Source organism: Trichechus manatus, unplaced genomic scaffold (assembly GCF_000243295.1).
Source record: "Trichechus manatus latirostris isolate Lorelei unplaced genomic scaffold, TriManLat1.0 scaffold00080, whole genome shotgun sequence".
NCBI classification, from domain to species: Eukaryota; Metazoa; Chordata; class Mammalia; order Sirenia; family Trichechidae; genus Trichechus; species Trichechus manatus.
Genome location: NW_004444016.1, coordinates 6,664,062 through 6,734,647, shown reverse-complemented (window position 1 = coordinate 6,734,647; position 70,586 = coordinate 6,664,062). Strand labels below are relative to the sequence as shown.

At 55.0% G+C, this 70,586-nt stretch overlaps 2 protein-coding genes across 3 annotated transcripts in view; both read right to left on the bottom strand.

Annotated features, from left to right (window-relative positions):
- Positions 1-16,141: 16,141 nt before the first annotated feature.
- Positions 16,142-51,661, bottom strand: CXXC5 (CXXC finger protein 5). The gene is made up of 3 exons (XM_004381064.2): positions 51,084-51,661; positions 18,703-19,777; positions 16,142-17,197 (listed from the first exon to the last, which is right to left on the bottom strand). The coding sequence occupies exons 2-3, from the start codon at positions 19,615-19,617 to the stop codon at positions 17,153-17,155; spliced, it is 960 nt and encodes a 319-aa protein (XP_004381121.1). The 5' UTR covers positions 19,618-19,777; positions 51,084-51,661; the 3' UTR covers positions 16,142-17,152.
- Positions 51,662-70,055: 18,394 nt separating this feature from the next.
- The window catches only part of UBE2D2 (ubiquitin conjugating enzyme E2 D2), a 59,562-nt gene continuing 59,031 nt past the window's right edge, over positions 70,056-70,586 (bottom strand). For both annotated transcript variants that reach the window (XM_023735599.1, XM_004381063.1), the window contains exon 7: positions 70,056-70,586. This exon is cut by the window's right edge and continues 1,162 nt beyond it. The gene's annotated coding sequence lies outside the window, so the exon portion shown is untranslated.

Below are 70,586 nucleotides of genomic sequence, written 5' to 3'. Positions count from 1 at the left end.
ACATACACCCTTCCCAGTAATTCCAACCAAAGCCCTGGGATTCTGTCTGATTGGCCAGGACCAGGTCACATGCCTATCCCTAAACCAATCACTGTGATCAGGGAGGAAGAGTCTGCTGATTGGCCATGTCTCCCATCACCAGGGGTAGGGTGAGTCCTTCTAGAGCCCTAAGTCTGGTGGGGGAGAAGGTAGTTCCTCCAGACTGGAGGTGGGCACTGGGGGCCTGTCAGCGCTAGGGCTCCTCAGTCCCCGGGCTGGATTCTGGGCCCTGGATGACTATATCATGGGCAGTCTGAGAACCCTCCACTCTCTCCCCAATTCCAAGAGTTGCCACCTATGTTGTCACCTATACATCTACCAGCCCAGCTCTGCCCAGGTGAGAGGGAGCTCTAGGAAGCCCTGATCCTTGAGGGCCTCCTCTGCCCAAGCCTGATCTTCTGTTAGCCCAGCTAGGAGTTTCCCCTAGAGTTTGCTTCATTATCAGAGTCTACTTGCCTTTTACAAAGTTACTAGCTCTGACTGGAGCTCAAGAAACAGGAAAGGTGCCAGGAAGGACTTTCATACTCCACCCTATATCCAGGGTTGGTCATGACTACTTTAGGAAGTGAGAGGATGAGAAACAGCAGGGCCATCCCCCAGGCTAGGATGGGAAGAGAGTTTGTCCATCCTAGAGCTAATGACCTTGAGGGCAATGAGCTCCCTTCACCAGGAGGGGGTAGGCAAAATCACAGCTGTAGCCTGGGAAGAGGCTCTGGACTTGGGGCAGTCAAGTTCAGTGGTTTGAAATTTGGACTTGAAAGTGATTTGAATCCTGGGTCAGCTGAGCCACCTTGGGCTTTCTACTCGCCCCCTGGAGCCTTGAGCTCCTCATCTGTAAAATGGGGATAATGCAAGGCTTGACCTCAAGGGGCCGTGAAACTCAAATGACATACTGCACACCAGGTGCTGGCACTACTCCTAGCACACAGCGACTGTTCCATAAACAGGCAGCTGTTATTAATATTCTTCTAGCTCTCCAAGGCAGCACTCTCTAGACCTCCGTTTCCGTTTCTCCATTTGTACTTCCAGCCCTCTTGCTCCTAGGATGGGTGAGTGACTTGGATGATCTCACTGAAGTGAAGACCTCTCCCATATTGGTCCATTCTAGGGAGGGCGGGTATGGAGGGTGGCAGTGCCCAACCAACATTTTCACCAGGCTGGGCGGGCAGCGCCGGGCAGGCGGGAGCTGGTCAGGTTTTTAATTGAACGCAATGCAAATGAAATGTAAATACCATGCAAATAAGCTCTTGCCAGGAAGCACTGGGGCCGGGAGAAGAGGGGGCAGGGAGGGGACTGCTGAGTGGGGGTCCTCCCCTGCCTCCTTTTTCTCTCTGTCCCCTGTCTGCCCATGCTCACCCCCTGGTGCTGTCCACCCAGCCAGTCATTCCATTCCAGGAACAGCGGGCATCTCATCCCACCCCCAGCTCCCTTCCAGACCCACTTCCCTACCCTGTGGCTCCTGGTGGTGGTGGTGGAGGTGCTCAAGGAGGAGCCAGGGACCTAGCTGAGGCAGAGCTGACACAAACACTCACAGTCACACAGAAAGACCCACACAGAGACATAGAAGGACATGCAGAGGCACACATTCCCTCTCAAGCCCCCTGCAACACTGAGACCCACACAGAGAGTCACAGCCACACATAAATATACACAGGCGCACATTCAGTCACTAATACACACAGCAGCACAAATAGACCCAGTCAGGGACACACACACACACACACACATGCATGCATGCACACGCATGCACACACACACTGCCTGCCCTGCCATAAGAACTGCAAACTGAAGTCCCTGTGCTGGCTGGAGGTCAGACAGCAGGGGTGGAGGGAGACAGGCACCCTGTGTGGTCAGAGCCTGGTGGCCTAAGTGAGGCCAGACAGCCGTAGAGGGTGGGGGTGGGGGTGGGGGGAGCTTCAGGGTGGCCTGGGCCCTTTGCCCACCCCCCATCTCAGGACACATCGCCCGTACCCCAGGACTCACAGCCACTAGACAATTCCAGGTGTTCGTCCATACCCCAAGTCCTCGGGGTACTGTGGACCCCATACTGGAATCTGGGGTCTCCCTTGGCCCCACAGCCCCCACTCCTGAGGCAGCCATCTATTTGGGGGAGGTTGGTCCAGGGTGATAGGTCCTGGCTGGCTAGGTATGAATCCATGCTCCACCCTGCCAAGGGGTGGGGGGTGAAGTACAGGGGAGAGGGGGAAAGGCTGAGCAGTCAGGTCAAACCTCTATTCTACCCCAGGATTCTTATCTGGGGGTGGTCCCAGCCTCCCTCCCAGCCTCTTCTCCTAGCTGACTCATGGGAGAGACAACCGCCAACTTCCCCCAGCAGACCAGGAGCTCTGGGTGGGCCGCCCTTGCGGCCTCAGTTTCCCCCCAGGGGCCTGGCCCAGTGACAGGGGCTGCGTGGGAGAACAGCCCATAGTCCCGTCTGCCAGAGTTAGGGTGTCCTCCACCCCTGGGAATGAGAGGCTGGATGTAGCCTCTTCCAGGAACCCCCCCACTGGGTCACCCACTGGATGCGCCATAGCCTCAAATAGCCTCCGCCCCCCCCCCACCCCGACACACCAAGGGCCCTATGGTCGGGAAGGAGGGGAGGCAGGCAGATGGCGCTGGACCTGGGGCACCGAAGTTGCCGGTGATCCCGCTGCCAGTTGGGCCTTGGCGCCCTCCCACAATACTCCCTCGCCGTTAGGGCCTTACCCAGGGCAGGGGTGGATGAACGTGGGGGCAGAGAAGCAGAGACGTGGCCCTTGGGGGCTTTCTTCCGTCCCCATTTCACAGGCCCAGCTCTGCTCTTAATTGACTGTAACTGCCCTGTTAATTCGGTCACTGGTGGTGCGCGGGGCATCTTGGGAGCAGGCTCCAGGGCGGCTGTGCGGGATACCTCACCCTGCCCCAGGAGGGGCCAGTTCTGCCTGCCGCCACCACACTCCCTTCCCCCTTTCCCCTCTCTGTGGGAAGGAGGCAGCTGGGGCGGGGGTGGCCGCGGGAGCGTCTTGCCCGTGTGATCGTGCCGAGCAGGGAATTCGGGGCCATGTGGGAAAGACATTAGTGCCGGCAGCCCTGCCAGCCAGGAATGCGCCCCCCGCTCCGCAGCCGCCGCCTGCATGGCCCAGAAACGGTGACTCACCCGCTCCGTGTTCCCACCCCCTCATCGTGCACCCTCCACAGTCCACCACAGGCCTGGCCGCTGCCTTTCCAACCTCCCTGCCTTTGCTCCTGTTAGTCCTGCTACCTGCCTTGCCCGTCCCCCATCTCTCTCAGTCTCATAATAGGAACCAGGTCTGGAACCTCCTGGGGAGCTCTCAGACTTCTCCCCCCACCCCCAACGAGGCATGTCTATTCTCTGGACTCTTGCCCTAGTTAGAACACTCCTTTGGGACTTAGCACCTGGGGCTGTCTCCCTCGCTCCAGTGCGATTCACCTCTGGGCCCCCTTACCCACTGTAGACCTTGCACACAGGGCAGGTGTAGAATAAAGGAAGGAGTTGATGTAGCTAGCCTCTTCAGTTTGAGAGGCAGAGCACTGTGTGAAGGGTGCTATTTCCATGGGTTCCTCCTCTGTGAACTTGGAATAAAATAATGCTACCTACCTCATAGGGTGTGTGACCTTGGACCCTTGTTTCCCCAAGTCTGAGCCTTGCTTTTTTCGTCTTATAGAATGAGAACAAGAGTATCCACCCCATGTGCTAACAGGGGGAGCCTACACAGAAACTTAGTCTGTAAAGCCCTCAGCTCAGGGTCTGCCACTGAGAGGGATTCAAATGATGATGCTGATATTACTAGTAATCATGGCTTTTTAATGAACATCTACTATGTGCTAGGCCCCGGGGCTGGGTACTTACTACACATTATCTCATCTAATCCCTGCCTCAGTTCTATGAGGTAGTTTCTATTATTATCTCCCTTCTATGGATGAGGAAACATTGAGGCTGATGAGGGAAATGTGCTATCCAGTACCCTACTCTGAGTGGCAGAGCCTTGGCCTACACCTAGGGTTCTGGTCTCAGTCTCCTTCAGAGCTCTCCAGAGCCCATACAAGAGCATTCCCTAGGTTTACCTCTTCCAAAGACCAAACTGGACACCAGTAGGCAACCCCTCGCAGCGCCCTCCCCCATTGGAACCCCGCAACTAACCTCCCACCCAGGCCCACCTTTCATAACTTTTAATAAGAGACAATAGCACCAAGCAGCGGGCATCAGCTTAATTATCTAATTTACATTTAATTTTCCCCACCAACGTGATGCAGTTTATTAATGTTTTACCTAAGATTATCCATTTATGGGCTGAAAGCATGTTCACAAAACTAATGGGCATTGCTTCCCTATTAGGGGTCTCCACCCCAGTTCAGAGTGGAGGACCCCAGCTGGGGTCTGAGGGTCCAAGACCCAACAACTAACCAACAGTAACAACTAACACAGTTCACAGGTCAGTGTTCAAAACACATCTCTGGAAAACTTAATGAATAAATGTCCCTTTGGAACATGCGCCTTCTCTGCCAGCCTCTAGAAATAATGATGTAGTGTTTACACTGCCAGACATTTTGTAGGAATATCTCATTTAATCCTTGTACCAGCCCTCACAAATAGGTACTATTAAACACCTGTTTTATAGACGGAAAAACTGAGACCTAGGAAGATGAAAGGTCTTGCCCAGGGTCGCAGCAACCGAAAGCAAGAGCTGGTGCTGCATACTTAAGGTGTAGGACTCAAAGCCTTCTCTCTGCACTGCAACACTGGGTGGCCCTCTCAGAAAATCCACAACCTGGTCCTGCAGACACCACACCCGAACTTTGAGACTTTGGATCCATAGGGAATTGTGCCCTGGGGTTCTCAGAATGTCAGCAGAATCAGGTGACAGAGCAAGTGGGGAGGAGTGTGGGAATCTGGTGACTCAGGACCCTCCAGAGCCAGAGGCCAGAATTACCTCTCACCTCACTGAGATCCCTGGAGCCAGGGGTCTGTTCCTTCCCCTCTGCCTGGGTATTGAGGCCTGTGCCTAGGATCAAAAGGAGGAAGATGAGACCCCTCCCTCCCTCCTGCTTTGAATCCCCTGTGGTCCCACAGCAGTGGGCCCCAGGGGTCCCTGCCTGAGGTCTGGGTCTGGTTTTCCAGGCCTCCTGGTGCCCTGTGGCTTCTGTGGTGGATGTTCCCTGATACCCCCAAGTCCTGGAAATAGCAGGGTCCACCCATCTTTCTTTCTCCCACTAGGCCCAGTGGAAACTGAGCCTCTAATGTAGAGCAAATGAGCAAAGATTCTGGTTTCCAGAGGGAAAGAGAGAATATGAAATCCAAAATAAAGTCCTGAGCCCAGGGCCTGGGGCAAATAGATGGCCTTGGCCTTAGCTCCAGGTGGGCAGTGTGGACCCTCACCTCAGCCACAGCTAGGACTGGGTAGACAGACAGTGTGGACACTCACCCTGGCCTTGGTCAGGCCCAGATGGATGAGCAGCCTAGACACTTGATCCATGCCTCAGCCAGGCCTTGGGCAAATATACAGTATGGACATTCACCTGATCCTCAGCCATACCCTAGGTGGGCAGTATGGACTCTCAGCTTGGCCTTGGCCGGAGCCCAGGCAGGCAGGCAGGATGGACACTCACCTCGAGCCTCAGCCAGACCCTGGGTAGAGGGCAGTGTGGATTCTCCCCACTCCAGTCCTGCACACAGAACTGGGAACTCCTCTGAGATTCCATGCAACCAGCCCCTATCCCACTGTGGATGCACAAATCAATTCTTCAACAGTGCCTGGGGATCCCAGAAGCTACTACAGGGCAAGAGAGGGCCACCCTGGAACCCAAAGGCCTAGATGAGCATCCCTTAAGCCACCCTTACCTCTCCAGCCTCAGTGTGTGCTCATACAGAAAAGGGATACGACCAGTGCATACTCAGGAAGCTGTCAGGGCTGCTATGATAATTAGGTAGGAAGGGGCAGCCAGAGCCTAACCATCTACTCCATTCCTAAGCCTCCTCCTCCATGTAGCTTCCTCATTACACAAAAAGGGAAACCAAGGCCCAGAGAGGCCAAAGGACTATCCCAAGATCACACAGCAATTTGGCATCATAAGTGGAAGAGGAATTCAGATCTGGGTCTCACACAAGGTGAGATGTCGGGAACCTCCATGGACCACAGCTCTGTGTGGGTTAAGCAGCACCTTAGCGCCTGGTCCGGCTGGGGGTGTGTGTGTTGGGGCGGGTGGGGGGCAATCAGGGTTTGTGGGGGGGCAAACAGGGTGTTGGGGGAGCTGCTGCTGCCGCCTCCCTGGTATTTTTAGCCTCGAGAATGAGCTGAGCTCAGGGCTCTGAGCTCCCATAGGCAGTGAGGGAAGTGGGAAGGTCCCTGCTGCCCTTCCCTACCACTGCCATCCTGGAGCCAGGTAGGGGCGTGGGGTGGGTGGGCAGCGGGCCTGGGTCTGGAAACTGGCAGGGACCCCAGGATCTGGGGGCAATTGGACCCTGAGTCCCTGCACCCCTGCACCCTAGCCTGCCCCAATCCAGGTCATCCTTCCAATGCCCCTTCTCCCCAGGGGTATGTCAGTGCCCTGCCAAGCTGGAAGGAACAGGAGCCCCCATCTTGCCCTTGCTACCCTCAGCTTCTCCTGCTAGGAGCTCCCAGCCAGCTCTAGCCTGCGCCAGGTCAGAGCTGCAAGGTTCCCATGACAACGGATGACAGCAGCAGAGGCTGCTGGCCACAGGGTCAGGGGTAAGGGGGGTGTGGGTGGAGGAGCAGGAGAGGGGAGGGGGACCCAGCATGGGGATGGGGGAGGAGACTGGAGTGAGGGTCCCGAAACTGCAGCTCCTTCCTGAGCCTTGAGCCTCCAGGAGACTCCTGGGACCCCATTATGCTGGTTGGGAGAGCTAGGCACAGGAGAGTCTTGGCTATGCATTTGGTCGTGTGATCTGGAAGCCAGCTAGGGGTAGAGCTTGATGGAAATCCTAGCCCCCTGCATTCCAGCCCAGGACTCTGCTGCCTCTTGGCTAGGTTCTTGGGGAGTAAGGAGTAGGGACCCAGGGCTCTCTTAACCCCACCTCTAGGAAGTGAAGCCCTCCACTATCCTGGCCATTCTGTAACTTGGATTTCCCATCCTGTAATGCATAGTCAAGGCCTACAAACTCACAGGTCATTTCTCATCAAGCCTGGCCCCCTACTTTCTAACACAGGATATGTTTTGGTGTCCCTGGAGGAGGACATGGTAGGGATCACTGTCTCCTGCTAACTGCCTGCCCCCTGCCCCCACCATCCCCGGGGGCCCAGAGTGAAGTTGGGAAGTTGCTCCCACATGCCCAAGTTGACTAAAGGTTTCATCTGAGACGTTAACCCCTCCTCTGGACAAAGGCTGCCTATGTCCAGAACCATCATTAGCTCCCACTTTTCCCAGGACAAAATATGTCCACTTATCATGGAGCTTGAGGTTGACCCCATAGTCCCCTAGGCTCCCTCTGGAGTGGTCTCATCATCATCCCAGAAGTACCAGTCTCCAAGCCTCTGAAGTAAGTAGTGTGGTGCGTCCAGGCTCAGCTCCACTCACAGATCTTCCAAGAAGTCTTGGTGGCTGTTACTGTCCACTCTGATCTCTTGCTCACCAAGGGGTACAGTACAAGGCTTAAGAGTTCATAAGGATCTTTCACACAGGGCTCCTCATGCCACCGTTACAGTATCTCTGAGAAGTTATGTTACTTGCTGATGGGTCAACTGAGGCCCAGAGAGGGAAGTCACTTGTAGAAGGTCATGCAGTTTGTGAGTGTCAATTTATGCCTGGTTCCAGGCCCCCTTTTCTCTTGGCCCCTCTTGGGGCTCCTTCTTGGCTCCTTTTCGGCAGTTGCCAGCCTGTAGCATGGCACATGGGCACTTAAACTCAGGCCCAACCATTCTTTGCCTAGCCCCTGACACACAGCCTCTACCATGTCTTCTATCTCTAATTCATCTATTTATTCATCAAGCCCCTACCCCATGGAGCTTTCCTTTTAGTAGGGAGGCCAGCAAGTGGACGGGCCAGTTCACTCATGTGATCCCAGCAGGGCTGTGATGAGGGTGCTGGGGGCAATGCATACACAGAAGAAGGTGGTCCAGCCCAGACTTCTGGAGCTCAGCTTAGCCTCCCTTATGTCTCTCATGCCTGGGGAAATTTACTCCCATATCTAACCCTAATCCCACTCACTGCAACCACTAAAAGACTTTTTAAGAGGGGGACTGGTTGAGAAAGGGCCAGTACCTAGGTCCCTGATCCCCATGCTTTATAAACCAGCAACCTCACTCTAAATCTGCCTGGGACCCCCTTTCTCCACTATCTCCACAGGCCCCCCAAGATGGTTAGAGGGGGCTGGCTGGACAGTAGGCCTATCAGATCCAGAGCCAACGGATTCCCCCATGTTCTTCTTTGAGCCCCCCATACAAACACTACAGTCCAGGGACTTTCTGAGCCACCCCAACCCCCAGCTCTGCTTTGGGGAACTGGCAGGCCAGTGGGGCTATTAGAGCCAGTGGGAGGTAGGAAGACAGGCAAGGGTCAGAGCCTCCCCTCCCAGGGCTGCTGGGCCAAGCCAGGAATGGGGGGCGGGGGCGGGAGAGGCTCCGGGGTTGCTGCTTGGTTGTCAGGATCCCCAAGGGCCACCAGGAAGGGAAGAGAAAATAGAAAGTCAGTTTCAGCTCCCAAAATCTTCCCACCAGTTGGACTGGGGGCCATGGGGGCTGTGGGAGGCAGGGCAGGCTCCTGACGAGGGACCCAGAGCCCCTCATGAGAGTAAGGGATCGGAGCGCTGGGCACCCTCGTGATGAGGCCGGCTGCAGGGCAATTAATCTTGTGAGGCCTGTGTGTCAGCCCCCCCACTCCCCAGCCTCCCATGGCCAAGCCCCCACCCCTCTGCGCTGCCCTGGGAGTTAATCTCTGCTGGCTCACTCTGGGGACTTCTCAGCTGCTGTCATGGCTGCATTAATTCTGAAGCAGAGGGAGGCAGGAAGGAGAGAATGCAGTTGTGGGGGTGACAGATAGTCTCCTTGGGAAGGATTTTGTGGCCAGCAGTTGGTGAGAAGGGGTCCCAAAGGAGGCGGCCTGGGTCCTTTTCAAGTCCCAGCCCTGGATGAGGGGTGGAGGGCATCTCTGCTATGTTCCTCAGACCATCAGAGCCCTTGCACCCCTGGCCGCTAGCCCTCGTCCACCAGCTGAGCCCCAAATGCAGTTTGCAGTTTTGACAGCAGATGTCTCTGCTATTATGATTTATCAGAATACTTCAGGTAAATAATGCACACATATTTAAAGGAAGGAAAGGGGGTGGGAGAAGGTGGGAGGGACTGAATTGGGTCGGGGGCTTCGGGACCCCAGGACTCAGAGCACTCCCACCTCTGTCCTCAGTCTTCCCACTCAGACCCAGGGTTTGACCCTAGCCTGGCCCCAGGGAAAGTGGGCTGGAGTCACACCAAGCCTGTCCAGCTGCCTGCCTGGGCCCGGCCCCCAGGAGGGCAGGGAGTGGGGCGGCCAGTGACTGGACCTGTCTTGCTGGGCCCCCACCAAGCCTGGGAGGCAGCCACCTGGGGGAAGTGGCTGAGCCAGCCTCACACCTCAGCCGCGTTTCCATGGCTTCACTGCGTCCCTCCTGGCTCCCAAGGGCTCCGTCACCTTATCGACGGCGGCACTGCTCTTGCCCTCACCCTTGCCGCTGCTCCCCCCGGACCCCCAGCAGCGGCCTGTCGATCCCACTGCAGCAGAGCCAAAACTCAGCCACAGGTGGTGCCCCTCCTGGGCAGGCCTCAAAGTTGGGTGAGGGGCTGGGAGCACAGTGGGGAGACGACAGGGAGCGGAGGGGCAGGGGCATCTGTAGATTCAACCTGCACCCACTTTAGGCCCCCAAAATACCCAAACACTGTCATTCCAGGGGAGGGGGCAGTGATCCTGGGCTGCACCCTCACCCCCCACGTTCACTCCACACAGTACTCTTTGTTTCCAAACCTTTTTGAGCTTGAGAACATTTTGTTAAAGAACTTTATTGGGTTTTCTGGTTTGATAGACAATGTATGTTCACTGCAAAAAAGAAAAAGTCAGTGTCTTAGTCATCTAGCGCTGCCATAACAGAAATACCACAAGTGGATGGTTTTAACAAAGAGAAGTTTATTTCCTTACAGTAAAGTAGGCTAAAAGTCCAAATTCAGGGCATCAGCTCCAGGGGAAGGCTTTTTCTCTCTGTCCGCCTTCTTCTCTTCAGTGTTCCCCTGGACTAGGAGCTTCTCGGCACCGGGACCCCAGTCCAAAGGACGCGCTCTGCTCCCGGCACTGCTTTCTTGATGGTATGAGGTCCCCCTGTCTCACTGGTCACTTCTGTCTTTTATATCTCAAGAGATTGCCTCAGGACACAATCCAGTCTTATAGATCAGGTCCTGCCTTACTAACACAACTGCCACCCATCCTCCCTCATTAACATCATAGAGGCAGGTTTACAACATGCAGGAAAATCACACAGTACCAGGAGTCATGCCCTAGCCAAATTGATACACACATTTTTTGGGGGACATAATTCAAACCATGGCAGTCAGAAAATGTAAAAATGTTTAAAGAAGTCAGAAACACTTGCCCCTAATACCACATCTGGGCACGACCACAGGCAGCATGTGTGTGTGTATGTGTGTGTGTGTGGAGGGGGTGGTTCTTTCAGCCAAAGCCTGAAGCATAGCCGGGTATTTAAAGGGCAACTTCTGAAACCAGAGGAGCCCACCTGTGTGACCTTGTGCATGTCTCTCTACCTCTCTGAGCCTCAACTTTCTCATCTATAAAATGGGGCATATGGATCCATGCCGTCCCTATAGTGTTGTTGGGAGCATTAAGTGAGCTAGTCAGTGCCTGGTACACGGACTACAAACTTGATGTCTCGTGAGGCAGGGTGGTATCATTAGCACCTCTGACCAACGGGTAGAAATGCAGGGTATGGGGGCTCCAGGAGAACGGGGGAACAGGACAGCACCCCAGTTGGGGTTAGAAATAAACTCACGAGAAGAAAAAATGCCCAGAAAGAGAAGATGTGTTTATTCAGCCCACAAATGTTTTTTACCCCTTTCCGCCCTCATTGATGGGCAGCCCCATAGCCAGGCAATGTCATCCTGGGTGATTAGAGCTGTGACAGGACAGGCACAGGGACACTTGGCCTGGCCTGCAGGGATCAGGAAGGCTCCTGAGGAGGTACCACCTGAGCAGGGCCCTGAAGGGGGAGGAAGGCATCTGTGAAGAGAAGGATGGAAGCAGGGAATGAACTTGCATTTGATGGAGCATTGGGAGGCTGGCGTAGCCAGCTACCTGAGCCCCCAGACCAAGACCCCCCCAGCCCAACTGATTTGCACCCAGGCCGGGAGCACCAGAGGACCCAGGCACCTCCCCTCGGCCTGCCCTATCTTCATGCCCTGCTGCCTGGAATCTGAGGCAGCCCTTGTTCTCTGGCAGGAGGGGAATTTAATGCCGCTGAGAGATGGCAGGTCGACAGGCGGAGAGAGATGAAAGTGTCTGCTCTGGCAGCCTGGCCTGTGGCCTTGGGGGACCCTCCCACACCCCCACCATCCTCCCCAGCCCTTTCCCACTTAGTGTGTGAAGAAGAGGCCTCAAGGGGCCCTCAGGGGAGATGTAGACCTCTGGAGATTGGACTCCCTACAGGGCTGTGTGACCTTGGAGGGCAGCTGGGCCTCTCTGTGCCTGCAGGGTGTCTGGGCCAAGGTCTGTATTATTAACATGCTGGTGGCTGCCCTTCCCTGCCCCCACCCTTGCTGTCACCAGCAGTGCCTGTTGGCCCAGGGCCTCGGGTGGGTAATGGGGGGCCGGGTCGAGCCATGCAGTGACCTCATCCATCCATCTCTCATTCGTGGGAGGGGCAGGAGTCAGTGCTGTAATCAGGTCAGGCCCAAGCGGCCTTGACTGCAGCCGAGCCATGAGGTCATCACCACCTCCTTTATGGCAGCCTGGAGCTGGGCTGAGCCGAAACCCCATGTCCCTGCTGAGATACTGTGGGTCTTGGCACTAACTGGGAGGTGACTTTGTTCTACAAAGCACACTGCCAGATGCCCTCATCCCACAGCCTCTGGCTATGTTGACCTTCTTTCCTAGGAATAGAGAGGCAAGGATGCTTGGCCAAGGTCATGCAGCAAGGGCATGGGTATGCACACACACACACTCATATGTGCATACACATAGACACCAACACACACACACACACACACACACACACACACACACCCCATGGCTTTGACACATGGTGACCAAGTAATGAGGAGAGACCCACGTGTTCAAACGCCCCTTTTCCATTCTTTTGAAGGCAGCTTATCCTTCTCCCAAGGCAGCCTAGTATGGGGGACTCACAGACAGAAGTCCTGGGTTCTAACTGCGGTCCTGCCACCATCTTGCTATGACTTGGACATGTTAGGTACTATCTCTAGGCCTCAGTTTTTCATCTGTAAATGGGTAATGATCCCTCTCCTGATAATTTCTTGGAGCCAAAGGAGTAAACTTACTTAATAAACTGAGACCATCCCAGACTGAAGACTGAGCCTCCAACTAGCTTTCAGTCAAGAGGAAAACTCCTCTTGACTGAGAGTCCATACAGAGAGTCCAACTCCTGGCCCACTATCACCCAGTACAGCCACTGGAGCTGTCCTGCTTCCTCCTTCCTGCACAACATGACCACAGCAATCTCATAGCAGAGGGTCAAAGGCCCAGTTTGGAGTCTTGAGTCAAGCCCAGGGCGTGGGACAGAGGCCCCAGTCTGGGTAGGGGATAACAACGGCAAGGGGGACTAGGTCAGGCCAAGCCTGCTGTGTGTGTGCGCGGGGAGGTGGGGGCGGTGCGTCTGGCAGGCTCTGGGCAGGCTGGGGTGGGGGAGGCCTTTGGCGGCCACAGAGAACAAAGACACTGGGGTTGCCAGGATATTCTGTGGAGCTGAAGCCGGCAGCAGTGGGGCTGGGAGAGGGGTTGTGGTGGCCGTGGGAACTATGCCTGCTGCCCCCATGCCAGCTCCTCGGTCCAGACCGAGCCTCAGGGCCAGGTGAGGGGGCAGGCTGGGGGTAAGAGGGGCTGCCAGGCCCCCCCAGAGTTGCATTGCTGTCAGGGCAGAGACCCAGAAAGTGCTGCAGGCAAAGACACACATGGCACACAGTGTCAGCATCACTGAGGGTTGCAGGTGCACATTGCCACACAATGTCATGACCACATACCCAGGTAACACAGGCAGCGTCACAGGGTCACACCATGGTCAACAACCAGCGTCACACAGATACATCACACACTCCCACAGAATCACCTGATGTCATCCCAGGGTCACAGCCACAATGGTAACACAATGTCCGACACTCACATAGAATCACCCAGTGTCTGTCACAGGATCATGCAATGCCATACAATGTCAGGGTTGCATATCCAATGTCACACACTTCCACAGAATCACCCAATGTCACACACTGGGTCTGTTACAAGACTGTACAATGTTACAGGATCACACAGGCAATGTCACGGAACGTCCCTAAGTATGGCCACTGATGTCACACACTAACCTATGGCCACACAAGGTCTCACATCAGTGTCCCACACACTGTTACAGATCCATTTTCATGTCACACCCTTTGTCACACATAGCCACACTGCTGCACGGGGCCTCAGGTGCTCATCAGCACCCCCCACACCACGTGTGTGTCCTCTCTCACATGGGCGTGTGCTTGTCCAACTGTGTGCAGGGGTTGCCTGGAGGCTGGCCTCATCCTCAGCCCAGTGTGTCTCTAGCCTCTTGAACCCCCTCACCCTGTCTGCCTCCGACAACCAGCCTCCAATGCCAGATCACCCAAGTTGGGGGGGTGGTCAGGCCGTCTGGGGTGAAGGCTCCTGGGTCACCAGGAGGTCAGGCTCCCAACTGCAGCAGAGGGAAGCTGTGGGTTCCCCAGGGAGGAGGGGAACTGCACAAACAACTCCACCTGGGAGGCTGCATCTAAGTACTTTTCTGTCAGACTGGAGAGCAGCAGGGGTGAACCAGTGACAGAAAGGGAGAAAGACACAGAGGTGCAAGATACAGACAGAGATATAGAGACACGAGAGACAGAGACCCAGAGACTCAGATACAGAACGATGAAGAAACACAAACACAGAAGAGACAGACCAACAGAGACCATCAAATCAGAGATGCAGAGACAGCTCTAGACACCAAACCAGAGACAGACATCAGACAAGCTGGGACCAGGGCTGGTGCCTGGGTTGGGTAGGAAGAGGAGGGGCAGCGAGTGGGCAGCTCTGTGGAGATGGGAGGTGGAGGCAATTGGGGCAGCTAGGGCTTGGGGAAGCTGCACGACCCAGGTAGAAGGTGGGGGACATCTTGGTGAGATTTAGGTGAATAATAGTTTAAAATAGCGACACCAGCTGCCATTGACTAAGTGCTTACTACGAGCCAGGCCCTTTCCTAGTGTGATCTCATTTCATCCTCAGGCAACTTTACGGGGAAGACTATTATTGTCTCTGTTTCCCAGATGGGGCAACTGAGGCCTTGTCATGTGTTCAGGTTCACAGCTATCCCCACTCCTGCCTGGGCTTCCCCCAGACCAGAGGGGCTGAGCTACCACCGTGCTCTGGAGGCAGGGAGGAGGACAGGCTGCAGCTGCCGCAGCTGGACTTAAACAGCTATGAACTTCGGGCATCTCTGTGTTGTGGGGGGGCAAACCCAGGGGCTCCGGCTGGGCTTCGAGTTGGCACATTAACGGGTACAGGCCGGCTGAGTCACAGCAACCCCCCCTCAGGCTGGCACCAGAGTCGTCCACCCCACACCTGTAGGCGTGCCAATGAGGGCCAGCTGAGGCCATCTGCGGCCCAAGCTCTGCCAGCAGTTGGGTGGGCAGGCAGGGGCTTTCTGCCTGGGCGCCCCCTACTTGCCAGTCTCCCCTTTCTGCCACCCCCCCCACCTCCACGAGGTTCTGTAGTTTGCCCCTGTACAGCCCCTGGCTGTAACACCCACCCTCGGCAGAGCCGCCTGGAGAGATCACAGGCAGCCACATGAAAGGGAATTTTTCCCAGGCAGAGATGGAGTTGAAAGCTACCTCCCACAGCCTCGCCTGCCCCCGCTGCACCAGGCATGGCTGCTGAGCCCCTGGTGCTTGAAGGGGGCGTGTGACACCTGGGAAGGGGTTGGGGGTCGGAGCCCTCACCCATGTGGCTACTTTCTCCTCCTAGGAACAACAGCACAGACATTCCATCTCTCCCACCTCACACCCAAGTCCATTTCAGAAGTTGCCCCTTCCCCTGTCCTGGAAGCCCTCACCTACCTGAAAAGACAGGCCCCAACAATCAGAAGTCCTTCTTCAAGTCTAGCCTCCATCTCACCAGGCTCAAAGCAGCTGGGTGTGAAGAAGGATCCCCCAGTACACTGGATGGAGAGGCCTCACCCTTTAGGCTGGCCTTTGTGTATGTGTAGGGATGGGGGTACAATGGCAACCCTTTCCTGTTCAAGCTGCCCTGGCCTAGACCATGTGACTGCGTGGTGATTTCCCCTGACATATGGTCTCTGAGGTCCTGGACAACCTTGTGCCAACAAACTTTCTGGGGGTAGGGACAGTCACAGGACAGCCAAAGTCAGGAACAACTCCAGGTCCCAGCCTAGCAGCCCTCAAGCCTGAAGGGAGTATGTCGGGGGAAGGGCAGTCTATGTGTGCTGGGCATAGTTAGGTCCCCACAAACCTGGGCTGAAATTGCTCCGTGGGGAATCATATCAGTGGTTGGGGTGGAGGTGGGGCACTAGATCCCTTCCTTGTAAGGAGAGAAATAAGAACCTAACGGGCTCAGGCCTCACCCCCAATACTGGCTGCTCTGCACTGACTGGGCCATGGTGAATTTACGTGAATAAAGATGGGGGTTCCAGGTGAGTAAAGATCCCCAGAGCCAGGTTTTAAGGTATGGGATGCTATCAGGCAAGTAAGGTCCCCAGCACTGGCCACTTCCAGATTAAGAGCATTTCCATCCTGTCTGTCAGGGTGGCTTCTCTTTCCAAGAGATTCCCACTCCAACTGTCCCTGGGCCATGCTTCTTCCTCCCCAAGGTGGTCCCAAACAACCCTTGCCCAGCAACAGCCCCCCCAAAACCGGAGAGCAAGAAGCCAATGTGCTTCGTGACACAAACATGCATTCGTTTTATTCACAAAACAGCCTGGTTTCCTAAAACAATACAAATAGCATGTTCATCAGCAGGAAGCTGGCCATGGGCAGGGGGCCCAGGCCGCAGGAGGCCCCCTGGGTACCCACCCCCACCGGTGGGGGTGCCACGGAAAGAAGCCCTTTCTTCTGTCGCCATCAGCAAGGCCAGAAAAAAGGACTTATTTTTTCTAAGGGAAGTAGCAGGATCGGAAATAGAGAGACATGGGCTCCCCATATCTCAATGGATAAACAAACAGAAATTTCATTTTTCCAAAATCTGCACTGTTGGGGTGGAAGATCCTATTCTGGGGACTGTGGGTTCTGCAGGGCAGGCCCAGACCCAGGGGTCGGGTACTCCCTCCCCATCTTCGAGCTCCCACTGGCAGCTCTGCCGGTGTGGATGGGTACAGAGGGACTTCTACACGGCGCCATCAACATTCTCTTTATAAACATGAGTGGATTCTCCAGGCAAACTATGCACTATTTCATGGTTGGAAAGAATCAAAGGAAGTTTAAATGAGGGTGGAGTTAAACTGTGCTAAATTACAGTAGTGCTTATTAGTAACTAGATTTCAAAAGGTTACAGAAAATTTACATTCTCTACACAAAAACTGCATCTCTTGCACAGACAACATCGACATCGACACAGGAAGGAAACTGATTGTCCATTCTTTGCCCAGGAATTCTCAGTACTTTATAGATTCGTCTTTACCTCTTTTTTTTTTTGTTGTTGTTGCTGCTGTTCTTCTGAAAAAGCAGTTAAATTTCTTTCCTTTTCTTTTTCTTTTTTTATACTAGGGACGTGGAGATGTTAAAACGACAACAAAAAATATATATATAAAAACAGGAATGAAATCTGTGAGAGAATATTTTTGGTTCTAAAGACGGGTGCATCCATTTGTCTTCGCCCGAATCCCTTGCCGGAGACCACGTGAGCAGTGACATTGCACGGAGAGGGCAGCTTTGGGGTCCCGCCGCTGTCACTGAAACCACCGGAAGGCAGCTCCCGTCGGAAGCATCACCTTCTGGCGAGGGCAGGAGACAAAAACAAGGAGAGAGTTCAGTCAGTGTCTAGGTGGGCCTGGTGCAAAGACGTTCCCCCGTGGATGGCCTCATGGCGGAGGGACAGGCACAGAGAGCAGCTGACCCACAGAGTTCCTGCCCATCCCAGCCAGGCCAGAGAAGGAGTCTTGACCCGATGGGCCGCTGGAGGGCCAGGAGCACCCTGAGGCCTCCCGAGTCACTGTGCCCAGGAACCCTCCATCCAGACAGGACACACCAGGTGGCTGTGTGGACATTTCTGTCCAACAAGAGTGTATACACGTGTACTGGGTGTGTATATGGGTGTGTGCCTAGCACTATGCTGCAGGGTGTATTGTGTGTGTACTAAGCTGTGTGTGTGCACGTGTGTGTGTAGGGTGATACCTGGCATGTATCTATTTACCAAAAGGCTGTATCTACAATTAAGAGTTATGTGTATTGGGCAGGGGTATGTGCGTGTCTCTCTCTACACTGGATGAGAGTGGGTGCCTCTGTGTGCATATAGGTGTGTTCTCTGGGTGGGAAAGCAGACATATGATGGGGGTCGGGGAAGGGTAGCCAAGAAGCCATGGTTGGGATACCACTGTTTTCCATTCTAGACATTTGCATCAAGCCCACTTGTAGAGGGGTGGAGTCAGGGGCTGGGACAGCAGGCTGAAAAGATGCTTTTGTACTCAGGCCTGGCACCCCAGCTAGGCTGCCATGGCTAGGGGCACAAGGACAGGCCCTGCCACAAGGGTGGAGAGAAAGCAGCATAGTAACCCCTCTGCCTTCTCTAAACGAATCCCACAGTGGACAGGCTGTGCCCACACCCCAGGCTCATGGCCACCCCTCAGCTCCAGGACCACAGGATCCCTGGCTATTAGCCATCAGTCAGACTGGACCCTGGGCACCCCATGCCCAAGGTACCCCAAATCTGTTAACTCAGTGCCCAGATCCAGGGTTCTTCCAGGTCACAGAGCATGGCAACAAGCACTGGAGCTGCTCTATCCCGGGGGGCCTTAGGGGTAAGGATTGGCTCTGGATGGTCAAGTGAAGGTTACCCTCCAAGCCACAGGGTCCACAGGGAAGAACCCCTCAAATGGGGCAGGGCAAAGTCCCAAAAACTTGGGTCATGAACTGGAGGCTTTAGGACATGTCTGTCTGAGAACCAGAAACTTAGGATCTGTATGGGAATCTCAATACCTGACCCAGAATCCCATGACGGGGATCAGAATCCTGGGGCCTAGCTGGGAATGCTAGCTCCCTTGCCTGGAAGTTTATGCTTCTACTGCGAAGTAAAGCCTGACAGGATCTCAGGATGTGGCTCTGACTTTTAGGGAAGTGAACTAGTGTCTTGGAGCCTGGCCCAGACCCCTAGACTCCAGGGACTGGCTGGGCATTCCCCTGACACTTGCCCAGGTAGGAAAGGTGGGAGTGGGGGTAGGGGTGGGTTCGGATGACCACACAGATGCAAGAGCCCACACACCTCCCTCTAAGGTGCTGTTACCTCCAGAGCAGCGGAAGGCTTCTTTTTGAGTTCCTCACATTTTCTGAATTTACAAATCTGATGGCCAGTCTTTCGGTTCCTACAACTGCTGCACTGCTCACAGTTGATGCGCCGCCGGCAGGGCGCGCACATGCCACAGCGTTTCCGCTTCTTCTTGCCCGAGCTAATGGCGGAGGCCAGCTCTCCCTGCATGGGGTACTCAGCTAGGCCAGCCATGTGCAGTGCACTCTCTGCCAGGAACACACCCGCTGGGGTCATGATGAAGAGGCCTGGGTTGATGGGAAAGGCGCCCAGGTAGGGGAAGTCGGACTGGCCGTTGAGAGCTTCGGCACCTGCCACGGCCTCCATGTCGGGCAGGCCAGCGCCAGCCTCACTCATGAGCGGTAGGTGCTCCTGCACCACACGCTTCAGCATCTCCGTGGACTGCGCAAACTGCTGCAGCGTCAGCTGTCCCTCGGCTGCCAGCTCCGTGGCCCGCTCTGCCTTGCTCAGCAGGCTGGCCACAGCACCACTTTTGTGCTTTGAGGTAGGGTTGCTTTTGTCCACAGCCATGGCCGCCGCCAGGTCATGCCCATTGGCCAACAGAGAGGCAGCGGCTGCGGCTGCAGCAGCCTTGTCAGCGGACTCTCCGCCCATCATACTGGCACCGCCACTGCCACCACTGCCACCAAAGGAAGAGTAGTGGGAGAGCGGACGGGAACGGCGCAGGCTCTTGTTAAGGGGTTCGCTGATGATGCCGCTCTTGTTCCGACGCTCAGGGGGTGGGGTGTCATCTGCCACTGAGGCTGGTGTAGCAGCAGCCACGGCCACACTCTTGTCTGCCACTCCCACCTTTGAGCCACTGCCGCTGCTGCCATTAGCAGTGGTGGTGCTGTTGCCGCCGGCGTCCTGGGGGCCAATGCCGAGGCTTGACATGGTGGGGCCAAGGCCCAGACCCCGCCGCCAGGGGAGCTTGCCAACTGCTGGGGGTCCACAGAGGAGTGCCTGGCCCTGCTGCCCTCAACAGAGATGCCTGGTGGGCCTTGCTGCTCAGGGCAGGCACATGGTGAGATGCCTATGTGGTAGTGTCTTCACTCTGTTGGGGTAAGAGAGTACAGAGTCAGGGCAGCAGTAAACATCACCTCTTCCATCATCACTGCAACCACCACCATCATCATCCTCAACGGTATTGCCATTGTAACAACCACAAGCGTGACTAGGCATTTACTAAGTGACGGACTTGCCCTGGTTAGTAGTTTTATATTTGTACTATCTCATTTAGGACTCACAAGAACCTGGTGGTGCAATGGTTAAGTACTCGGCTGCTAACTGAAAGGAGAAAAGACCTGGCAATCTCCTCCCATCAAGATTACAGCCTAGGAAATCCCATGGGGCAGTTCTACTCTGTCATTTAGTGTCACTAAGAGTTGGAATCAACTCAACAGCAAACAAGAGTAATGCCCTATTTTACAGATGAGGAAAAGTTGGTTTAGGAGAACTGTCAAGTCCACGGATACACGGCCACCAAATAGCATGATGGAAGTCTGGCCCAGGCACACCCCAGACCAAATCTGCCCTGCTAGGGTGTGAGAACGGAGCCCTGCTGGCACAATGGTTAAGTGCTTGGCTGCTAACTGAAAGGTCAGCAGTTCAAACCCACCAGCCACTCCATGGGAGAAAAGATGTGGTAGTCTGCTTCCATAAGGATTATATCCTTGGAAACCCTATGGGGCAGTTCTACTCTGTTTTATAGGGTGGCTATGAGTTGGGATCGACTTGACGGTACCGGGTTGCTTTTTTTAGGGTGTGGGAAGACCTGATGGAGGCAGGCAGTACTTACTGTGCTGGGAATAGGAGAGAGGTGGAGATGGTTGTTATCTTCCCCCTGACCCAAAAGAGAAGGGGTTGGAACAGCCTCCTGAAGGGCTTTAGGGTGTACATTAAAAAGTCTGGGAAGCTGTTCCTGGATCCTCATTTGAAGGGTCCTAGTATATATTTGTTATTTCAAGGCTCTGGCAAGTCCTGCAGGTAAAGGAATCTGTTTGACTTCATTTAATACAGTTTGCCAAATAGAGCACAGAACCCTTATTTCGAGGAGCATCTATCCTCCCACCACAGGGCAGGCAGCACTGGGCCAGAGGATGCACCTTCCCCTGCAAGAGTGGGAGGACAAGCTTGTGCACACACCAGCACACACTTCTTCCTCAGCTCCCAAATCGTGGTCAGTATCATCTCAGACCCCACTCTTGTTTACTCAGGCTTCACTGCTGTGCTCTGGCCTGCCTCTCAGATTCAGGAGGGGCAGGGGCCTCACAGGACCTACAAAGTAGGATCTGGGTGGAAGTCCCAGTGAAAACCCAGAGAGTTGAATAGGCTATGGACAGGAAGGGCCTCTGGCTAGGGCAGGCTGGGACTGAGAGTGGGTGTGACCCTCCAAAAAATGAAGCCAGGCGGGATCTTGCCCTTGGCCACCCCCATGTTTCTGAGGTATCCCTTCCTAGGACAGGGCCTGCTAGTCCAGGCCTCCAGTCTAAGGCACTTGAACAGCCAGCCTCTTTGGCCAGGAGCTCTGGAAGGAATTGGTCCAGATGGAGTGGGGTGGCAGTTTGCTCATCAGTCCTGGCTCTCTAGCATCCCTTCCCTGTCTGCCTGCTGCAGTCCAGCATCAGAGAGGGGCGGGAGGAAAGAGCCCAGCCCCTGAGCAGCTGGGGCCCAAGGGAGAGGCGCACATCTGGCTGGGCCTGCCCCACCCTAGACTCGAAGGCTGCACACACTGCAGCTTTGTCCCCAGGCAACCCCACCATCCCTCAGTCACAGGACAGGACACAGCCTGCCCCAGGAGATCATCTAATGTGACCCTCGATTTACAGAGGGCGCATCTGAGGCACTGAGCGGGCAGGACCCCCTACCCCAATGCTGCTAAGGAGTGGCCACAAAGAGGGAGTGTGGGAACGGGAAAAGCTCCTGTCTCCAGGGTATGGAGAATGGCAGGCGTCAGCAGATAGCCAGACATTGACCCTTACTAGTGCCCCACCTATGCTCCTTCTCAGCGACGGTACGCGGTGGTGAGGAAGAGCTGGTGGTGGCACAAAGGTCAGAGTTGTGCGAAAAGAAAGGGGGTCACGTGTGCCCGGGACAGCTGTGTCTGTCCCACCTCCCATGGGCCAGGCCCAGGCTGGCTTGGGCCTCTTCCCTCAAAGGCTGATGACCCCTCCAGACATCAGTGACTAGGTGTTGGGATCAGGACCAGTGAAATCAGGGTCAGAGACCACCCCACCTCCAAATCAACTCATCCAACCCCTGCCCATCAGAGCTCAACTACCCTTTCCTGGACCACAACCCCCACAGCCTCAGATACAGGGTGAGGGGAGAAGACAGGAGAAGGCAAAGGTGGGGAGGGGAGCAGCCTGTGCCCCAGCCCCTGTGTGTGTCCCCCGCCTCTGCGGCCTGCTGGCTGGTGGCAGAAATCGATAGCTGCATTAACGCTGCTCTGGCTCTGCTCACTCCCTCCCTTCTCCCAGCTCCAGGATCTGGCTCTGCAAGCAGGGCGGGCAGGTCAATTAGAAGTCAGCTCCCTCCAACGCGGCCTGGGCCTGCGTTCAGGACTGGCGCTCCGGCTGTCTCTCTGCTTTTGTCTCCATCCTGAGTCTCTCTTGGTGGAGACTGAACCTCATGTTCTGTTCATCTCTGGCCCTCTCTTTTAAGCTCTCTGATCCTCTGCTTTTCTATCCTTCCTCAGGGACCACCCTCCCCTAGCTCCCTGGGTCCTGGGACACGTTGAGCTTGGGACCAGAGGACGTGATATGTCACTGAACAGGTGCTACAGGGAGAACACTGTCAGCCACAGAAACTAAAGGTGGGAAAGTGTGAAAGGGGGACTGGCGCTCAAGGGAAACTGTCCTCAAACCCTGAAGTGGGCAGACACCAACATCTAGTCCCCAAGGCCGTCCCAAATCTGTACCTGGCTCATCTTCTTCTTCAGACTCTGGGAAAAACTGATGCCCTGGTCCCAGTGGACCAGACCATAGGGCCTGTTTGCCCTACTAATGGAACGGGAGGGAACAGAGAGGACGTCCTCCCAGGCCCCAGCCTCCTATTTCAAGGCACATAGCAACCCCCTCCCAGGCCAGGCAGGGCCTGGCAGTGCCCAGGCAGCAGGGGAGGAGCTGGGGCTGCGTTGAAGCGGAGCGGGAATGAGCGGGAGGGAAAGCTGGCGGGCAGGCGGGCGGCAACGGGTGCATCCATCATCGGCCCTGCCAGGAACGCATCCAGCCCCCAAAAAGAAATACTGCGCCTGAGGAGGGACAACAAAGGGCTCCGTTTCATCAGCAATGCGGAGCCAGCGCCCCGCCGCCCTACCAGCCGCGGTCAGCCCACAAAGGACCCCTTTGTCCATGCAGGAGCCGGGCCGGCCAGGAGCTGGGACCAGGGGCTGACGGGCGGGGACAGAGCCCAGGGGGTGGAGGGGGGAAGAGGAGGACCCAGTTGTGAAGAGCTGGGGGGCAGAGAGGGATATGGAGGCAGAAGAATAGTGACAGGTGATGGGGATAGAGAAACATGAGACAGAGAACTCGAAGGGTCGGTCAGAGAAAAGGGGACCTGGAAAGGAAGGGACAAAGGGTCAAGGCTAGAGGACAGTGTCATAAGGGGTAGAGACTGGGGCAATGGGGCTCAGAGAGACCCAGGGACCCAAGGCACCTAGCCCAAACTCAGACTTGATATGGAAACAGCCTGAGGAGAGGGTCCCAGATCCTGGGACATGGGGACCAAGAGAAGGCAGTTGGACATACCCAGAGGAGAGGGAGGCAGAAGGAGAGGTATGGGGGGGGGAGGGGGGTGAAGTGGAAGACGGCCAGATGAGACCCACCTTGTCTAGGGCCTCCACCCATGGCTGCCCAAGTCCTGGAGAGAGGGGATGGGAGGAGGGCTGGGGCAATGGGTTCTCGGCCTCAGGGCTTGAGCTCATTGGCTGAGCAGGGCAGAGAGCCGGTCAAAGCTGGGGCCACTCTCCTCACAGAGGGGGCCATTCCCTGCCTCTACTCCCAGGCTATGGCTAGCCCCAGAAGGCTGGCCACCCCCTTTAGCCAGCTCCCATCACCAAAGGTGATACTCAAGCTCCCTTAACTAGAATTTATTGAGCACCTACTGTGTGTGGGTCCTGTGCACTTGTCTCACTGTCTTATCTCAATGACTCTTTCTCAGAGCCCAGTAAGATAGGAGCTATTGGCCAATTTTAGGGATGAGGAAACTGAGGCTCAGAGAGGTTCAAGCTGTGAGCTCAAGGTCAAACAACTGGTGCCTAGTAGGGACAATACATGAACTCAGAGCGCAAGTGTTAGTCACCTTGCTCTATAACTTTCTTCGTTCCAGCTGGGCAAATGGCAGAGTGATCCAGAGCAAGGTGACCCAGCTACTCTGGAGTCTGCCCTCACACCCCGGGATTATTACTGTGCCTGTCACCTCTCCATGGTGAGGGGGCAAGCTGTCACAGACCCCGGGGAGTGACCCCAATTGGAGGACTTGGAGATGCCCAGGCAGGAGGCCCAGAACGCTGGGCCAGTGATGTCACAATGCCAGCTGGCAATGAGGTCACCACAGGTGGCAGCAGTGCCCTTACTCCACCTTTACCTCCAGGAGAGCCTCCTAGAATCACCTCAGCAGGGCTCTGTCCTGAACCCCTCAGGCAGACAGCACTGCAGAGCATCAGGGGAGGGCGTGGCGCTGTTGCACAAAGACATGGACACAGGTGGCCCCCAGCTAGCTGTTCAACTGCACACATTTCCCACCGCCTGCCCCAACAGCAGTCCTGGGCAGTGAAGGATATAGATCCCGGCACTGCCCCAGAGTGCACGTGTGCTGCTTTGATGGTCAGAAGAACCAATGAGAAATGAGAGCTGGAAGGGTACCTAGTGAGGCATCAGGAGCCTTCCTGGAGGAAGGGACTGCTGAGCTGAGAGTTGAGATAAGGAGCAGTTACCAGAGTGGGTAAGAAGCACAAGCTTGAAAGAGTTTATAAAGAAAAGCAAGTGTGAGGTGTGGCTATGAGATTGGCAGGGTCCCAAGTAGGCAGGGCTTTGAGGCCAAGGCTGGATTTTTTAAACAGCTTTATTGAGGTAATTTACATACTATAAAAGTCATCCATTTTTAAGTGTACAATTAAATAATTTTTAGTAAACTTACAGAGTTGTGCAACCATCACCACAACCAATGGCAGGATTTGACCATGGCACCATTCCTCCTCTACTCCTTTGCTGGCTAGAACAGCCTCCCAGCCATCCCCGCCTGCTGAGGGAAGACCTCTTGGAGCTGACTGTGCTTAAGCAGGGCCTCAGGACCCCAAGACACTGGCCCCCCAGAGCCAACCACATGTCAAGACATGCCCACTTTGTAGACTTATACATTCTGACTCAATGCCCCCTTCCTAACACTTACATGGACACTCTTGGTGACCCTGCTACACTCCCCTAGCCCTTCCCCCACCTTAGTGGGCTGATCTCCTTGGGTAGTCAGACTGATGGTGGGCAGGCCAGTGGCGGCGGGGAGAACAGACCACAGGTTGTGGTGGCTGAACTGGGCTGAGCAATAGGGTGGGGGGTTTCCATCTCTAATTTTCATGATTCAGCCTGGGGAGTTTCCAGAGGGGAAAAAAAGCCCCGCACAGGCCCGGGGAGACTTACAGAGGGACACTAGTCTTGGAGGCACCAAGAAAATGCTGCCCCGGCCAGAGAGCACAGGGCACACACCCAGCTCCGGAAGTACACACATATATGGGCACACCTGACCACTGCCAGCACCCAGCAAGTGGGTCTAGGGCAGGACATATCTTTAACACTCTTGGGGTCTCCCCAAGACTGACGGCCAAGGACAGAATGGGGGAACTACAATCATATTTCCCTGACTCCATGACCTGATCTCCTTATGTCCCTCCTCCCAAGGGTAGGCACAACCCCCTTGACTGAGGATTGAAACGCACTACTGATACCTGAGGGTGTGAGCAAACCCCACGGATAAGGATAAGCTAGGATCTGTTCTTCCTTACAGAGCAACCAAAAACAGCTGGAGGAGGGGGTCAGCCCATTTCATGGATAGGAGTACTGAGGCCCCAGGCAGTATATCCTGACCTGGGGCTGTAGGAGTGAGATGAGGAGACCTCTGATAAGGACAGGGCCTTTCTTAACAAGGAGGATCAGAAGGTCCTCCTAGCTGTGTAACCTTAGCATATCACCTCTGAGCCAGTTTGTAACATGGGACCATGATAACAGCCAATATGTATGGAGTCCTTCCTAAGTGCCAGACACAGGACCTGCTTTATGTCATTGAATCTCACACCTGCCCTCTGAAGGAAGTACCAGGATCACCCCACTGAGAGTAGGCAACTTAATAAACAGCTGTGATATACCGAGAAATTGATGCCCTCCCCACTCAGGACTCCCTGGATCTTGAAATAAACGTGTCCCTGTGATCAGAGCCCACATACTTACTGCGGACCTTCTTCCTGGTGGGCCTTGTTCAGAGAAGGAAGGCTAGCTCAGAGATACAGGAGCCAAAGAACTGGGGCGCAGGGTGGGGGGGTGACTATCCTTCTAGGGGAAAAATCTCTGGGGCTCCAGTGTGTGTGTGTGTGGCAGTGGGTGGGGTTGTCAACAGGACTGGCTAGGGGGCTGGAGTCCAAAGGTCTAGGTTTGTGACTCTATCTTATCCCTCACTATTAACTTTGACCAAGAGTTTTCCCCTCAGAGCCTCAGTTTCCCATCTGTAAAAGAGAGAAGAATGGTTCCTGCTCCTTACCCTAAACTGAAGGAATCACGACCCCAGAGGGCTCCATGGGGAAGGAGGTGGAGAGATACAGAAGAAAGATTCCAGATAGTGACCCCCTCCTGCCTCATTTGCAGGTAAAGAAACTGAGGTCTGGAGAGAAGGGTTTTGAGCCAGTCACAGGGTTGGACCAAGCCCCAGGTGACCCCTCCCCACTCCTATCTCCCCAGAGGAAAGGATAAAAGCAGGTCCTAACAATGAGTGCTCACTCTCTGCCAGGAACTGTACTGAGCACTTCACATGCATTTTCTCATTGGATCCTCACCACAACTCTTCAACTATTATTATTATCCCCACTTTACAGATGAGGCAACTGAGGCTCAGGGAGGTGAAGTCATCTGCCTAAGATTCCAAAGCCAATAAGTGGCAGATGTAGGATTTGAACCTAGCTAGGCCTGTGTGACTCCTGACTTTGGCTCCATGGGCTCCTTGGTACATGGAGGGAGGAACTTAGGCTGGAGGATGAGGTCCAGTTCACCTCTCAGCCTACAGGAACCCTCTACATTTCCCATGAGTCCTGAGGGATGGCTCTCAGGCCCTGGGCAAGATATTAGGGCACTGTTGCAGAGAAGTCTGCAGCTATACTCCAAGGCCCAGGAAAAGACAAGGGAAGGGGCTGCGGGTGGGCCGGACAGGACAGGCTAGGCCAGAGCTCCGGGCATTCCGGCGGCCTCCGCAGGAAGCAGAACGGGATGGAAACCGGCTCCTGCCTCCTCCCCCAGAATCCTGTGGGCGGCCCAGCCGGGCTGCACAGAGGCCCTCTTTGTGCCTGCCCCAAACCGCCACCCGCGGCTGGCCCAGGGTTTTGAGTTTCCTGGGGGGCGGGGGTCCAGCCTCCGCTGAGCGTCCAGCTACCTCCCCCTCTTGGGGGAGGTCACAGCAGTCCACAGCTGGAGGAGGAAGTAAGTGGATGGCCAGGGTTACCCTAGAGACCCTGGGGGGCCTGAAGGCTGCCTACATCCCATCCTCCAGCACTTATACACCCTAATCAAGGGTTGGAGGTGGGATGAGGGACCCACAGACAGAGCCTGAAAGGCCACTCCCTGAGGCTGTCTCTCTGCCAGCCACCACATCCACTGTGACCCACCTAGAATCCCATCCCCCACCCCACCCCCACGCTCGTGGGCCTAGGGTGGCACACGTTATGAGGCTGGCCAGGTGGGCCCTTCTGTCAAACCACTATTTCCCACTCTCCAGGGGCTCCCTGGATGCACAGGGCTTACCTCATTCAGGCGAGGCCTCAAGCCCACTTACCAGCATTTCAGGGGACAAAAGCCCCACCTAGGTGGTGTAACTGTGCTGGAGGAACACTGGGCACCAGAGAGTCAGCTTGGGGGTCAAAGTACATTTTGTGTGAGGAGCAGCACTATGTACAAGTGTATCTGTGTGTGTCTACCTGCTATGTGCATGTGTGCATGCCTGGTGGGCTGTGGGTGTGCCCAGGCAAGTGTGTACATTCTCAGAAGTCACTCTGTGGATCTGAGCACTGATGTAAAACAGGGCTTATATACAAGCTTAGACAGAGGTCTGTGACTGTGAGATTTCTCGTGTGTACAACTGGACGTGTGTGTTATCTATATCTGTGAATGTATGTGCATGCCCAAGTGTGTGTGTGTGTGTACAGGTACAGTGGTTTACATAGTGGCTGCATATAAGCGGGTTCATCTTGCCTGTGAGTTGACATATCTTTGTCATGTGTGCACCAGTTGTGTGTGTGTGTGTGTGTGTGTACTGAGAGTTATGTCAGGGCCTCTGAGGGGTTCTGGGATATGAGTCTGGGGCCTGAGTGGGATGAGGACGGCACAGACAGGAACTGGTGCCAGGTGCTGAGGCCCCTATGGAAACAGGAAGCTGCCCACAGGTGCACTTGCATTGTGGTGGGGGCCGGGCTCCGCCCAGGTTCAGTTTGTCCCCCTGAGAAACCAACCCACAGCTCCACTAGCCAAGAACCGATCCCAGGCCCGGCCGTGGGGAAGACACCTGCCTCATCTGCCGCTCAAGGCCCAACAGCTCTGGCCAGCGTCTGCCCGCCTGCCTGGCCTGAGCGTGGAAAAACTGGAAAACAAAAGCCCCCAGACCGCAGGCCCTCTCCACAAAAGCGTGGGGGAGGCAGGCAAGAGGCAGGAGACTGAGGAGGAGGGAGGGAGGTGTCGCCGCAGCCCCAGAACACAAAAATAATGAGGCGAGAGGGGCCATGGGGCCAAGCCGGCTGGTTCCGGAGTCGCTATCTGACCTTGACAGATGCCACAGCTGGGCGCCTGGAGAGGAGCTGCCGCCGTGCTGCAGAGGGCCCCCCACCTCCCCCAGGTCAGGGTCGATGGAAGCTTAGACGAGTCCCCCCACCAGGCCAGAGCAGGGAGACCTCAGAGTACCTTCCAGTCAGAGGCATGGGTGGGGGGACCTGGAGGTGCAGGAGTGGGGGCAGGGCCACTGCACGGCATGGGTGGCAGCAATGGGGTCTCCTGAGTGTGCCCCAGCACTCAGGTGTGGGGGTGCGTGTAACAAACACAGCGTGTCATTGTGCTTATATAGCTGTGAGGCTATGTGTGGGGAAGGGAAACAAAGTGTGAGTGTGGGTGTGACAGAGACAAAGATTATACTTGTGTACACATGTCCTTGGGGGTCACATAAGGCTGGAGAGACGGGCTGATGTCCCTGGAATGGGTGTGGCCACATCACTCAGGGGTGGGCACTGATCGCTCCCCCACCTCCAAGGGCTCAGATAAAGCCTCCTTCCCCTCCCCCTTTAAGAGCCACAGCTGTCCTGGAGGGTGCCTGCCATGCTGGGAGGGGCGGGGACACAAAGAGAGCCACAGGGCCCCCCACCAAGTCTTGCCACTTGCAGATGAGAAGAGCCCATTCCTGCAGCCCCTCTCAGCCCACCCTCTCTCTCACTGTGGCAGTTGTCCCAGGCACTCAGTGATGGGCGCGGGGCTGGGCACCACCACTCTGGGGACATGAGTGAGGGACTGGGGTGTGAGCTGCTGGAGAGGATGCTGGGCTGGAGGCGGATTAGCAATTCCGAGCACTGGCTGCATAATTAAAAAATCATTACGGCAGGGGCAGGCGGGGTGGGTAGAGCAGAGTGTGAGCTCACGCTCACAGAGGGCGGGGACACTGCCATGGCTCTCCCCCTCCCATCGCTTCCCCGAGGAAAAATCCCACCTGCTAATATAATTATGGAAAAACACAAGCACGGAAATTCGGTTTCAGCAAACAACGTGCCTGAGCGCCCAGGGCCTGCCTGGCCCTCAGCACAGTGAGCAGGCTGGTCACTGGCGCCCATGGCTCCTGGCAGTGAGGCAGGCCCTGCTGGTTCCATATTCTAGACCCTGACCCCCAAACCCTCAGCAGCCCCCAACAGAGGGGAGTGGGCATATAAGGCCCAGCTTCCCGAATCCAGAAAAAACAGAGCTAGTCCTCACGTTTTACAAATGGGGAAACTGAGGCTAAGGAACCTGCATAAGGTCCCTGTGTTTGTGGTAAAGCTGAGACAAAGAGCTGGATCCCACTGAACCAATGCAAAACCTGAGGAGCTGGACAAACCTCCCTCCTCAGCCCCCTACCCCTTTCCCTCTCTCATCTGTCACCCCCCAGCCCCTTCCACTTTCCCTTGGTTAAGGATCTCTCTCCCTGACACTGAATGAGGCTGTCCAAGCCATGTACCACAGAGCCCATCCAAACCTGAACCCCACTGTGGTGGGTGGGGTGAAGCCCCCGCCTCAGTTCAGGGACAGGGTGTCCCGGGCACGGCTGGGTTAAGCCAGGCGAACAGCGCTGGCTCCTGCCCCAACAAATGCAGCCAGCTCTGGGGCACAGGCCCCAGAACGGCAGCAACAGCCGCCATCACCTAGGGCCTGGAGCGGGCAGTGGGCGGCGCAGGGAGGGGAGCCGCGCCTAATTAGTCGGCCTGGGACCCGGGCGGGCGCCCGCCGAAGCGGCAGACGCAGCCGCTGGAGCCGCGCGGGCACGTCCGCGGCCGGACTGGGAGGCGGCGGGGAGCCGGGAGGCCCAGGCGCCCTGAGCCGCCGTGGGACAGGCGGCCTGGGAAGGCCCGGACCAAGGAGATTCAGCAGTGAGCAGGCCTGCCTCCCTTCATTCCTCGGTGCCACCAGGCGCAGCAATTAGAGGCTTTCAAAGTTTGTCCTTAATTGGTTTCATTTTTGCCTCATAAATGATTCACGGCCCCGGAGGTCTGGGAGGCTGAGGGAGTGGCAGGAGAAATTTGGGGACGCTTTCGCCTGGAGCCAGGCCCCATACCTGAGGCCTGGGAGGGGGTCCCAGTGCCAGCCCAGTGGATGTGAGGGGCTAGGGTAGCCTTGGGCAGGTAGGACCCTCCAGCAAAAATAAAATCCCAGGCCTCTCCTTGGAGCACTGACTAATTAGGAACTGCAACTCCTCGGCAGACTGGAGCTTGGTGTCCACCACAGCTGCTGAGGCCCTGGGAATGTGAATAATAATGTAATGATAACAAAATAATAGTGTCAGTAGTAATAATAACACAGTGAACACTTAACGGAACTCTCAGTAACTTACAGGCAAGGAACTAAGAACATATGTATTACTTCATTTCAGCCTCCAGCCACTACAGGGGTAGGTGCTAGGATCCCCTTTACAAAGAAACTCAGGTTCACAGAAATAAAGGCCTGCCCTCTGACCCTCTAATGCCAGATCCCCTCCTCTCCAAGCTCTCAGGAGCACAGGGCTCAAGGCTGGACACCAGGAATACCGTCAGCCAGGTGGGTCAGGAGCTGCATGCCTCTGTTAGGTCCTAAGGCCTGAATGAAGACCCCAGAGGCCACCAAGTAGCCACACCCACCCAGTAGGTGGGGCCAGTTAGAAGGGGCCCAATCCACTCACCTGAACTCCCTTTGCCCTGCCTCTTTCCTATCTCTGGGGCCTGAGGCACAGAAGGCTCCCAGGCCCCAGTCCAAAATGATGGGGCCAAGCCGGCTCTACCCCTCAACAGGCTGTGACCTTGGCTGAACAATATCCTCACAAGGCCTTAACTGGCCCATCTGTAAAAGAGGACAAAAGAAGCCCTACGAATACCCCCTCTAGTGCTAATCCTATTCTGGACACTGGGGTACAGAGAAGAGATGCCATGCACTCCACACTCAGGGAGCTCCCAGGAAGATGGACAGGCACACACACAAGAAGGGCTGAACAGAGTTTATGCAGAGAACCCTGAGCACTCAGACAATGGACTGAGGTGCTGGGGGGCTTCTTGGAAGAGGTGAGGTAGTCAGAAGATGCTCTTCTCCTCTGATACAGCCTCCCACTCCTCTGACCCCAAACCCAGCCCAAACAGAGGATGCTCAGGGAGTGGGTGTGGTACACTTAAACCCAAGATCGGACTTTCCCAATCCCAAGGAAACCCAGAACTACAGCCCCAATCAAGAGTGATGTGGCAATGGAATACTACGCAACGATAAAGAACAACAGTGAATCTGTGAAACATCTTATAACACAGAGGAATCTGGAAGACATTATGTTGAGTGAATCTAGTCAGTCACAAAAGAACAAATATTGTATAAGACCACTATTATAAGAACTCACGAAAAGGTTTAAACACAGAAGAAAATATTCTTTGATGGTTACAAGGGTGGGGAGGGAGGGAGAGGGGTATTCATTAGCTAGATAGTAGACAAGAAGAATCTTAGGTGAAGGGAAGGATAATACACAATACAGGGGAAGTCTGCACAACTGGACTAAACCAGAGCTAAAGTTTCCTGAATACAACCAAACACTTTAAGGGACAGAGGAACAGAGGTGGGGGTCTGGGGACCACGGTTTCAGGGGACATCTAGGTCAATTGGCATAACAGAGTTTATTAAGAAAATGTTCTGCATCCCACTTTGGTGAGTGGTGTCTGGGGCCTTAAAAGCTAGGAGTGGCCATCTAAGATGCATCAATTGGTCCCAACCCACCGGGAGCAAAGGAAAATGAAGAACACCAAAAACACAAGGAAAGTATTAACCCAAGAGTCAGAAAGGGCCACATAAACCAGAGACTTCATCAGCCTGAGACCAGAAGAACTAGATGGTGCCCAGCTACCACCAGTGACTGCCCTGACAGGGAACACAACAGAGAGTCCCTGATGGAGCAGGAGAACCCAAATTCTAGTAAAAAGACCAGACTTAATGGTCTGACTGAGACTGGAGGGACCCCGGAAGACATGGCCCCTGTACTCTCTGTTAGCCCAAAACTGAAACTATTCCCAAGGACAACTCTTCAGACAAAGACTGGACTGAACTATGGGACATAAAATGATACTTGCAAAGAGTGTGCCTCTTAGCTCAAGTAGATACATTAGATTAAATGGGCAGCTTCTGTCCAGAGGCGAGATGAGAAGGCAGAGAGGGTCAGGAGCTGGTTGAATGGACATGGGAAATCTGGGGTGGAAAGGAGGAATGTGCTGTCACAGTGTAGGGAGAGCAACTAGGGTCAGATAGCAATTTTTGTATGAGAGACTAACTTGAATTGTAAACTTTCACTTAAAGTACAATACGAAAAAAAAAAAAGAGTGATTTGAGATATAAAGGTCAGCCCGCTGAGAGGGCCCCAGGGTTCTGGGCCACTAGCTGTTTGCCCTTGGGTGCCTCACAAACATTACCTCTTGGCATCCTCCAGCTCCTCTGTCCCAAGCATGCCCAGGTTCCTCTCCTCAAACCTGCTGGCCCTCTCAGGGCCCAGCACCAGCGCAGTCCCAGATGTTAGTTTTCTATTCTCCCACCTGCCAGCCTCCAGTAGGTAGTCAGACAGGCTGGTGCTAGAGTCAGGCACTTGGAGTGGAGACACCTCATTGTACCACAGCCCTCTGAGTGACAGACGTGATTATCCCTGTTTCCCAGATGAGAAAAATGAGGCTCAGAGAAGCTAAGGGACTTGCCCAGGGCCACATGGCTAGAGGAAAGCCAGGGCTGACCCTCTTGAGAGCCCATGTTTATTTCCTACCTTGCTGGCCTACTGCCATCAGTATCTCTGAACTGACCTGTCCCCTGTCTAGACAAACAGCACACGGACCCAGCACTCCTCCAGACACTAGGACTTGGTGCCTTGAGACTTGTGGTCACGGGCCCTGCAGGGGGCCCAGGAGGTAGTGGGGGTCCCTACATACTCCAGGGGGCCCTGGGGTATGAGGGCTCCTACCTCAGACCATCTGGGCCTTCCCAAGTGTTGGGTGGGGTGGTGGAAGCCTCCACATGCACACATAGGGCACCACAAATGTCTGGGGAAGGAGGCACAAGTGGAGGGGGTTTCCATGTTCTCTGGCCCCCTGCTTGGGGAACAGAGGGTCAGCATTAAGGTACCTACCACCCATACTTGGGAGGGGGCTGGCCACCTGTAGGATTCTAACAGCTGGGGTATTCATCCCTTGGGAAGAAGCCTAGGCTCTAGGCATCCCTACTCTACCCTGCTAGAGGATGCAGCTGAACAACCTGGGCAGGTCACACCCTCTCTGAGCCTCAGTTGCTTCAGTGGTGCAGTGGGCTCAAAAATGTCCCTTTGACAATTTTCACAAGCTGAATGAGCCCTTTGGAAAAGGCCCTGGGAGTAAGTTTGGAGGTTTTTCTTGAGAAAAGGCATTTGGAAGAACTGGACAAAACACTCAGCCTGTGTTGGCTGGGGACACTTGAGACACTGGGGTCAATGTACAATGGAAGTCTGACAATGGCTTGCTGAATAATCAAACAAGTGGCTGAGTTCTTAGGATTCTGAGTTTGCCCTCAGCAGGTCCTGTCAACAAACCCTGACCAGGTGCCCACACTGGGCCAGAACACTGCTCTGCCCTTTGCTCCTCATGGTCCATTTGCCTGTCCCAGGGCAGCCCGGCCAGGTCACCGGGATCCTTCTCCCCAGTCTGCCCAGGAAACTGCACGTCTCAGGTGGGTCAACACTGACGTCAGCAGGACTGGCCAGGCGTAGAGCCTACCACCTCCGGAACCGCCAATTAACTTTTTCAAATTAATTTCCCAAGCAAAATTCCATAATTACATCTGTCTTCATCAGCCTGAGCCGGGCAAGCAAGAGGACTCTGCAGTGAGATGGAATATGGGGTGAGGGGCCCCAAGAGGTGACTTGACCAGCCCTGGGACCAGGTCAGAGAGGCCACTGGAGGTTCAATTTCACCATAGCAGAGAGCTTGTCCAGTGTCCTTACGGATGCTGCCTGGGAGGGGAGGGGGCTAAGAGGCCAGAGACCCCCAAGCCATGTGGTGGGAGGCCCAGGGAGAATGCCAAACTCATCCTGTGGCCCCTTAACCCCTGCACCTAAACCACAGCGAGTCTTGGCATGGCCCAGCAGCAGTGCAGACACTGTGAGGCTGAGGAGGCCGCCGCTGCGGTGTTCTAATTTCCCAAAGGGGCTGAGATTAATTAGCTCACACACAGGCACAGAGAGGGAGTGGAGAGTGGGAGCAGGGGCGGGCAGCATCAGGCAAGCAACTGGCTGGCGCTCCCCGCTGCCCGCCTGGCAGGCAGGCAGGCAGCCTTGACAGCCTGGGTGCTCTGAAGGTCAGTAGCCAAGCCGGCTGAGCCAGCAGACTGGCACCATCTCCTTCCCAGAATCCTTGAAGTTAAGGCTGCGGGGATAGCGACCAGGAGGACAGCCTGGGGGAGGGGGCTCCACTGTCCCCACCATCTATTTATCCTGTGCCAGGTGCTCTGCTCACTCCATCTTGTTTCATCCTCACAGCAGCCCAAAGAGGTAGGTACCATGGTTCTCCGATTTCACGATAAGACACTGAGGCTCAGAGCAACGTGGGGCAGTGACTGGTCAAGGTCACCCAAGTTGTGAATGTGAAGGCGAGACTGAAATCCAGATTGGCCCAACTCTAGAGGCCACCCTGCTCCCCCTAGGACCACCTGTGCTGACACGAGGTCTTCAGGAGTCCTGGGCCTGGGGACTTCGGAATACCAGTCACTGGGTATGTGGGTGTCTGTCTGTCTGTGGAGAATGAACCTACCCCTACCTCAGAGAACCTGCAGGGCAGATTCACAGCCATTTCACAGACAAAGAAACTGAGACCAGAGGGGGAAGTAACTTGCCACACAGCACACACCCAGGGCCATCCCCCAGCAAAGTAACCCCAACTCGGTGACCCTTAGTGAGCCCTGACCCAAAGCTATGCCATGCCTGGTGGCTAACTGACTGGGGTGGGGGGTATTACAGTGGCTGCCCCATGGACAGAAATAGAAATACTTCCAGCTCAAGTGCACTTTCTCAATACATCCCTGAAGGGCTCCCTGGAGAGAGGAAAGGAGCCCCCAGAAAGGTGAGGGTAAGGGGTAAGGGGTAGGGGTAAGGGTCTAAAAGGTATGTGACCCTGATCAGGTCCCTAGGCAGCTCTCACAAACCTAGTAATTGAGTTTCCCAGAACTTGTCTGCAGGGAGATCCCCACAGCTCCAAGGGGCATCTATGTGCTCCCCAGGGCATCCCTTGGCACCCCTACCCCAGGCCCAAGGAGTCAGCAGTCCCTAGGCCCTTAGGTCTAAACCTGGGGGTGCCCTGAAATAGCAGAGGGCTCTTGGTCAGTTGTGGGAAAGGGGCTGGTTCAACTGGGAACATTACTTATCATATATAGGGGCAGGGGAGAAGTGAAAGCTCCTCCTCTCAGAAGCACAAGCCCAGGCCATGAAAGGGTCCAAGAGGGCTTTGGAGTCACGGTTCCCGTCTCAGCTCTGCAGTCTCCAGCCTGGGTGAACGCAGGCAAGTTGCTCAACCTTGCTGAGCAATGCCCTCATCTGTGAAATAGGAATGATGACAGCCTCATTCACCAGGGCCCTGGAGAGGACATATGTGATGCTCCCAGTTCAGGGTCAGCGTCCAGTATGCGCTGAATAAATGATAGCTGTGTTGTTATTTTTACTGTCGTCAAGAGTGAATGTCAAGGGCAGTTTAGTCCAGGCATGTTGGGAGACCTAGGTTGTGGCCCCAGTTCTGTTTTCCTATGAGCTGGGCCACCCCTTTGTGCCTCAGTTTCCCCTGCTCCAAACAGAGAGCATCCTTCCTGCATTCTAACCTTTAGGACCATGGGGAGATGGGCACAGGGTAGGGGTCTGAAGGCTACAAACAGGGTAGCACCCAGATGGCCAGGCATGCACCCTCTTCTCTGACCAAAAGAAGACCTCACCTACACTTCCTGCCAACCTTTCCTCCCGTTTCCCTGGCTCCTCAGCTCTGCCTGCTCTATGTCAGCACTCCTTAAATCTCCTGCAGTCCCCGGATAGCCCTGCTGCACAGGCATGTGCCATACCCCTCACCACCCTGTGAAGGCCCCATTTGCCACCCAAAAGTGCCTTCTCGAGTCTAACTTGCTGTGGCGTTGATGTGTAAGTGTTGATGACTGGGAGACAAAGAAAGGCTAGAAACTATGGTTGGCTCTCTCCACTTCCTCCCCAACTGTGAAGTCCCTAGGAATGTCCACCCAAGGACCCTGGGTCCAAGCCATTCCCATTTACTCCTCCCCAGCTCCACCTCTTCACTCCCACTCCTCAGAATTCCTATTTGAGAACAACCCCACAGAAGTTTAAATTCAAGATATTCTAATTAAGAAGCCCTTGTGGGGTCCCCCTTTCAGAAAAATTCCAGCTTTGGTGGAGCAGACAGGTAGGGGCAGGGGTGAACTCACCTGGAGATCCAGGTGTGGCATAGTAAGACTAGTGAGAACCACACCCCAACATCTACTTCAAGTCCTGCAACTTTGAGCCTCACACCCATTTTATGGGTGGCAAAAGTGAGGTCAGAGAGGTTAACAGATTGGCCCATGTGAGCAACGAAGCCAGGTTTGGAACTGGGCCTGTCCAGTTCAAGTCCATGGCTCCTGACAGGCCGCTGTTGGTTTGTTTTCCTTGGGATGCTTCTCAACCACTCTCCTCAACCACTGTCTAGGCCCTTTAGGGAGGAAACTTGTATGGCCAGGGCCCCAATTCTTACAGCTACCTGCCCCTTGACCCCAGCTGGGCTGTCTCAATCGTGTAGGCCTAGAATTATCTGTAGTCTGGGTGTTAGATGGACTGTGAAAGCCCTTTGTGATCATGAACAAGTCATCCCCATTAGACTCAACTCACTCATCTGAAAAATGAGTATGGCCCCAACTCTACCCAGTTCAGGGAGGGCAGGCCCCAGAGGGCAGTAGAGGCTCAGAGGGCACCTGAAAGCAAGCACCCCTCCAAGCCAATAGCCCAACCACAGCAGCATTCTCTTGTACTCAGGCTGGCTCTGTACCCATTCTGCAGGCCAGCAGACTAAGTACCAGGGGCTAAGGCCAAATTCTTAGTCTCAGGGGGGTGGCTGCAGGGGGGTGGGGGTAGAAGAGGGGCAATGAGGGCCTTAGGAGTCAAAGGGACAGAGAAAGGTAGGTCTCAGGGTAAGCAGGTAAACAGGATTCTGGGGCACAACCCACTCAATAGAAGGGGTCTCTCATTCCTCCTCCAATCTCTGGCACCCCTAATCTCCCAATGACCCCACCCCCTGAGTTGGGAGTGCAGCCGGGCATTCGGCACCCCAGGGGAAATTGATTTTCTATGGCCTTTTCTCTTTCCAATTTCTCTGCATCCCTCCCCCATCTATTCCCAACCCACCACTGCCTGGGCCACAGTTCCCACTGCTGGAGGGCAGATGGGTTTAACACTTTCAAGCCTGATCCTTGGGCCTCCTCCCCCAGGTAAGCCAAGCCAGCCTGGAGACTAGACTCCACCATCCAGCCGCATCTTACAGAACTCACCTCCACATAGCCAAGGGTCAGGTCTCCTTGGTGTGAGCCTAACGGGAGGCATTTGTGTATGTGTGTGTGTGTGTGTGTGTGTGTGTGTGTGTGTGTGCGCATGTGCACACACGTGCACATACCAGGCTCTGTTGTGTTAGTGCTCCTGGCCTACTCTATGGCATCATCTAGGTGTGAACTGTAAACTGAGGATGACTGTCTGAGCCTGTGACAAGATGGGAGTAATGTGTGGGGTCAGTAGGTGTGAAAGTGGCCTCCTCCAAGTGTGTACACCCATGTGTGACAGCATATATCCATTCGCCGATGTATGTGCCAGTGTACGTGTGTATCAGAAGCTGGAGTTGTACATGTAAGAGCGAGTGAGCTTCTTGAGTGACCACGTTGAAGCTGTGTGCACAATGTATGTGACCAAGTCTGAATCATGCACGTCAGCGTGTGTGCTGGGTTGTGTGCAACTACGCGTGCTGCGAGTGACTGTGTGATAAGCGTGTGCCCCTGCGTGTGCCGCGTGTGAACTGCATGCATGCACGCTGCCCGCCAGGCCGCAGGGCCTCGTGGGGCTGCTGAGGATGGGGTGACTCACGTCTCCTGAGCTAATCCTGCCGCCTGCCACCCGCCCAGCTCACCCTGCTCGGCTGGACTCACGGCCGCCGCCAGCGCAAGGAGGTGGGGGGGGGGAGGCGCAGGCAGACGCAGCGGGGAGGCTGGCTTGATAAATAACCTGCTGCTTCCCCAGGACTCTGAGAAGGGGGTGCTGCATGGGGAGGAGAAAAAGGAGGGAGGTGTGGAAGGCAGCTCTGGCCCCCCAGGCTCCAGCTGCCCTGGCCCCCACAGCCCAGGCTGCAGCTCCGGTTCCTGTTTCATCGAAATCTGAGCTGGGAAAAGCCTATCGGGTCATCTTGCCTGTCCCGCCGGCCGCCAGGCCCAGGCAAGCTGCCCCTCAGGGGACAAGCCTGCAGCCTGGCCGCCCAGTCAGTAGGGGGCTGGGGGGGGCGGTGGCAGATATTTCTGTCCAGACTAAATGCAGCTTGAGGCCTCTGTCTGCACCCCCCAAACAGCTGCTCCCAGGGGCCCCCAGGCACTGTAGGACTAAATATAGCCCCCCATCCCAGCAAAACCCCAGTGTTCACCTCTTCCCATTGGCCCCACCAACATGAGAGTAGGAGAAGGCTGGGGATCCTACTATGTGACCTTGGGCCAGTGTATCCCCCTCTCTGGGCTCTCAACGATGAAAAATCAAGTACAACTCTGAGCCCTGCCCCACCTAACACATGCTATTAGAGAGCAGACTACAAAGGCAGCTAGGTTGGGGTCTTTGTCTAGGGAGATAAGGACTGAAGTCCAGAGCCCTTCCCCTAAGTGACTCCAACCTGCTTCAGCAAAAGAATGGCTGGGGGAGGCCCTCCCTAGCACCCCAAGCACCTTTAGGCATATAAACATGGCCCCCTCTAACCTGCCTTTTTCTTGCCCAGGCCGGGCAACACCAGGCTCCTCCAATCTGCCCCGGCCGGACCCTGGCCAGGAAACAAGTTGTGCCAAGCTTCGACGGGGGTGTGTGTGTGTGGGGGGGGGCGAACAGGGACGGGGCAGGGAGCACGACAGCTGCTATTTCCTGGAGGCCACAGTCGGGCACAACCCGGATTCTTGCCTGCCTCCACACTCCAGTAGTCCACCCAAGAGTCTCTTCCAGCCCAGGCTCTGGGACCCTTGACAGGGTGTCCCTTCCCTAGTGTCAGTACCATCATCAGACCCTAGCCAGGATCATAGCCAGTCCCCTCTCTGCACTGGTACAGGCAGGAAGATGCCCAGATACAGCCCCCTCTTGGAAGGGAGAGAGTGGTGGTCTCTACAGGGTTCCACAGGCAGGGGAGGCAGCCCCAGCTTCCCTCTTCCTGCCTGCCCATCGGCTGCTTCCCCCAGCCCCATTGCTTCAGCCCCACACACACCAAATTCCCCACATGCCTGTCTGTCTCTGACAGCTCACGCAAATACTTGGCTGCACGGGCACCCGCTGTTCTGAGCCTGCTGCACCTCCTCCCCTGCCTTCCCCGGGGGGCTCTGCAGACGCAGCCAGGGATGGGAGGGGGCCAGAGCCTAGAAGATTGGTGGGCAGTAGGGGGATGGAGTAAGGGTAGGAGGGACCATCCCAATTCAGAAGCACCAACCCCCACCCCCAGGTCTAGGGGGCCAAGGGATCTGGGAGGCCACTGTGAGCCAGCCCTGGCTGGGCGGCAGCTGCCGACGCCCCCGCTGCCCCCCGGAACCTACCAAGAGGACCTTCCGGAGGCCTCCCACTCACTCGCATTGGCTGATGAAACAGCATCTGCCACCCCCGCAGTGGCAGCTCAGGACAGGGCAGAGGGCACCGTGAGACCCCTGGGGATGGCTCTGAAATCTGGACTATGGCCCAGCCCCTCCTGGCAGCCCCAGCCCCCTACTATAGGCCCAGCTTGAAAGCATAGGGGGGTGTGTTCCAGCTCTCCTGCAGTGTGAGGGGCATGCCTGCCCAGCTGCCAGGTGTAGCTGGGGGGCCTTGTCTGCCCCCAACTGCTCTCCTTCCTGCTGGACTTGCCACCCTCCCAGGAGACTGTGGAGGGAACACTTACTGAGAATGGCTGGGATTTCCCGCAGGGCACTGCCTCACTGGCCAGCTCCTTACCTCCCCTCACCTCATTCCTTCTCCCAGAGTCAGCCCTTTGGCCAAATCACACCCCTACCTCATGTGTGCAGTCAATTTGTCTCAGCATCGCCAGTATCCCCAGCATCTACCATGTATCCAGGCACACGAGACACTGAATGCATGTCCTCATAAAATAACCCCCTCCATTTTGCAGATAGGTGTACTGAGGTCACAGAGAGCTAGGCCTCTCACCCAGTGTTCTTCTTGAAGAAGACTCTGATTGTAGGTCCCTTCTGTATCCATTCACTTCCCACCATACTTTATGTCCTAGGAATCAATTCCACTCCCCCGGCTACTGGAGGTATTGCGGTGACTTAAAGCAGAACTTCCTCGTGCTCTGGCTCCAAATGCCTAGCTGGCTATCCTGGCCCACTCTCCCATCTCTCCTATAGCTTAACAGTGGTCTTGAAGAGTTCCCCAACTCTAGTCTCTGTGATGATAGACTGTGGGAAAGAGCATTCTCTCCCCATTGCACAGATGGGGCTGCTGAGGCCCCCAGGGGAGGGGGGAGCTGCTGGCGGCCATGAGTCAGAGGGGGAGCTGGGAAGCCGCCCAGCCTGCCGGCTGTCACTGGAAGCAACAGCCTGCATTTCCTCCTCACGCTGGTGCCTAGGGAAGCGTGGGCAGTGGGCAGGTGGGCACTGCTGTGAGGACCCCTCCTGTGCCTGCAGGCCAGCCACGTCCCCTTGCCACCTGACTGGGCCAACAGTGCACTCCCTACCCTGGGCTGAATCTCCAGAGATGGGCAGGCTACAGGCAGAACTGGCATTTCTGTCTGTGTTCACATCACATGAGTGTACCAGGCTGGCTCTTTTGACCTCAGGGAAGTCCTTCCCTCAGAGCCTCAACATCCCCTAGCATCAAACAAGGAGACTGAATCAAGATAATTTACACTATCTTCCAGCAGGAAAACCCATGGTTCTGTGATTCTAGAATCCCACCACACCAAGAACACTGACTCAAGAATCCCTCCACTCAAGTATTCCATACTTCTAGAATCCTGTGACTCTAAAATTTCTAGGCCACCAAGATCCGACACCCCCAGGAAGCAAGGGAGCTATTGGGGATCATGATTCACAGTCCACTGGCCTAGTTAACCAATTTCCCACCTAGCTTAGGGGGAGGTTGGTCAGGAGGAAGAAGGGCTGGGTCTCTCTCAAGAGGGTTAACAGGAACTGGACATGGGGCTGTGGGAGTAGGGCAGAGAGCTACTGGCCTGGAGATGGAGCTGGTCTAGCCCCGGGTGATAGGCTATCTCCTAGCACAGCAGACATTGACAATGCAGATGTCAAGAAGCCCAGTTCACACCCTGCCCTAGGGGAGCAGGAGTAGGTGGGTGGGGGTTTGCAAGCTTGAGCCCCCACCCTGCAGCTCAGAGGGAGGGCAGCTGTCAGGTCAGGGCTGGTCTCCCCACTTCTCAGGTTCCAAGCCAAGCTCCACGCTTCATCTTCCTGTCTTCACCACCCACTGCTTCCTCCTCATCACAGTCACTTTACCTCCCAGACTCCCAGGCCAGCCACAGCCCAGGACAGCTGGGAGGCAGCCAGGGCAAAGGCTCCTAAGCCTGTTTCACAGATGGAAAAACTGAGATTCAGGGAGAAGATATGACTTGCTCCAAGGGCTTAGCTCCAGGAGCCTGTTGGTCTCTGGCTACATCTCTCAGCCTTGCCCCCTCCCCCATCTCACTTCCCAGAATCCTCCACAGGGCCAGTGGATCTCAACATACCGTCTGTCCACCAGCACATCTGCCTTCCCCGTGTCCCTTGAGAGGGCTCCCTCCCACAGCCATTCATCCATTCACCCAACTAGCCAAATTATCCATCTCCCTACATGCTAGGCCCTTTGCCAGAGGCTACGGGAGCCTCAAGGAGTCCTTTCTGTTCGCCAGGCAGTGTGGAAGGTACAGCAAACACCACATGCAGACCCAAGCGTGGATTCCCTTATGGTGTTCACAGCCCAACAAGGGGTCTGGCAATATCACTTGTCAATGGCAAGTCACAAACTCTTCAGTCCTCAGTTTCCTCACCTATATGTGGGGATACTAACAGCATCCAACCCACTGAGCTACTGTAGAGATTAAAGAAGGTGAATAAGGAGAGCACAGTACCTGCCCCCAGTAAGGGCTTAGGATGGGTTAGCTGGTATTATAACCACTATTACAATGTATTAGTATAATAGTAATAACAATTGGGGGACAGCAATTAACTAAGCAGCAGCTAAAGCTCTTCCAAGACTTACTTGGTGCCAGGCGCTGGGGATACGGGCAGGAAGCACTGACATATCCCACTGCAAGGCTGGCTCAAAAATTCCTATAAGCATCTGATGAATGAGGCAATCAATGACAACAGGCATGGCCCTGCCTCTAAGGAGGGTATAATCCAGCGTGTGTTCCTGAGTAAGGGGATCTTTTTGCACACGTGTACGTGTGAGCACTTAGGTGTGTACACGTTTATGTGCCAGTATGAGGGACCTGAGGGGTCCAGCAGAGGGTGAGTTATTCGGGAGTGGGCAGTGATGCAGGGAGAACGGCTGCTCAAGCCCGCTCAGGCCCCTCACCCCCCACCCCTACCCACCCTCCCCCACCAGTGATCTCAGTGGTGCTGATGGGACTGTGGCAGGAGCAGGGGCCAGGCCCAGTGGGGAGAGGCCTGGAAAGATGCTTTGCATAGTTCTGGCCACCAGATTACAGGATTAGGCCAGGCCACTGGGTAGGGGTGGGGGGAGGGAGCTAGGGTGCACCAGGTGCTACCCCACAAGAACCAGAACCCCAGAGCCTGTACTTTATGTTTGAACTTGCATGGCACACAAGTATTCCTGCTGGCAGGCTGGGCAAGTCCAGGAGGTCAGAGGAGGTCACCGGCAAGGGAGGGAGTGGTGGGCCCAAGGGCCATGTGGGGTCTGCCCGACAGAGGAGGGCGGGTACAGGGCTCCCCCAGGGCCACCAGGCAGGTCTGGCTCTGCCCTGCTGGGGCCGGCAGCTGGAGGGGAGTAAATATAGAGCGGGGCGTCCCGGCCACATTCCTGGGAGGCCAGCACGGCCTGCCTGCCCGCCACTCTAGGCAGAGCACAGCACCCAGGGCCCAGAGCCGCCACTGCCCTCTTCCCAAACAAACAGAAAAATAAATAAAACCAGCTCTCTCAGCCGACACAGCTGGGGGAAGGGCAGGAAGGGGTGGATACCAGGGGTGGACAGGCAGGCAGACCAGTTGCCGCATTTCTGTTCCCTTGGGAAGGAGGAGGCCAACAAAAGAGGAAAATGGAGGAAAAGGGCAGGGAGATGGTCAGAGATGTCAGAGGAGGGGAGAGAATCTCTAAGAGAGACAGAAGGTATAAGAAGTAGAGGTGTGGCAGGGGCAGGTCAGGAAGGACAGGGAAGGTGTCATGGGTAGGCAGTGTGGGGGCCAGTTGGGGAGAAGGCAGAGGCAGCTTATGTGTCAGTAATTCAGGGACAGGCATGCGCCCCCGGGGCGGGGTGGTGGTGGTGGCGGTGGCGGCAGGCAGACAAAGGGGGCTGTGTGCGCTGGGACAGGGGGCTGGCTTGAAGGGCCATGAAATATTAAAGAGCCTAGGCCAGTGAGTGACAGAGGTCACAGCAAGTAGGAGACTAGCCAGGGAGCGGTGGGGGACCTGAGGCAGAAGGCTGCCCCCCCACCTATGGCGGGGTCTGCTCTCCCCACCTCCACCAGAGCCAGCCTGCCCAGCTCTCCTCCTGCTGCGACTCCTTTCTGTCTTTCTGTTGTCCATAGAGAAGACAGGCTGAGGGGACAGGAGGGGCCATGGGGATTAGTGATGGGAGGGAGACCTTTGCAGGTCCCTCTTCTCTCTGGCTGATCTGTGCTCAGCTGGCCTTCCAGAGCTGCCAGCTACCCTAGCAAGGCCAGGAGGCCTGTCAGCACAGCCACTACCACCGGCGCCTCCTGGGGAAGGAGGGGGGAGACATCGAGCTTCCCCTTCCCAGAAAAAAAATCAGCCAAGCCACCACCTTCCGCAGAGGCCTGGGGGAGGGAAGGCTGTGCCTCCTGGCTCAGCTGAGCCAGCTAGGCGAGCCAGCAGGTCATCCCCCAGCCTTCCCACCCCACCCTGGCCCCATTACCAGCCACATGACCTTGGCCAGTCCCCTTGACCCTGAGCCTGTGTCTTCACCAGCCTTGCCCCACCCCAGGCTTGGTGTGAGGAAAACAAGAAGAGGGCAAATAATATACTGAAAACCTGCTATGGGCAGTTGAGGACAAGCATCTCCCATGCCCCCTGTGAGGTCAGCCCTATCATCATGCCCATTTTACAGTTGAGGAAAGAGAAACCCAGAGGCAAAGTGATGTGCTCAAAGTCACACATCTGGTAAATGGCAGAGTGGAGACAGAGAGACACCAAGTGTGAAGTGTTCTTTTCTTTGTATTCGCTGGGGGATATGAAGTCCTGGCCAACTTTTATTGAATGCTCACTGTGGGTGAGCCTTGGTGCTGAGCCCTGTGTTCATTTGAAAATGGCCTTGTGAGCCAGGCACTCTTATTGTCCTATTTTAAGGATAAGGAAACTGAGGTTCACAGAGATAGTGCAACCTGTCCAAAGGTCACACATCTAGTAGACAGTGAGACATTGCCAAGATCTGGAGGCAGTCTGATGGACTCTAGAGCCAGTGCTCATACACACTTGTCCGGGTGGGGGGTAAGGGAGGGGGTTAGGAGGGTCCTGTAGGAGGGCAGCTCAGTGGTCTGATTGGGCCCCAGAACAAACACCATGAAAAGGTCAGATACAAGGTCACAGTTGCTGTGCTGGGTGGTGGCCAGCAAGTGCTCAGGGCACAGGAGGAGGGCAGTTTGTGGGGGCAGGCGGAAGGTGCTATGCAGGGGCCTGGCCTACCCAGAGCACCAGTACCAGGTAACACAAGCCTCTCACCTCATCCCCAGGATGGGAATACTGAGGCTGGCTCAAAGAAGGCCAGTGCGGTCCTGTCCCCTTGGTCCCCAGGGTTTCAACCTGAGCTCCCAGGCCAGTGTGCCAGGAGCTAATCACCCCTCCAGAGCCCCCAGTGCTGGCAGAGGGGATGGCTGGATCCCCACCCTCCCAGGCCCTGTGAGCCCAGAGGGAGGCCAGCATCAGAGGCAGGAAATGAAGAAGAATTTGTGATCTAATTGAGCTGGCAGGGGATTAGGCAGCAGAATGCAATTACAGGGGCTGGAGGGAGGCCAGGGGCACTGACACCCCGAGATGTGGCCTGGTCCAGGTGACTGGGCCTCGACAATCCCTGGCCAGAGACACCCAGCTGGGAGCAGACAAGGGTTCAGGCCAGACTGCTCCTCAGCACACACAGGATTGCAGGGTTCCAGCTCCACATGACACTCAGAAGCAAGAAATTTTCCTCGGAATTCTTCCCCAGGGAACAGCCCTGTGGACTCTCACACAAACAGCAAGCAGACAGGTGCACCCCTCTCACAGGCTTTGCTCATGTGTATACACACATGTGCTCACGCGCCCAGGTAAACCTCACATATCCATGCTCACTTGCATGGGGACAGACTTCCCAACCTGCAGACACAAGCCCTGGCCCTTTGCTGCCAACAGTTCTACCAAAGGGGGAGAAAAAACACCAAACGACAGGAAAAAAAAACCCATGACCTTAAATCCTTTTATTCCCGTAATCACAGGCTGCCATCGCGGTGGATACGCGCTGTCACCCCGGCCCCAGCCTGTCTCCCTCCAAGGCTTCCAAAACTCCTGGAAGGCAGGCAGGCAGGCAGGCAGGCAGGCAGGCAGGCAGGCAGACAGACCAGGCAGACCAGGCAGACCAGGCAGACGGGGAGGCTGCCCAGTTATTGCAAGGGAAGGGTGGGGAGGGGAAGGACCGGGTGGGAGAAGTTTGATGCTTCAAACACTTACACACTCAATGCCTCAACCAACAAGGGAGAGACTCAGAAAGACAGACTGGCAAACAGAGGTACAGATAAAGAAATCCACAGACACCAGCCATGGAAGATAGACCAACAGAGACCACTGTCCACATTGCTCAGATATGCCCACTTCCAGATTCACACACACATTCAGAATTCAGATACACACCACTCAGGGAGTCAAGACACTCCCAGATTTATAAGCATACACAAAACACACAGATAACATAAATCACAAACACACACACTCCGAAATTCAAGTACATACTACTCACAAAATATACACATTCCCCCCGACTCACAGGGACATATCCAGCTTTCAGATATACACTCTCAGATTCACAAACACACAGGTACACAGATCATGCACAGATACACTCCTAGATACACAGGTACAGATGCCCTGGTTCACATCCACATGCATGTCCAACTCCCACACTCCAAGACACACACACACACACACACACACAAAAAAAAAAAAAACACAGATTGACAGATACAGATGCACAACTTATAGATACACATGTCCAGAGTCATAAGCACACATGCCATCCAGATTCGCACATCCTAGACTAGTACCCACACACAACCCCACTTGTCTGCTGACGCTGCATTTAACTTTACGGCAGGTGGAGTGGTTGGAGATTCCTGGGTCTTTGAAGGGGCAGTTCTTTCTTACTGCCCACATCCTAGGAGGGTGAACTCACAGTCGAGGGGGAATTGAGGGGGAAGTAAGAGAGAAAGCAGAAAAAAACTAGTGGGATATTCTTGTTGGGCAGTAGCGCGTGAGTAACCAGGGAGGCTTTTTGTGGTCTGGTGAGCTCCAGCTATGAGACAGTTTAACTATTAATACACTTAATCAAGGACAACACACACACACACACACACAGACATACACAGACACATGGACACACACACAGACACACACACACCCCTACCTACCTACCTGTTGTGGGGTGTAAGACAGGGAGAACCCCAGAAAAGTGGGAAAGCCCCAATCAGGACCCAAGGGGGTGGGACAGAGGGCGGAGCTTCCACCCTAGGCCTGCCTCCAGAGCAGGAACTGAGGGATTCATTTCTGCATCCCAGGAAGACTAGGGACTGACCACAGTAGGTTCTCATAAATACATATTGGGTCAATTAATGCATGAATTACACATAAAGAGTGGGCAATAATAGTAGTAATAACAGTAAGTAAGCACCTCCATCCTTAGCCAACTAAAGCATGTTCAGGGAAGGCATCAAAGGGCAAAGGCCAAAGGAAGCAGCCACTCCAGGGCGCCATGCTTACAGTTAGCTCTGACTTAATGGTCACCCCATTAAGCAGTCCTGTTAGCTGGCTTACCCGTATCTCCCTCAGTCCCTTCATCTCATCCTACACCCTGGAATGCCAGCTGACCTCAGCCCATTCTACACCCTTCCCAGCTTGCCAGGGAGAGTCCATCTCCAGTAAGCTTTATAGGTACAGTCCATTCTCCCATAAATAACTAGGTGGGGTCCTGAAGGTGGAGTAATTAGTTCCCAGAGACTTGGTTCCTTACCCAGACGCAGCTCTGCCTTCCACATCCCTATGGTCATCAGTTTCATACTTGCCAAATGGGTAGAAGGCAGGTAAAAAGCTATAAAGAAGCAGCAAGGAGTTGGGGATCCCAGTGGGAGCCCATGGGACATTGGACTGTGATCTCCTGGGCCCTGGATGCAGAATTCTCACCTCCCCTTCCCCCACCCACCCTAGCCCAGCCCAGCCCAGCCGAGTGGACATTCCAGGCCCCACATGATAAAGATGAGGACACTGGCCCACCAGTAAGTCAACAGGCTTTGTCGGGGGAGAGATAGGAGGCCTGGGCCAGGGTCACCTGCTGAGCCGGGAAAACAGCCGGTACCAAATACACACATAAATAAGGCCCCAGCAGACAGTCAGCCAGCCAAGGGTCTGTCTTCTGCAGAGGAACCTTTGCCCCCACTTTGGGCGGTGGGGGAGGTGGCATGGGAGAGGGAGGCACAAGGCTAGTTAGGGGCATCTCTGGGAGAGCCCCAGCTCCTGCGGTGATGAGGGTGGGGGGTGGGTTTCTACCAAGCTCCCCAGGGTTGACTGAGGATTCATAGGCCAACCTGCCTCAGATATTTCCACCCCTTACTGGGGCTAAAATCACACGACACCCCCTCTCTCCCTCCTCACCAAGGAGAGAAGACAATTTCCGTTCTGGGAGGGGGGTGACAGCTGCAGAGCGGATCGCACCCCCTCCCTTTCAACTCCTGCTTGAGTCTCATCCAGGGAAACTGCTAAATCAACACTACGCAGTTACCGGCAGCACGGGCCTCAGTCTCCCCGTACGGTTCTCAAAAAGAGATCTGGAAGGGGGCTTCGGGTCCCAGTTCCTGGGTTTCCAGTGGCAGTTGGAACCCAGGGTGGGGTGGGGGGGTCTTTCGAGAGGGGAATCAGTTCAAACTTAGACCAATACATCCCCTAAAAACGTTTAACTAAATGCTCCCAGTTGTAGGGACGGACGCCCCCCACCCCCGCGGGCCGGGGAAGCTGAGGTGGCGCCGGGCGTTCAAATCGCGCTCCAAACAAGTCCGCTCGCAGCCCCGGCCAGGCGGCCCCAGCGGAAAACTTGAAAGGGACTCTGTTTGCCCGCGGCCCTGGGGCGGCTCCGGCGGGGGCGAGGGACGAGTGATCATACACGCCCCTTTCCCCAGCGCTTCCTGGGCAAACGCGGGGGTGGGGGCGAACTGGGCCCACCACAAAACCAAGGGCTTCAAACAGAGCCTACCGCGAAAGGAAAAGGCGAGGGGGGCTTTGAAAGATTGGTCCCCCGGACCTTCCTTCAGCCCCCGCCCCGCCCCCGCCCCAGTAATCTGAAGATGTGGCTCTCAGACCACTCAGGGCCCAGGGGGCAAAGCAGGGCGCGGCTGCCAACCTTTTAGACCCCCGTTGCAGGGGGCATGAAGAAGGAGCGGGTCTCTCTGGATGAGTCACTACGGAACCTCCCAAATCTGCGGGTGCCGCTTTGCAACCAGTGGCACGAGCCAAACTGTGCACCCCTTCCAATTCCCGTAGGGAGGGAAAAGAAAGCGACCTTGCTCCCCGATTGGGCAGTTCAGCTCTTCTGACAGGTTCCGTAGGTGGCCCCCCATTTAAAAACCGGGGTCACTCACTTTCTGTCTATCCTACAAATAAACAAAGCCAGGCGCACCCCGCGCTCCCCGCCGGAAAGCAGCCCATTCCGGGCGAGGACAACTTCCCCCAGTAAGAAAATTAACACATTCCTTTCGCTGCGGTTCGGCCCCTCGCTCCGGGGAAGCGAAAGGGAGGGAGATTGGGGGGGGGCGAACTTCAGGGGTAAATTTGGGGCCAGGGCAGCGTGGCAGAAGCCTGGGACGCACCCTCCTTCCAGCTCTGCAGCTAAGGGAACACCCCCATTCTCCCACCCTTGCCTTGCACGCTGCTTGGCTCACGCGGGGCTCGGGAGACAGCTCGAAAGACTCCCCAACGCTGGAGAGGAAGGGAGAGGGAGGCCGCGGGGCGCGGTGGTGGTGGAGGTGCTACTCAGAAAAAAAAAGGTCAAACTTGAACAGCCCGCCAGGCACCCCGCGGGCAGCGGGGGCGAGGAGCTAGAGGGGAAATGCAGAAGTGGCCGCCGCCTCCTCCAGAGGCTCAGCCACACGTGGTGGAGGGCGCTCAAAGCAGTTACTGTCGCCCCCAAAACACAAGGCTGAGAGTGGGGTTCTGATGGGAGGAGTGTGTGCCGCAGATATCCAAGCAGCCGCCCCCGCAGGCGGAGCGCCGGCTCAACACAGGGAGGTGAGAACCTGGGGCTCCTGTCGCCCCAGCGCTCGCAAGCTGGAGTAACAGGGGAGGGGGTGGCACTCCGCGGGGAGAGCCACGGCCCCACTCCACGGAGCCCAACCCGCCGTCCCCGACCCTAAAACCCCTCTTTTTGTCTGAACTCAGTGATCTGCGACCGAGCAGACTGCGGCTTGGGGAGGCTTGGGGATAACAGCGACCGCCGAGCGATCACCCGCGCTAGGGCTCCCAGTCTCCAGGGCTCCGCAGCTCAGGCTACGGGGGCCCCCCGCTCCTCCCAAACACGGGCCCCTCCTTCCCTATCCCTGGCTCTCCGCACCTGAACTTCGGGGGAGCCCGCGCCGCCAAACTTTCCTCCGACTTGCAGCGAACTCCGGCCCCGGCCGCGCACCGAGCCCCGGGGGAGGAGAAGGAGGGAGGCGGGGAAGAGGAGGGGGCTGGCCTCCGGGGGGGTCGGGGGAGGGCCGTGGCCCGACACCTACCGTCTCTCCGAGTCGTCCAAGCCTCCACTGCTGCCGCCGCCGCCGCCGCGAGGCCGAGGGGGAGGGGCGGGGCGAGCAGCTGCGCTCAGATCTGGGCACCACCGCCGCCGCCGCGCGCTCCACTCCCGCGGTGCCTGGGTCCGGAGCTCGAGTCGAGCCGCCGCCGCTGGCCCGAGGCGGGGAGGGGGGGGGGAGCCTGCAGCACCTGCCCCTCCTCCCCCTCCCCGCGACCCAAATTAAAAAACAACGAAAAGCAACTAATCACCCCCGAGGGGAGCGCGGCGCGGCGGGCCGAGGGCGCAGCGTGCGGCGTCCGGACTCAGCAGGCGGCGCGCATGGCCGGGAGCGGGCTGGGCTGGGCTGGGACACGGGGCAGGCGTCGGGGCGCGAGGCTCCGCCGCTTTTCTAGCTCGGCTCGGGCTCTGCTCTCGCAGCCGCCTTTGCTGCCGCCCCTGCCGCCCCTGCCGCCCCTGCCGCCGCCTCTACATCCCCGCTCAGGCTCCGCCGCCTCTGCCGCCGCTGCCGCGCGCCCGCCCGGGCAGGAGCTCTGAACGCTGCCCGGGGGCTGCCGGCAAAACCCGGACCGGACTCACCGCTCCCTCTTCCTCCCCCCCTTTCCACCTCCGCTCCCCTCCCTCCTCCCTCCGCCTCTCTCCCAGTGCAGCTCTGGCCACTTGGACGCCGCAGGCTCTGAGGCCAGAGCCGCAGCCGCGGCGCCTCAATCTTCCCGCGCCCTAACGAGATCGGCGCAGGCTCGGCTCCCCTGCGTGCCCCGTCTTCACCTCTTTTTCTGCAACTTTACAGAAAATAAGAGGACCTCCCGACTTTTATGAGGGATGCCTGGGCTTGGAAACGCACCTTTCAGGGAAATCTGCCATCCCTCTGTCCCCGTTTTGGCGGGGCGCAAAACTACGGGGACCCGGAGGGAGGGTTTAGCGACGCCCCTCAGCCAGGTGCGCGTCGAGCCGGAGACTCCTAGCGGACAGATTATGGAGCCAGACGCAGATTCAAAGACCCCACCCTTTCCAAAGCGCTTTCTGGGCTTTAGTGGGCACGAGGTCCCGGGAGAAGAGGGGCGGAGATTCTTGTCCCTATTTCACAGATGAGGAAACTGACCCAAGAAAGGACGTTTTGCCTCCTACGCAGGCGTCAACCCAAGCTCTGAGTCTGGGGCTCGTGCGACTAGATTGTGGTGCCCTGAGACCGTGGTCGACTAGCTGAGTCTGAAACAGTGCCTGGCATAGAGCAGCACTCAATAGATAACTGGTTGAAAGAGCAAAGGAAACCCAAGCCCTGCGGAGTAGGCACCCAGTGGGGACAAATTTGGGCCTGCGCATCTTTACCCTCACTCAATGCCGTCTCATCTGCCCGGCTCAGAATAATCCTAAGGCTGCGATGTCTTCCTCTAGCGACCTGGGGGGGTCGGGGGGGAGAGCATAGGGTGAGCCTTGGGCTCACATAATTCCAAACTGCAGATAATTCCAAAGTGGAAGATTTCTCCAGTTCTCTGGAATTCATGGGGGCGGGTTTGTGCAGCAAGGCAGACCTTCCTCCTCAAAGGAGAAAAAACGCAGCCCTGAGACCTGAGGCCCAAGCTGGGGAGGGGCAAGGCAGTTGGGGAAGTTCGCCTAGGGTTAAACGTTACAGCCTGCGACTGATTGGGGCCCAGATAACGGGGAGTTAACTGCGGCGACCCAGGCGTCTCCAGCCACAAGGTTGGCCTCTGTAGGAGAAGCGAAACTGTCTTCCACCTCACCGCTTCCTCTCCCTTCGAGGCCTGGCTGTCTCTGAGGCAGGCCTGGGGGTGGAGGGGAGGATGGGTCTCCAGGGAGCTGGCCTTTGGTGCCCATTCTACAAGCCTTCTATGTGGGGTGTGGGGGGTGAGGGGTGTCACAGGACAGAGCTTTTCTCCTCCTGTGTGGTTTCTCTCCCCCTCCTGACTTCCCAGGCCACAGGGAGTGACTCTTCCCCAGACATGGTGCACACCCCTTCCCAGCCAATTCCTTCCTTCTGAAAATGCTGAGACGTGCCAAGGAATGGCTCCTGAGGGGTGGTTGTTTAGCCTCTCTCCTCCTCTTCAGCAGCCCTCCTCAAAGCCACCCCAAACAAGCATACTATGTGTATAAAAGCAGTGTGCTTACTATGGAAACACAGTTTGGAGACAAGTGAACACCCCCCAGATTATCACCCTTAAAGTTAGATATTCTGGGCCCCACCTTGAGTGCCAGGCACCGACCCATACAAGGAAAATTGAGGCCAAGTCTCAGGTCTATATGCTTCAGAATCGCCAAGCATTTAACCCACCCCATCTATCTTTGCTGGGAAGCTGAGGCACAGACTGTGAAGGGGTCCTATTCCCTTGAAAGTCAGCAGCAGGCCTGGGAGGACCAGGACCCAAGAAGTGAAATTTAGTCCTGCAGGGCTCTCAAAGCCCAGGGTACACCTGAAAAATTCCCATGGGGGAGGGTGGATCCAAAAACATCCCAGAGCTGTGGAGTCAATTCCAACTCATAGAGACCCTATAGGACAGAGTAGAGCTGCCCCATAGGGTTTCCAAAGCTATAAATCATTACGGAAGTAGACTGCCACATGGTTGGAACTGCTGACCTTTGGGTTAGCAGCCGAGTGCTTTAACCACTGAGCAACCAGGGCTCTTCGGGTAGCCTCAGGGAATTGCTGTTTAATAATCCACTTTTTTTAATGGCTTCTGCCCACCCCCCAACTAAGGAGGGCAAAGGTCAAGGGGCAGCAGGCTGCAATGGAGGAGCCAGGTGATCCCAATGGGGACCAGCTTCCCCAGGGAGGAGATGCTGGCATATGCTGGGTCCATTTTAGAGGGTGGAGTGGGTGGATGTTGGAGTCTTCTTGTCCCCTGGAAACTAAGAATTGGGGGGAGACTCCGAAGCCTCACCTATCCAGCCCAGGTAGGAACCAGGGAGCAGAAGGATATAATGGTCCACGTTGAAAACGGAAAATGAATAGGAAATGTCATGTGCAAACCAACTACACAGATGACAAGTGAGACGATGGGGGACACCCGAGAAGGCTGGAGTGGGGATCCCTGCTCTTCGGGGGAACCATCCCTACCCCAACTCCCTGCTTCCATGATTCACTATTCCCTCCCCTCTCCCTGCCACCAAAAAGAAATACTTAAGTCTCACGTTGTTATTCAAGTCTCTGCCGAGTTCTCTCAACCAATCAATCAGCTACTGTGTCAGGAAGCAAGTTCCTTAAGTCTCCAGCACCTTTGGTGGGGAAGGGAGACCCAGCATCCACCTTCCCAGAGGGCCCTATCTTCTGGGAAGGGTCACACTCCCTTCTCTCTTCTGGATCTTGGTGATAATATCCATGGTTGGCATTTATGAAGCCCTTACCCTGGACATTGTGCTAAAGTTAGGGTGCATTATCTCATTTAATCCTCATATCAGCCCCAGTAGTAATAGCATCCCCATTTTTCAGATAAGGAAACTGAGGCAAGACTGGTGCCAAAGTTGTTCTCCTTACCCCTGAGGAGATTCACCACCCTAGTGAAGCGTCTTCCATACAGATCTGACCTGGGCCTCACCTGTTTCACACCTTGCAGTTGTTCCTCAGAACCCGAGCCCCTACCCCCACCCAGCCTGGCTTCCCTAATTAGCCCCACTCCTCTGCAGCTCCCGGGACAACAACCACCCAACACGGGAGCACCCCAAGATTCCCCTTTGGGTTTTATGACTTTGCGTATACTGTTCCCTCCGCCCAGAAAGCCCTTAATCAAGCTCACCTAGTGAACTCCTCATTGAAGACCAAGAGCATGTATCACCTCCACTGGGAACCTTCTCTGACTGCCACTTCCAGCCTGAGTTTGGCCCATACCCACAGGGCCACTAGTAGCCTTGTGCAAGTTACAAAAAGGTATCCCCTTTACTTAGGCAGGTAACCCACACGGCAGGTCATGGATTACCTTTCAGCCTTCCAAGACCCCTTTGCCAGGTACCTTTTGCAGTGCATGCACTGCACAGCTGTATTGTGTCCTAGCTTTGGCCCCATCTGTCCCGTCCTATGGCCACAGTGACCACATTGCATAGAAATAGCTTTTATTTGCTCATCTGTCCCCTGCCCTTCCATTACCACCACCCTGAAAGTTCTTTGAGAGTAGAGAGTCTCCTACACTTCATATTTCCAGCCCTGGACCTGAAGCTTGGCACTAACGAGGCACCGATAATAACAGTAGCCAACATCTTTCTGAGCACTCACTGTGTGTCAGGCACCATAAGAATTGCTTTCTGTGCATTTGTTCATTTAATCCTCAAAACAATTATCTCCATTATACATACGACAAAGATGAGGATCAGACACCTGCCCAAGGTCACAAAGTAGAAAAGTCAGGACTTAAATTCATGTCTTGTTGGAGGGATCTGCCTTTTCCGTGACCATCATTTATCAGCTAATGTTCGTCATTGATCAAATATCCAGTGAATGGCAAATATCTGCATGGAGAGGAGTGTAGGAGTTCGGGTTTCCAATAAAGATGGCCAATCTGGGGCCCAGCCTAATGTCTACCCCTCTCTGGGCCCCACTCACTCACCTGTATTATAAAAGACAGGAGCAAGGGTGTTTGGAGCCCTGCCTACTGAGGGAGGGTTACTTCCTTAGGTGGTGACCAGGTGGTGGTCAGCGTACCAGTGTCAGCCTCCCCTAGAATCTGGAGTCAGGCTGGACTGTGACCTCAGCCAAAATCCCAGGGCAGCCAGGGTGCAAACATGGGGAGAGGAAGGGAGGGGGTTGAGTGCCCCAGCAGTGAGCCCAGGCCTTTGGGGGCTCAGCCCCACATATTGACCATGGGACCTTAGGTCTTCCCCACCCCCCCACCCTCTAAAACTAACCTTTGAAGGGGGAAGAGCTGTGAAGCTAGAGAAAAATTTCAGAAAAGCCAGGTCTGTTTCTTAAGTGGCCAAGATCTGCCCACTCCCAGAGAATTCAGTTTGGTGGCCCAAGCCTGGCCCTGAGCTGTGTAAACAGGGGGGAGAGGAGGAGGGCAGAAGGGGGACTCCAGCCCTCCAGACTCAGAACAAAATGACTCTGGGGTCAGAGGGCAGGAAGGAACAGAGACCAGGCCAAAACACACGAGTGCACACGCGTACACACACATACAAGCTCACTCACTCTGAATTTCCCCTTGCCCAGGCACATGCCACAAATAACCACAGACACAGCTTCATTCTCTGCCAGGCACAGGGAACTCAGCCCATATTGGCTGGGGGGAGTGGGGAGAGTTTGAGGGCGTCATGCCCCTGACAGTAACCCTTAGCTTCTCTAGGTGCAATCGTGGTCCCGCTGTGTCCTCTGTTCAATCTGGTGGGCGTGACTGCTCCCCAAGGCCAAAGCTCAGCTCAGCAACAGCTCAGGGTCCCCAGGATCAGGAAGAGGGGCCAGGACTGGAACAGTTGCTGAGGGGAAGGGAAGTAGCTGGGGGAGGGTGCAGCACCCTAAACATGGAGGCTCCAGACCAGGCCCAAACGGAGGGGTGTCCTGGGGCAGCAAGCAGCCAGCCCGGCCTGAAGGTGCCCAACCCAAGACCTGCAGGTGCGGGTGGGGTGGCATGGGGAGGCCTGCTAGAGGTAGAGGGGTGGGGTACAGAGGGCAGAGCAGGGTCACAAATGCCCCTCACACTGGGTCTTCTGAAAACGTGGCCCAGGTTTCTCTTCTCAGATGAGGGAGGAGATCACACCCTCCTCCAATACCTACTCTGCCTTCCCCTTCACACTGCAGAGGGTGCTCGGCAGTCCTGCGGGTGGGCCCTGGAAGAACTGCTCTTTGAACTGGCGGGACTGGTTCTGTGTCTCACCACCTGGGCAGTCACGGGTTGCCCGCCGGGCCTGGGAGGAGGGAGGCCTCAGGAAGGGGGCCCTTGTAAATCGTTAACTCCAGGAGCTGCCGGATCCCCTCGGCCCCACCCCCAGTCGTGACTCTGGCCCTCAGAGTGCCCACCCCCCAGGCCAGAAGTCAGAGGTTAGAGCTAGAGATCCCAGCACCTGAGCAAGTCCCTCCCCCAACTATCAGGACGGCGGGTGCAAGGGGGGTGTCTCTGGGGACTGCCTTTCCCTTTAAGTTCAGAGAGCTTCTCACCCAAGTCTGCTCTTCAGCCTTCCAGTTGCAACCCTGACCTTTTCGTCTCAGAGCAGAGTCAGGAGCTCTGGGTGGGCCTCCTGGGCCAGTCCTGACCCCTCAGGACCTTCTATTCACCTTATGGGGATAATTATGCCACGCCCACCCACCTTAACGGGTATCACCAGGACTGGATAATGAGTGGGGTGAGGAATAGAACTACTGTTCAGAACTGGGATAGGACCCTCTGCATGGCTCCAACCCTGCTTCCTGGTGCTGGGATCCCCCAGGGGGAGTAAATAGAGGCGGCAGCCTTTGTGGAGGCATTGTGCTAAGTAAACCCTTTACCTGCCTGGTAATCTGTTTGGCAATCGCATTCCCATTTTGCAAACAAGGAAACCAAGGCTCTGAGAGGGGTAGTGACTTACTTAGTCTGAGGCAGCTGTACAAGAACAGTGTTAGGATTTGAACCAGTTTTGTGCTCTCAAGCTGAGCCCTTGAGCCCTATTCTGTTTGGCCTGTTAGTTGCAGTCAATTCCAACTCAGGTGATCCCATGTATGCAGAGCAGAACTGCTCCATAGGGTTTTCAAGGCTGTGACCTTTTGGAAGCAGATCACCAGGTCTGTCCTCTGAGGAGCCTCTGGGTGGGTTTGAATCGCCAAACTAGTAGTCGAGTACTTAACGGTTTGTGCCACCCAGGACAGGCAGCTTACCTCCTCAAATTCCTAAGCTACAGGTGAGGAGACATTCTAAAAGCATAATGGGCTAGACACCCCCGCCTCTGCAGTGTAAGATTGTTTGGGGGGGGGCTGTGATATGGGGGCAGGTATGGGAGTGTATATGGGCAGAAAATGGGCAATGCCCCCCTTACCCTCAGGTGCTACCACTGGGAAGGCTTGATTGTTGTCCCCACTGCCCCCAGCAACTCCCCGTTAGAAGAATTCTGCCCCCGACAGGCTAATGAGGGAGGATTGATGGTGCTACCGCCCTTTTCGCTAGGGAGGGAGGCATCTCAGAAGCCAAGGAGACTGAGAAAAAAACATCAACTTTTAATCGAGACTGCAGATTCAGAAAAGATTCGTAAGTGAAATGATTCCCCAAGGAAATATAAAGTTACCTACGACATGGCTAAACTGGGCATACTTCAGCCGGGGGCTGTTGAGAAATCACTGAGATATACAAGATGCTTTTGTAGATATATGTGAGGTCTGTCAGGAGGGCAGGCCGTTGCTGCAGAATTAGGGAGAGGGGACTGGGCCCTGAGCTGGCTTGGCCTCCTCTCTCACCCACAGACCCAGGGCTGGGAAAAGAGCAGAAAGTGAAGAGGACCCTTACCTGCCAGGTCCCAGAGGCCACTGCCCCGAGGCTGCCACTGACCCCAGGGGCCCAGAGACTCTAGCAAGGAAAAGTGGAGCAGGAGGGATTATGGTTAGCTAGAACTTTTTATTGTTCAGTCACTTTTTCCTCCAACAGTATAATCAAGTGTGGCAGGGCTAGAACTACTGACTTCCCTTGAAAAACTAAAGGGGACCCCTCTTTTTAATCATCAACCCCTTTTTCTCTTCCTTGGGTTGACCAGAGGAAAAGTGGACACCCTACTGGGACACAGGAGAGTGGCTGGAATGACCTCCATATGCATACCCAGATGTGCATCCCTAGATCCGTTATCTTAGGCCTCTAGACTCTGCCTCGGCCAGGGGACAGGTCATTTCCCCAGGGAACCCTGGCAGAGCAACCCTCCTGGGCAGTTTTCAGGGAAGATCTTTAATTTTTCAGAGGACATTTCCCTCTCCCCACTGTAGCCACCTCCATTTTCCAGGTGGAAGGCTTACCTGAGGTTTAACCCTCCTGCCTCTTGTTGCAGCCTCTGGGGTCCTTTCTGCCCCTTGCTTCCCCCATGCCAAGGACTTTCAGGGTTAGGCTAGAACATCAGTGAGGGGAGGGGTCTCTGCTGAGTACTGATCCCTCACCCCCTCCTAAAGGCCAGGACAGGGACAAGGCCTTACTCATCTCCATGCTCTGTCCAAGGCCTGGTCCCCAGTTGGTGCTAAATAAATGTTTACTGAAAAGGAGGGAGGGCAGCAGGATTCAGCTGAGGCAAGCCTGTTCCATGGGGGGAGTGGGGGAGGCAGGCCAGGGCCTGGTCAGGGGGCTATACTGGCAGTGCCTGGGTCCCCCCCACTCTGCAGCCAAATCATCAGGGAAGGTAAGAAACTTGAGCCGGATGATGGTGGCCCTGCTGCCTTTTGGGTGACCCGAACCCGATCCAGGCCAGGCCAAGGTGCTATTTTAAACCCTAGCCTCAAGCTGCCTCCTCAGCTGGCCCAGCCCATCTCTGGTTACAAAGCCACTGCCCACCTCCCCACCCCGGGACCCCCGAGGCTGGTGCTAGTTTAGTATGTCTTGAGGCACTCCTGCCCTCTGTGGGCCTTGGTCTGTCAACTGGCACCAATACTCCTCTCCATCCCCCAGCCTTGCCCACTTAGGTGCCCCCATCCCTCCACCCACGCAAGAACCCAGTGACTTGTATTCTGAGATTTTTTCCATGGATGAGAGTTTTCTTCCCCAGGAAAGAGGGCACACCCTGTCCAGAGGGCCTGCAATGTTGAGCCCTGTCTCTGCAGGGGCTGAGTATGCAGGCCAGTATAGAGCTGATGCTATAGGAGGAAAGGAAGTAGGTTAGATAGAAGTAGGGACTTCTCAGCAGTGAAACTGTGCACTAGAAAGCTTTTCCCTGAGCGCCTGGGCAGAAGAGGAAGGAAATGACCTCAGAGGGAGACCCCTCCTCAATCCTCTGGTTCAAGGACTGAGAGTTGGAGGCCTTGGCACCATTTAGCAAGCTCACAGTGCCTGCCTCTCTTCCGTCTTCCTGGAAAGGCTAGCCATCAGCTTGGTGCTCAGGTGGCCCAGCTGTCAGCTGGCCGGGCCCACTGGACTTCTGTCCACAATCCTCCTCTCCCAGCAGTAGCCCCCACTGGCTCTGAGGCCTGCCAGTCCGACCCCCAGCCTAACACTGGCCTAAAGGGAGGCAACAGGGTACCAAGGCTGACCATTCATGCTGTCTTCTCCCACCCCAAGCTAGCTGGACAGAAGGCAGCCCAGGCAGCCGAGTGCCCCCCATGACCCTGCCCACTCCCCCACCCCCATGCCGCGTGGCCTCAGCAGTGAGGTGTTGGCACCAAGCCTGGCACAGCTGAGCAGTGACGCCAACAATCCTGCCATCTCAGGCAAGCATGTTTCGCTCCAACCTGGCAGTTAGGACCGTGGGGGAGGGGACGCTCCAACCATTCTGGGTCTGAGACAGCTGGGGACAGGGCTGTTTTGGAAATCCCCCCCCCCCACTATTGCAGAGGATCTTTGGCATCCCCATGGAGTCCTGGTCACCCTCACCACCCCAGGGGGCTGGTCCTGAGGTTAGACCAGTGGTTCTCAGCCAGGGCTGATTTTGCCTCCTTGGGGATATCTGGCAATGTCTGGAGACATTTTGGGTTGTCACAACTGCTCTGTTACTTGCATCTAATGGGTAAAGGCCAGGGATGGTGCTAGATATCCTACAATTCACAGGACACAGAATTTCCTGGCCAAAATGTCAATGGTGCTGGTTAAACCCTGGGAAGAACATCCTTGGATAATCTGGGAGTCTGGTGGGACTCTGTCCCCCTGCACCGCCCCCCAGGGGTCAAGGATCTTGTCTCTCACGCCCACTAGCAGAGGGGTCCCTTCTGCCACTCTGGCTTCAAAGGCCTCTTGTGGCCTGAGGAGTGTGGTAGGAGACTGATCTACCCATCTACACACCCACTAGCCTCTGGGTTTGTTAGAAAAAGTGCCCACGATGGGGGGCCTGGCAAAGCTCTTCACCTGTCCATGGTGGGGGACTCAGATACATCCCACCTAGCAAGCTCTATTGAGTCCTCTCTCCAGGAGGATTCTGGGCCTTTGCAAAAGGGCAAAGGGCTGCCCTGACCCTCTAGGCCCATCTCCACAGAGCTGGCCCAGCCCAGGGTTGTTTGGAAGCCCTGGCCTCCTCCTCCCCCTCCCCTTACCCCCTCCCACTTCTATTTAGGAGGCAGCCATGGTGGTTGTCTCCTGTCTCCGGTTTCCTAGGGAGACTCTGCTGAAGCAGCCCAGCCTCCGTGGGTCCATCTGTCAGGGAGGCTGTTCCGCCCCATCGATTGCTGTTCCCGGGCGGCTGTGCTGCTCCAGGGACCCAATGTGGCAGCCAGACAGGAAGGAACTACACGGAGGAGGGCAGCTTGGCAGCAGACAGAGTTGAGAAAGGGGCTGACACTGCAGCGAGAAGACACCAAGCTAGACAGGCATGAGAAATGCAGAGGGCTAGGGGCAACGAGGCAGGAGGCTGGGTGGAATGACCTCTGAAGAAGCAAACTGGCACCCTCAGGACTCAGTTTCGCCTTTGGACACACCAAGTTTCTACTTGCAAAGTCAACACCAATAATAATAGCTGATATTTATTGAGCAGGAACTGTGTAGTGTGCCCAGCACTGGGCTGGGGGCTTTGTGTGCCTCTGCTCTCACTTGAGGCTCACGTCCATTCCAAAGCAGGTGCTGTTATTATCCTCCCTGACAGGAGAGGAAGAGGCCCAGAGAGGTTGCAGCATTTGTCACAGCCACACAGCGGAGCTGGAGCCAGATTCGAGGTGGGGCAGCCCGGCCTACGGCTGTGTTTCAGCCAGAGCCTCGGGGAAGGGGGCGTGTCCCACCCGGCCAGAGGCCCTGCCCACCCTCCCCACGGAGCCGCCTCCTCCCCTGGGCTCCGTGACATCTGCCCTGCTTCCCGGCCCCAGACAGCTGCCCAGAGCCACGTCAGCACTTCCACCGGAGAGTCTGGAAACTGGTTCCGGCCCCTGGGTGAGGGGGGAGCGAGGAGGGCTGTGAGTCCCCGACGGAGTGGCTCTCAGAGAGGGTAACCCACTCTGCCTAACAGGCGCTGGATGAGTGTGACCTTGGGCTGGGTTTCTCTGCACCCCAGTTTGCCCTGCATGGGGGGAAAGGGGGGCTTTGAGAAAAGGGGCTCAGGAAGAGGAGGCAGCAGCATACCGGGCAAAGAAAAGGCAAACATTCTCACGGAGCCACAGTTCCGGGGGCGCCCGGGGCAGCCCGCAACCCCCACTGTCCACTCGGGGCCGGTGGTCCAATCCGTAGGGCCAGCGAGGAGGTGTCTGTGCCCCCGCAACCCCCCCCACTCCCCCCCACCCCCCCCCCTCCTCCGCACTGGCCGGCTGGGGCCAGAGATAACCGGCGCCTCCCGGAAAATCATTAGCATCTGTTTGGGCCACAGCAAAGTTGGCTCGCTGGCGCCTCCGCCCGCCGGAAACAGCCCCCGCGCCCCCACCGACACCACCCGGGTCCAGCTCAAACGCGTGTGGCAACAACGGCCATCCACCAGGGAAGGGGGGCCAGGACTCAGGGCTGCAGGCCGGGCTGGTGGAGGTCGGGCCATGCCGTCGGGGACGTCCTCGCACGTCCTTGCCCGGCGTGGGCGGTCCGGTCCGCGGTCCAGGCTCTCCAGGCCGGCTCTTGGAGGCGCCCGCGCTGGCGGCGGCCCAGGGTGTGTGTGGAAATGACACCGCCAGGGCGGCGGAGATCCCCCCTCCTGACATTGGCTGGAAAGTGGAGCAGCTCGTCAGGGACAATCAATGGCGATCGATTGCCGCGAGGCGCGGGCGGACGGTGTGGGGGAGGGGCGACGGGGGGGCACCTGCGGCGGAGGTCAAACAACACACAGACCCGCAACGGGGCACTGCGGGGTCACACAGACACACAATCCATACAGGGAAACACCACCACTGTGGGCCACTAACACCACAAAGGAGGTACACTCACCATACGGAATTAACATCACACCGCGACAGTCTCTGACTCGTTAGGACACAACGGCGTCAGACAACTGGTTCATATGGACACAAAATAGGATCATAGGCACGTAACAATAAAATCAGTCCATACTGTACCACATTATCAGCTCACTCCACTCCAACAGGGTCTCACACCACCATGAATGATGGCCCTACACTGGACACATGAAAGATCACCAGGAAAATCACAAAATAAGTCATACATTCCACTAGCTGGTCTCAACCATACAACAGTAGCTACACATGCTGGCTGCACAACAAAGTCACACAACAAAAGAAAAAAGTCATACAGCCAGATTATACATCACCTCCACCTCACATTGTCAAGTTGGGTCTCACATTATCCAACAACACAACTTGGTGGCCCATCTTGGCAACACAACAGGATCAACAGCCCAGGTATACAACAGGGCCACATATTACCACAGGTTGCACCCCAACAACTAAAACGTGCGTGCAGCTGTATCAAATCCCCCAACATGAATACAAATGTGCCCCAGCCAACATGGCACAATAAACACTGCATTTACAGTGTTCTGGCAATTAAATGACACATGGTTAAGTGTTCAAAACACGGGGGTCTTGGGGTCAGTGTTAAAGGTTATATACTAATAAGTCATATCAATATAATGACTATAACTACTTAATAGCATCTCTCTCTCCAGGTTGGTCCATTCCTCTCCCAGGAATCTGATTTGATCCAGCAGCAAAACTGGTTCTGCCATTACACACACCTGGGACACCACGTAGTAGCAACACAACATCACTTTCCTCAGTACACAGCCACACCCACTCGCAAATCCCACACATGGGCAGCAGTATGTGTATGTGACACTTAACATTCTAGGACACTGGTGGTGAACCGCTCCCCTCCATCTCTCACCAGGTGTGACTCAACTAGTGCAAAGCTACTGGCCCCACTCTCACAAAGCTGTGGGAACACAAAGCATGCCCTCCCTCCCAACAGTCACCCACCCAGTTACACAGGGTCCCAGAGCCTCACACTTAAGTTCCTTAAGGACCGTCCCTGGTCAGCCCCTCCCTCCATTTCCCCTAGGAGAAACTGAGGTATCAGCTCCAGAGCCCCCAGACTTTCCTCATTCCAAATTCAAAGTAGAATCCAAGACCTCAGCAATCCCCCCGCCGCCCCACCCTACCCCTTAATTCCCAGCAGTGCATGTGCATGGGAACATTCATCATTCCTTCAACACACTCTCATGAGCCACTCCTGTGGTTCTAGTGCAAAGCCAGCTGTAGCCCTGACCTGTTCAGGCCTAGGCCCTCCCAGGGATATCCAGGAATCCCTTGTAGCTAGAGAGCTCCCCCTAAAGGTTCCAGCTGGAAGGCTCCCAACATTCCTCAGTTTTACCTGGCTAGGTGACCTTGGTTAACACCCCAACCTGTGTCCAGAACCCAACTGACCACTGATTCAAGCCCCTAATACCACCCCTCCCCCATAGACACAGACCTTCTCTGACTAGGGAGAGAGTAGTGGAACCGCTAGGTGGCCTGTGAGGAGGGTGGCAATCACCCATATGGCCCTCCCTCCCACTTACCCATCAGGCAAGGCTGAGGAACAGCTGGGGGCAGTCTGGCCTCCTACCACAGCACCCTTACCCTCCCCCAAGGCAACCAGAGGCAACTCCTCCCACCACCCCCATCTCTAGGCTTTTATTCACCAGAGAGGCAGCTGGACTTTGCTTTTGTCCTCCAAGAGAAGCACAAGCAGAGGGACAGACAGCGGCTGGGAAGGGGCACGCAGGCTGGCCAGGCATGTCCATCCATCTGCCTACCCACCCTGTTTGTGGGCAAACTCTTGCAGACCTTGCCAAATGGCTATGTGAGCCATGGGCCCTAAAGGAGCTGGTCCTGTTCAAAGAGGAACAAAACTCTGGCTTGTACAGAAATCCAGGAAAAATGTCCCACTGTCCATGTCCACCTCCCTGAACGCGTAAGCACTCACAGCCACAATCCTTTAATTTGAAAACAGCCATCCTTCCACCAAGCATTGCCTGTGAGCCAGGCTAAGGGGGGCAAGTGCCCATGTTCTAGATGAGAAAATCAAAGCAAAGAACAGATAAATTAGTTGCCCAAGATTATACAACTAAAAAGTCAAGGGACCTGTGATTCAAACTCAGAACCAACCCCTGTTCTTCAAAGGCTACAAAGCCTTCTACTCACACCCATATGCATAAACACTAAGGAATGTTCATGCTCACAATTCTCACTCTCTCATAAGCTCCTGCACACCGGAGCAGCCCCCTCCTGCACGAACTCAACATACAGGCAGGCCAACATTCTCCTACGCCTGGGGCCTTGTCAGCCACATTCTCCATGGCTCCCTTCCTCCAACAGGGACAGAGGCAGGCCTGGAGTCTACATTCCCAGGTTTCTGCCCTGACCCTGACACTCCCACCCCTCCCTCTCAGAGCACACATTCCTCCTGCTGCAGCCAGATAACCAGCCCCAGGGGGAGGCCTGCGGGAGAGCAAGGCATTCTGGGGGCCAGGCTGCTGGCCCTACTCTGGGCTGCCTAAGCCCCAGGTCGATTGCCTGCGTGTCACATGGTAGGAATTTTCCCTACAGGTAGCCCCCACACCTCTAGCCAGGCTAGCCTCAAGACTTCCCTCCTCATTCCAGGGGCTTTCTTAGGGCCAGAGCCTCACAACCCAGAACGGGCACACAAGGGATCTCCTGACTCACCCTTTGGATGCCAAACCCCTCATATAGTTAGGAACTGGAGCAGGACCTAGGGAACCATGAGACCCTCCCTTTAGATTCTTCCCAGCAGGGGAAAGCCTGTGTTCCCAGCACCAACAGCCCCAAGGCAGCTTTCCCCATCTGGGGATAGTAGAGGTTAATTCTCACAGCCCTGCCTGGGGTACAGCCAGTTGGTGGGCTCAGCAAATCTGGAGATATTTGCATACCCAGATGGCCAAGCCTGGAATTTCAAAGAATTCCCCATGAAGAGGCAGCTAGCTTCCGGGTGGTGGCCCTGGAGGTTCACAGCTGTTGGGCAGGAAGACAGGGGAGTCTGAGGCCCCAAAACACAGGACAGGGGAAGAACATTTCCCAGGCCCTATTTTACCAGCTCCCAACTCTGTTCCTCTTCACCTGAGGCCTCTAATCGATAGGGTATGAAGGGCCATGTTCTGGTTCCCCAGAGAAAGGGGGGCAGGTAAGGGAGACTAGGCTAGTTGGCTGGGGGCACAGGGATTGCCTGCCCCTGGGAAAATACAGCAGTGGGCACCAGGCAGAGTTGCTAGAAATATGAGAATTCCCTTATTCACATGCAGCAATGGAGACAGACCTTTGCCCCCATGCAATCTGCAGCCAGGTGGGCAAAGGCCCTGACTTGGATCCTACTGAGCCTGTCCACACACAGGGATATGGTTACTACAGCAATGGGGAGGGGAGGGAAACTGGTGGATTGACAGTTCTGGAATACAAGTCACTAACCTATTCTCTCACTGTATGGCTGAACTAGGCACTGGCCCATCCAGTTCTGGACAAGTTGTGAACAAAGCTAAGCCCAAACCAGGCATCCCCATCTCAACAAAAGCCTCTCTCAGGTTCTGTCCTTGCAATTCACTGACCACACACCTCAGTTGTTAAGAGTTGTGGGTCGCCATTGCCCTCTGCTGGCCACTAAGGCACTAGCACGCACTCAGATAACAGGGCCATCTCCCTCTCCCTATCCAGGCAAACGCATTTCAGTCCTCTCCTCCAACTATGGACTCAGAAACCTAACCCCATTCACCTCTGTCACCTGAGTCATCCTTGAGTGGCAGGGGGCAGGCTGAGCAGGCATCAACCCAGGGACAGTGTGTTAGGGAAGAAATCACAAAAGAACTCTGCCCCTCCCTAACATACAAATCCGAAAACTTCAAAAAGGAGTGCCCATTCTAACTAGTTTAGACCAGAACTTTCCCCACCTTCTCTTATGCAACCCTCTTATCCCCTCCAAAGGAAGGCTGGATGTCCCAAGAGACTAGTACAAGGCTGAGATTACCTGGAACCATCCTTCCACAAAGTTCAACTTCTCTGGCAAGGTCTGGGAAAGCCTTGGTTCTTCTGGTTCCTTGTGTCACTCTGTAGGTCACTGGCAGCCCTGGGTGTCCTCTGAAGTAAGGCCAGCTGACCACAACTTTTAGTGCATTACCCTGCAGGTAACCACATCTTCAAAGATGGCAGCGATGCTGCTGGGAGGGAGGGAGACTGACCAGAAGGACCTAACCAATATTACCCCTAAATTAGCTGGGAGAAGCTCCACACACTCCTGCTGTCAGGTAGGCAGCCTAGCTTTTGTCAGCTATCTCCAGCATGTGACACCTCTCTCACCTGAGATGATGGTTCTGGAGCCCAAATGTCTGACTGTATTTGTGGGTTATTTCTAGGAGCCTTCAAGTTAGAAGGCCCAGGAAGGAGCTCCAAAGTGACCCACACTTCCTATGGAGAACTTCAAACCTGAGAAAGCTGGTCTGAGGTCGGCAAAACTAAACCCTGAGCTCCACTCACTCATGTTCTTCAGCAGCTCTACAATTGGGGGAGGGGAGACTACTTCATAAGATTCAAGATTTTTAATTAGGAGGAAGCTCAAATAGGAGAACTCTTGAGAACAAGTGGCTTAGGGCAGAGAGAGAGAGATGCCTGGGAAAATGGCAGTTGTCACCCCTCAAATCCTTGAGAAGTTTGAAAAGGAACATAGTACATTCACCAAGGCTGGTGGCTGCTCTTCTATGTACAGCATGCACTGGAAGCCTGGCTTGGGCACTCAGTGGCTTCTCCTTGGCCTTTCCAAAGGTGATCAACCGTTTGTTTTCAGAGTACACTCTGGGGTGATCGGGTGCCTCAGCCTTGGAAAACGCCACTGTACCAGTAACATCTTACAATCCCCATTTTCAAACAAAAGAAAAACAAACAGAAAACCCACTCAATTGAAAACAATTAAGCTGCTGTCTTGGCACTGGGTGTTCATTTAGTTTTGTATCTGCTAAGAGGCAGATTACACTTTACCTCTGATCAGATGCAGCTCCACAAATAATTAAAAAAATGAAAAGTGATCACTCATTGCAAAAATGTCTAACTCTGCTCAACCAGTCCAGGAGTAGTCATTGAGAAAGGGCAAAGCTGGCTGGTAGCTGTATTACACATTCAGCCACTGAGGCCAAAGGCCTTAGAGACTTTGGTCATTCCTAACCTTTGAGCTTTCCCACTTATATTGACTAAGGTAATATATAACAACAATGAGGAAATGAATTTGTTTCATGAATATTAAGCATGACAAAGGAATAAAGCTAGTACCCAGGCCAGTTTTCCTATTTCTAAGCCCATCCCAGGAATTGATCTGGAAATATTCAGAGGGCCTGAATACTAACCACTTACACTAGTCTTGGCTAACTCAGGTTACATTACCAGAGAAAGGCTTTCAAGGAAGGCTTTTGTGGGGTACAGAGGGCTCAGACAGAGCCAGTTTTCATCTAAGCATACACCCCCCAAAAAATCTATTTTCTCTGCTTGGCTGGATAGCTCAGTTTGCTACCTTCACTTATTTTCATATTAAAAAGCTGTTGTCTTTTGTATAACAGCACATCCACCAAAATAACCCATCACTTGAAATAAAGAGTGCTTCACAAAGGGGAAAGGAAGAATCAAAAGGAAATGCGCCCTTAACACTAGCGACAATTTGCTACGGGGCAATACAAGATGCTTATTCCTGATTCAAAAGCGAGGAAAGATGTGTTCATAACTCAAAAGATTTACAAACTAAAGAAAGTTCTTCTATTAAAACCTATCTACTGGATGTTAAAGGTGCCATACACCAGACTGAGACAAAAACCAGAGTTTCATGTTAACTGGGACAGTTTATAAGCATCCCAACTATAATTTAGAAATAATCCATTTCTCCTGACAACCTACCTAGGGCTCAAAAAGTACAATACTCTCACAGTTAGAAGTGGAAAAGAAATGCCTCTATTGCTAGGTCAGTGCAGAGAACACTGGTGTTTCCCTCGTGACCACCACACCTTTTCCTTCTCTCTACAGACTTCTCTGCCCTACCTTGCCCCAACAGCCCTCCAACCAAGTCTTGTACTACCCAAAATACAGAACCTGCAGGACAATGCTATTCTGGCCAGTGGCCAGCAACAGAGCATGCAACTATCCAAAATAACTTAGTTTTATCAAAAAAGACTGCTCCAATTATAAGCTGACAAAGTATTCCATGCTATTAAGCAGCAGAGGAAGAGAACTTGTCCACTTGGGATTCCCTTGTAACCATGGCCTCACCAACATAATCAAGGTTACTTCAGACTAGGTTTACATGTGACAAAGCCAGAGAAACTCCTCTAAAGAGCAATGTGATCCCAGGTGAGAATTGCCCTGAGTTGACACTTTTGTGTGTGTGTGTGTGTGTGTGTGTGTGTGTGTGTAAGAGAGGAAGGTGGCCTCCCTCACTGAGCCTTCAATCAGCACATGTATACAGACTGAATCAAACATGCCCTCACAGAAGTGGGCAAGACCAAGCTGCATTTAAGGCCTAATATTGTTTGTGACCATTCAAGCTCTTTCACTTGGCCCCTGCATACCAGGGTGATGACTTTTATTTAGCACGTAAAAATACTTAAGAGTACTCTTGTCAAAATATCTACATTATGATGTAATAACTGGTAATAAGCTGGCTGTTTTCTAAAATGAGAGGCAAATAAACAATGGTCTTTCAGGATCTGTGCAACTGACCCGTGGTCAACAGTATAGCAAGCCCCAAAATGAATTCCCACCTGCCCATGATACTGAGAATACACGGTGATTTTAGGTTAGAGTTCAATTTTAACTTCTTTTCCCATGACTGGTAACAATCAAAACTTTTCTGTAAGGTCAAAAATGCTGGAAATGCTAATAAATAATCATCAGCTAAAATGTAGCACTTTAAGAGGTTTCAGGTTATACTATACTTTAGTTTCCAGATGAAAGACCAGTGACACTGAGAGATGAGACAAGGTGAACAAGTTTAAAACCAAAAGCAGTGGACATTTATTCCTCAATTTTTGTGCAAGAGTGTAAAGATGCATTTGAAAGAACCTGGTGGCTAAAGAGCATCAGCCATGGCCTTCGGGCTGGCCTGGTTTACAATCAGATTAGGAGAAAAGGGGGGGTGGGGCGCGGGTAACTTGCCTAGTTCACGTGAACAATGTTTCTGGCAAACACAGTTGTTTACAAGTTTCAAACTACATTCTACTAGAGTCAAGGGAAGACTTCAAAAAAGCCATATACAGTACAATTTAAAATTGGATGAACATCCTGCAAATGTTAGTGCAAAGTAATTATGCAGACTCTCCAATACAAGATTGTGCTCATGTTTCCGAGGTTTGGTCAATGTTGCTCTTTTACAATTACAATCACAGAGGCTTAATTTACCAAAGACCAATTTCTTTGCGTTCTACGTCCTATGCACCAAGGGAATGTCACAAGGTTTTGGTGAAATGCAGCTTAGTTTCATTAATAAAGCTAATTTCTTATTTAGTTTAACAGTCATGTTCC

Bases quoted from the DNA above. Each gene is read 5' to 3' on its own strand.
- CXXC5 (XM_004381064.2), bottom strand. From the start codon at position 19,617: ATGTCAAGCCTCGGCATTGGCCCCCAGGACGCCGGCGGCAACAGCACC. The intron at 17,198-18,702 runs GTAACAGCACCT...TGCCCTCGCCAG, and splicing joins AGCCTTCCGCTGCTCTGGAG to AAGGTGATGCTTCCGACGGG.